The sequence below is a fragment of the Chroicocephalus ridibundus genome, chromosome 1 (assembly GCF_963924245.1).
Source record: "Chroicocephalus ridibundus chromosome 1, bChrRid1.1, whole genome shotgun sequence".
Taxonomy (NCBI): Eukaryota; Metazoa; Chordata; class Aves; order Charadriiformes; family Laridae; genus Chroicocephalus; species Chroicocephalus ridibundus.
This window is the reverse complement of record NC_086284.1, coordinates 163,719,756-163,787,669: the sequence shown is the minus strand read 5'-3', so window position 1 is coordinate 163,787,669 and position 67,914 is coordinate 163,719,756. Positions and strand designations below refer to the sequence as shown.

The 67,914-nt window shown below is 54.3% G+C and overlaps 3 protein-coding genes across 6 annotated transcripts in view; 2 read left to right on the top strand and 1 right to left on the bottom strand.

Moving 5' to 3' along the window:
* Positions 1–4,380, bottom strand: part of CDC42EP1 (CDC42 effector protein 1) — an 8,096-nt gene extending 3,716 nt beyond the window's left edge. The window contains exons 1-2 of the mRNA XM_063322232.1: positions 4,067–4,380; positions 1–657 (exon numbers count right to left, since the gene is read on the bottom strand). The exon at positions 1–657 is cut by the window's left edge and continues 229 nt beyond it. Coding sequence (XP_063178302.1) covers positions 1–213 — 213 coding nt within the window. The 5' untranslated portion in view covers positions 214–657; positions 4,067–4,380. The remainder of the gene's footprint in view (positions 658–4,066) is intronic.
* Positions 4,381–19,328: 14,948 nt separating this feature from the next.
* Positions 19,329–35,895, top strand: CARD10 (caspase recruitment domain family member 10). Its single transcript, XM_063323574.1, has 21 exons — positions 19,329–19,369; positions 21,264–21,482; positions 21,854–21,991; positions 22,321–22,646; positions 24,573–24,755; positions 25,116–25,271; positions 25,400–25,525; positions 25,699–25,893; positions 25,992–26,138; positions 26,910–27,025; positions 27,279–27,319; positions 28,010–28,130; positions 28,641–28,821; positions 29,649–29,772; positions 30,123–30,363; positions 30,670–30,739; positions 31,081–31,180; positions 31,654–31,812; positions 34,056–34,177; positions 34,783–34,898; positions 35,095–35,895. The coding sequence occupies exons 1-21, from the start codon at positions 19,363–19,365 to the stop codon at positions 35,300–35,302; spliced, it is 3,096 nt and encodes a 1,031-aa protein (XP_063179644.1). The 5' UTR covers positions 19,329–19,362; the 3' UTR covers positions 35,303–35,895.
* A 4,815-nt stretch (positions 35,896–40,710) lies between these two features.
* On the top strand, positions 40,711–56,750 carry MFNG (MFNG O-fucosylpeptide 3-beta-N-acetylglucosaminyltransferase). 4 transcript variants are annotated; one of them, XM_063322222.1, is made up of 8 exons: positions 40,711–41,662; positions 47,065–47,113; positions 47,652–47,754; positions 47,846–47,999; positions 48,461–48,546; positions 49,899–50,064; positions 50,621–50,706; positions 51,557–56,750. In XM_063322222.1, the coding sequence occupies exons 1-8, from the start codon at positions 41,321–41,323 to the stop codon at positions 51,621–51,623; spliced, it is 1,053 nt and encodes a 350-aa protein (XP_063178292.1). In that variant the 5' UTR covers positions 40,711–41,320; the 3' UTR covers positions 51,624–56,750. The 4 variants fall into 4 exon arrangements, with proteins under 4 accessions (XP_063178292.1, XP_063178286.1, XP_063178278.1 ...); XM_063322216.1 differs by having other exon boundaries at positions 51,554–56,750; XM_063322208.1 differs by having other exon boundaries at positions 49,839–50,064.
* The last annotated feature ends 11,164 nt before the right edge of the window (positions 56,751–67,914 follow it).

Sequence of the window (67,914 nt, the reverse complement as noted above, 5' to 3'; positions counted from 1 at the left end):
GAAGAAGTTGTTGGCTTTGGCCGTGTCGGCGCCGCCGTGGTTGCTGAGGAAGGAGGTGTCCCCAAAGACGTCGCCCCCGCGCCCCACGTGCATGGTGTGCCGAAAGTCCCCCAGCGGTGGGCTGATCATGTCCGGCGTCAGCTCCGACTTCAGCCGCCGCTTGCCATGGGAGCCTGACACCCAGCTGAGCACCGGCAGCTTCCCCAGGCTCATGTTGCACCCCTCACCTCACCCCCACCTCTGAAAAAGCCCCCCAAAACAGCCCTTGCTGGGCTTCCAACACTGGAGTGGCCTGTCACATCCCTGGCCTCCCCATCGCTCCTGCTACGATGCTCTTGGAGGAACAGCTCACGTCACCTTGGCTTTCAGCGGGTGGGAGCGGTGCCTGTCCCCCTGCTTCCCTGCACTACGTTGTGCTCATGAAATCACCCGCAGTGGGTACGTCCCCGGTGGTGAGGATGGTGGCAGAGCGGAGGTGTTCCTGGGGAGGATTGGGGGTCGCTCCCGGTGCTATGGCGGCCGCTGGAAGCTGCGTCTGGCCGTGGGTTTAGGGGTTAATCCACCGTCTTCTGCTGCTAAGTGAGTGGGAGCCGGTCACAGATGGAGCAGGGGGTAACGGAAGCTTGGGGTGGGCTGGCAGGACCCCTCGTTGGCCACCTAAACAAGACAAGAGGAACAGTGAAGCTCTTGGAGAGGATTTTCCCGACCACACCGGCTGTACCGCTGGGACCGGCTGTGGAGGTTAAAGGCGGTGCATGAGCAACGGTGAGGAGGTTGCTACCGGCTGTCCCCCTTGCCTGGCCCTCCTCTTGGGGAGGAAGAAAAAGGATTTCCCCCTAAAACATGTGCTCTCCCTCACCCCTCTGACCTCCCTCGGCGTGCCTCAGTTTCCCCTGCCTGCAGAGCAACTTTGCCAGACCCACGCTGCAACCCCGGCTGAGGATTTCCCTCCCAGGCAGCACCTCCTCCCGGAGCGGTGCCCTGCCCGGCTGTCCGGGCTCCCGGGGCGAGAAACCTCTCCCTTCTTTTTGCTATTCAGATGAACCCTTGGGGAGAGGGTGAGGCCTGGGGACTGCGTGCTTCTTGGGGAGGGAAGGAAAGCAGGGAGGGAAAATGCAATATTTATATATTGGTTGGTTTGTCCTCCCTTGGCTGGGTCCCCAGGCGCTGAGCAGAGGCGTTGGAGCAGCAGGGAGCTGGGGGTGCGGGGAGGCCAGCTGCTTTGCAGGCAGGGGAAACTGAGGCAGGCCAAGAGAGGTGATGGCTCAAGGTCAGAGGAGAAGGTGGGATGGGTCCCTGCGCTCAGGCAGGTCCTGGAAGCGCTGGGGGGCAAGTGGGGAGGCAGCGGCTGGGCACAAAATGGCACGGTGATGACCTTCCCAGTCAGTGGGGAGGACACTTAAATCAGCAGATGCCCCATCGGGGTGTGTGGCAAGAGGGAGAGGGTGGGTTGGGGAAAGGAGAGGAATTGGGGTGCGGGGCAGCTCAGAGCGTCAGTGGTCTGGGTGCCCCTCTGGGGACATGTGCCCCCCTGGGCTCAGTCCCCACTCAGGGGCTGGGGGAAGAGGTCCCATCAGCAGGGCCAGCTGCGGAGGGCAGCGTGCCAAGAGGCCATGCAGAAGCCTCACTTCCCTTGCTCCTGGTGTGCTGGGACCTCCATCTCTACGTGGGTCTCCTCGCTGCTTCCTGCCTGCCCTGCCTGTCCCCAGGTCACCTCGGAGCAGGCAGGTGGTGCCAGGGAGGCAAATCCTCTGGTGAGGGGGAGCCCTGGGCATGGAGCTGCTCTCCTGGCTGGCTACACGTGTTTTTGCCTTGCCCTGACCATGTTTACTCACCCAGGGCCCCTCTTATCTGCCAGGGGTTAATGCCCAGGGAAGGGAAAACAAACCTCCCCTGAGGCTCCCAGCACCATTGGCTGCCTCCTGGGGTGGCAGTGGCTGGTGGCAGCTGGGACAGTGACAGGTTGGCTTCCTGCTGGCCCCCAGCTCTCTGGCTTGCGCTGCCCGCGTCTGCCTCCTGCTCACGAAGGCTGGTGCGGTGCTGCCTTGCAGCTGGGATGGGCCAGGCATGTGGCAGATTTGGGGTGGGAGGACAACCGGGGTTGGATGACAACCGGGGAGCAATTGCCTCTCTCTGTCAGAAGCCCACCCATAGACACTGGGTCAGGGCACTCCCAGGGCACAAGGAAAGCCACTGGGGTGGTCCCTGTAGCACAATGGGGGGCTCGGGGCCCAAAGCTGGGACTGTGTCCTTCAGCGGTGGCACCTGCATGACGTGGGGCACGTGCGGCACCATCCAGGGCTAATCTGAGAGGTGGACTCCACACCCTCCCCAGGTCCCCCGCAGAGCGTAGCTGCCCTGCAGACCCCTGACATCACCCTGGGAATGGGGTGGGGAGGCAAGGGAAAGGGGGATGCTAGAGGAGAGCATCCCCCTGCTCCCTGCCTGCAGAATTATTGAGCTGGGAGCCAGGAGGAGGAAAGTGTCCTTTCCTTGTCCCTTGGCCACCACAGGGACATGAGCCAGCACCTCCTGGCCTCCGGCTCTCCCTGCCTGCTGGCAGGCAGCAGGCACCGGGAGAGCAGGGAGGGAGGGAGGGAAGGAGGCCCAACCCTACCTGGATGGCAGGTTTCTGGCAGGCCTTTTGGGCTTTTTCTCCCTCCAATTTCCCCGTTTTTCCTCCTTCCCTCTGCCCCGGTGTGTCTCCCTGCTGGCTGTGCCCCTTTGAGCCCTCCCCTCTGCCCAAGCGGACTCCTCCATGCCAGGGAAACTCGTGATTCTGCGGGCAAAGGGTGACCCGTGCGCTCTCCTTTCCTCCACTGGGCATGGGGACCCCCCTGTCTGTCATCATGCCACTTCTGTCCAGCAGCCCACCGCATTCACCAGCCCTGGTACGAAGAGCCCGCGGCTCGTCCCGACCTCCCTTTCCCCGGCTCCCTCGTCGCCTCCTCCGGGAAGCCCCCTGCCCTCCAAGACCAGCTGCCAGCACCTCCTCCTCCTCCTCCTCCCAGCCTGGCCTCCCCTGTTTCCCCCCCGAGTTCAGCTGGTTTCCACTGGTTTTCCACTCGCCAGGAATGGCCAGAGCTGTTCTGCTTGCTGGGAAGAGCGGAAACCAGAAAGGGGGGGAAAATAATCCAGATGTCTAGTTGGCTGGAGCTGCTGAAAGCAGCCTCTTCCCTCCTCCTCTTCTTACACCCCCCCCCCCCCCCCAAAGGGGACATACTCCGAAAGAGGGCGAGGACATGTCTGGGGTGGTCTCAACAGGGGGAAGAGCGGGTGGAAACGGCTGTGGGCGGCCGGGAAGGCTTTCCCAGCCTTCCCAAGTGCCGAAAAACCTCCCTTTTCCCCAAAGGAAGGGAGGCAGAGGCTCCCCCGTTGGGTCACTTTGTTCTGGGATGGGGAAAGCCAGCAAGGACAGGGTTTTGGGGAAGGGAGAAAGGGGCTCGGCTGGCCGGGCTGGGCCTCTTCCAGCTTCCCTGGAGCAGTGCCGGGCAGTAGGCGGACAAGCCTAAGTTCAACTCCTGTGCTGCCGGCTGCTATATATATATATAGTTATATCTCTCTGTCTAACAAGGGTATTTTTCCAAGCAGACACGCTGGGACGTGGAGGGAGGCTGGGGCTCCAAAGGTGGGCGGTTTCCAGCCATCCCCTCCCTGCCCCCTTGCCCAAAAGTGCTCCTTTTCTTCCTCCAAACCCCCAAAATCGAGGCGCCCGAAAGCCTGTGGGGCTTCGAGGGGTATCCAGAGCAGGGTGGGAGACAGGGGTGCTCTGCTACTTTCCCCCATCCTTGTGACCCCCTCCTCGTCCCCTTTCTCTCCTGACACCAGCCCCCCCTCCTTGGCCCCCGGCCTGTCTCCCCTCTCCTCGCTCCCGCTTTCCTTCCTCCCAGTTTCCTGTTGCATTCCTGCCTTCTTCTCCCTTTCTTTTTTGCCATCCTCCCTGTCTCCATCGCCTTGCCACCCCTCCTGCTTCTCCCCTCTCCTACCACCCTCTCCATCCTTTTCCTTCTGCTCCCGAAATCCCCCCAGCTCTCCACACAGAAGAATCAAAACTTTCAGGGTTTACCTCTTCTGAACCGGGGTTATTTTTTTTTCTCCCGTCCTCCAGCCGAAAAGTTGGGAGCCGCTCTCCGTGGGCCCCTGTAACTTGCTCCGAGGGTTATCAGCTCTGTGTCCTGAAGCAGGGAGGGGAGAAAGGGGAGGCGTGCCCCCCACCCCCCCCTTTTCCCACGGCTGTCCCCCCAAGGCTGGCTCTCCCAGGCTGACGCCCCGATGCCACAGGAGAGAGGGAGCGAAGCTGGCGGGGAGGGGACGTGGGAAGGAGGAGGGCGGGCTGCAGCACCGCCGAGCCAATCCTCGCCTCGGCAAGGAGACCAGAGAAAATGAGATTTATTCCAACTATCCAGGACAGAAAACTTCAGGAACTTCTTTGCCGCTTCCCCCCAACCCCCCCCCCCGCCCCGCTTCCCCAGTGCCATTTCCCGTCCTCCAGCATCGGCTGCCTCCTGCTCCCGGGCGCCTGCTCCAATGAGTTTGGGGGAAGGGGGAAGCCCATGTCATCGGCTAACCTGGTTAGGGAAGCCTGGCCGGGGGGCAAAGGAAAGGAGTTTGCTCCCTGTATGTGACCCCCTCGCATATCACACGGAGTCATGCCATCCCGCCTTGGATGGGAAGTCCATGGTGCCCGTGATGTAGTAGTACTAACAAGGAATGGGGTCTGGGGGTGGGCGGTTATGCCAGGACATGTGGGTAGCATTGGGTTGAGCGTTAGCCGTGGGATAACAGCCTCCTTGAAGGCTGCGTAGGCCCCATGGGAGTTACGGGGTCAGGACAAGAATTACGAGGTCAGGGCAAGCGTCATATCAGCGGCACAGCATCAGACCAGGGTGAGGGGGTGGCACTGGGTAAATTCAAGGAGGTGCTCCTTAGTGGCACCAGGGAGGGTTTGTGCCCACATATGGGACACCGCAAGCCTCTGGTATCACGCTTTGTTGCTTTGTCCCTTGATGGTCACAGGGCAGAAGACCCTATCAGTGCCAAGGAGGGGCAACCTGCTGGTGGGTACGGCATCACCAGTGCCATCGGTCACCCTCACGACCTCCAGGTGAGACTTGGTGGCTCTGCTGGGGAGCACTTGGCCAGGCACAAGCAGCTATTCAGGGCCCTGTGGAGGAGAAGGGAGGTGTCTCTGCTGGCAAAGACGAGACAAGACTTGTTGGGGTTAAGCAGGGCCTGGCTGAAGGGATGACAAGATGTCTGCAGAGGAGATGTCAAAATGGAGCCTGGCCTCTTGCTAGGCTCAGGTGGCCCATGCTGGGGTGCCCGGGCAGGAACACCTTTGCTCAGAGGTTTGCCAAGCAGCAGTAGGATTTTGGCACCCTCGGCCTCAGGCTTTTCCTCTGTGACATGGGATACTTGGGTTTTCTGCCTTCTGTGGAGGTCTTTTCCATTAGGGATTAAGAGTACATGGACCATGTGTTTCAGTGGTACTTCTAGGTGAATATATATCATGGAGGGAGATGGGAGCTTAGGTCTGAGGTGGGGTGGGCTGTGCCACTAGCAGGGAAAGGAGGACAAATTGTTACCGGCATCCTCCCTGCTTGCCAGAGGTATGGTTCCCCCACTTCCTGCTCAGAGGAAGCCAAGAGGGTGGTGGGAGAAGCAGGAAAAGGCCCTTTCTTTGGGTCTCCTCCCTCTGGATGGCCTTCCAGAGCATGTCCCCCCACGGCCTGAGGGGCTCCCCCTCACTCCCCTCACTCCCATCCCTGTGCCCTGCAGCAGGGGCTGCGGCAGGGAGCAGAGCCTGGGCGACGGCAACTGCCTCCGCCGGGGAATGCAGAACAAATCTCTTCCAGATGGGACAGGGGCCACGCTCCACTCCTCATGGGGCAGCCGGCTCTCCACCACCTCCTCCTCCTCCTCCTCCTCACCCCTGCTCCAAGCATCTCTGTGCTCCGGGCCAGGATGGGCTCTGCTTCCAGGAAGCTGTTGGAAATCCCCCCTTTTCAGCACCCCTTCCCAAACCTTGTGGTCTTGCGGCCATGCCAGCTGGGCTGTGACTTCTGTCTTTCTGGGGCTGGTGCCCCAGACCTCCAGGGTACGTGCCAGCTCCACGACTCAGTACCCATCCTGGCCTCTGGCTGCCTGGGTAGGGGCAGAGGTGGTGCGGCCCCTCCGGCTGTTCCCTAGGAGGGGTTGCACCCTCCTGAGACCCCCTTCTTTCATATACAGCTGCCTGGAATGCAAATCCATACAATCCTGCCTCCCAGCCTGTTTATCCATCTCGGCTGATAAATGAGAGGTGGCTGTGGGCCTGGACGGTGCTGCAGAGCCACTGTACCACCCGTGGGTGCCTTGGGCGGGAGCTAATACCCGCACCCCTCCCAGCCCCATCACTACAGACGCCTGGCTACCTCATTTACCTTCAGTCACCCCAAGCTTTCATCCCATCCGTAACCCTGTGCCCCAGGCAGCGGTACCAGCCTCACCATTACAGAGAGACCGGCCATTGGGCTTACCATGGGAGCAGACAAGTGGCCCTGCAGCCTTCCTGGCTGAGGATTTGCTTTGATTCCTGCAACATCAAAGACCGGGCTGTGCAAATTGTGCCCCCCACCTTCTTCCCGGCACTCATCCCTCCAGCATGGGGCCAAGGTCTTATGGGTGGCTGAGTACAACAGGGAAGGAGGGTGCTGGGCGTGGGGTTGAGGTCTCTGCCCCAAACCTCCAGGTCCTTGGCCCTTCCTCCCACCTTGCTTTGCAGCCCCTGCTGCTCACAGACCCGATGCCTGAAGGTGGCTGATGCAGGACTCTCCTCTGGAGAAGAAAAACCCACTTCTCCCTTTCCCCAGCACCTGGGGGGAGCTGAGGGAGGGTGATGGGGGCAGCCCAGTTTGGGGATGGGGTGCTCACACCTGGGTTTCTATTCCTTGCCTTTTCTATTTGCTGCATTCCCGTCCACCCTGCTTCCCTGGGAAATTTCCAGGGATGGGGCAGTGCTCCTGGAGCCCCATCCCTGGAAATATCCTGGGGAAGGAGGGCAGGCGGGTGGCTAGGTGGGAAGGGGGTGCCTCGCTCGGCGCACAAGAAGCAGATATCCTGTTGCTGCCCAGGGTCTCCGGCTCATATTTCCTCATTAAATGGGAGCGCCGCTCGTTTGCGGGTGACTTCCAGATGTTTCCATTCTACTCACAGCGGCCGCAAGGGCGCATACCACACGGGTATGGGAATTACTGCCGGCAGCGGAGTCGGGGACAGACCCCTGCCATGAAGGGGAAGGGGGTCCATAGGGCCCCCTGCCCCACCACACATCCCAACATGGCCTCATCCAGCACCCCATCACCCTGGTGACTCCAGGGCTCTCCTCCGGTGGCCCTCAGTGCTGCCTCCAGCCTGCGTCTCGCAGCCCTGGGGTTGAGCTGGAGACAGAGCCGGTTTCAGGATGAGCAAGCTGGGGTGGTGGCATGAGGTGACACCCCAGGGCGAGGGGTAGTTGTGAGGCACCCAGCGCTTGCCCAGCACATCCCTGGTTTGATGCCAGTGCTGGCTTTGTGGGCACTGGATCCCTCATGCCCTGTAATTTCTTCACGGGGAGGATTTCTCCACCGATGGTGCCTCCAGGGATGTGCTGTGCCAGGCTCAGCCCATTTTCGGGGCTGTGCTGCGGGTCCCCCACTCTGTGCCTGTACCCTTTGTGATAACTGGGGAGAGGGATGAGACCAGTGTGGTTCCCGGCATCCTTTTGCTGCACTGGGAAAGGAAAGCAGGTGGGTTGCAGTGAGCACCACCGGAGAGGCAGCAGCACCGGGTTAGACTCACTCCTACTAGAAGAGGGTGGGTTGACCTCTGTAAAAAGCCCATTTCTAATTTTCCCTGATGATTCCTCCAGCTCCCCTCCCTGGATCAGTGGGAGGCCGAAGGAATGGGATTGACCACGTCCCACTTGTGGGGTTTGCAAAAGTGGGGTGGGGGTGCTTTTCCCCGAGGAGCTGTGCTGGGAACTTAAAGCCTCAGGGTTTGCCAAAGCCCAGGAGGAGGTAGGGATGTGTTCCCAGGCTTGCTGGCGGGCTGCCTCCCTCCTTCTGCCCATCTCCTCCTATCCCAAATGTTTTCATCTTTCTTCCTCCCCCCACTCTCCCTGGCTTCCGCTTCCTATGCTTGTCCTGTTCAAGGGACGGGTATGTGGGGTGCTGTAGGCATGTTGGGGGGGTGTTGTGGGAGGGAGGATGGAGGGAAAGACCCCTAGACAGACCCTGATCTGTGCTCTCCCTCTGACTTTCCCCCAGGCGCAGAGGAGATGGAAGGGGGGACTTGGGACATGACTGGGAATGAGGAGAGGATGTTGCATAAACCAGAAGCAATCCAGGAAGAGCTGCCTGTGGCCTGGAAACACCTCTGCGATTCCGGGCACTGGAAAAGGAGATGTAAATATATATATTCATATGTATGTATGTACATTACGTCTCCCCAGAACAACCCCCCCAAACACCACATGATTCTCCGGTTCCTTTTCATAGACCTTAAGGAGGTGCAGGAGGGACCTGGGGGGCTCAGATATCAATTTGCTGCTCTCTGTGTTGGGGGGCATCTGGGGGTCTGTTTGCCCTACCCCAAATACATTCTCTCAGCAGGATAAGGGAGGGGAGCACATCTGCAGGAGTTTACAGCCTGTGCGGGTGGGAGGGAGGTGGGATGGAGGTTGCTGGGGTGAGGAGAGAAAAGGGGAGATGGTGAGAGTAGGAGAGATGCAGCAGGGAGAGAGGGTGCACAGGGGATGGGGGAGAGGAGCAGGAAACTCTGGGGACTTAGGGGCCAAAGAGCCTTTTGGAGACGAATTTCGTGAGGAGGTGGAGGCAGGTGCTTTGGGGAAAGCTGGAGGGTCTCAAGAGAAGGGAGTAGGTCCCCAGGGTTGGCATGGTATGGGAGAGGGGACTCTCAAGGGATGGGGGATGCATCCATGGAGCAGATGGGGATCGGGATGTGGGGATGAGGAAGGGTGAGATGTACGGAGGGAGGATGTGGGGATATAAGGAGCAAGGGATGGGGATGAAGAGGTAAGTGACCCATGGGGGTAGAGGGAGACCATGAGCGAGGAACCTGTCCTGGTCAAAGGGAAGCGGTGAAAGCCAGGGGAGCGGTTGGACACAAGGCCTGGACAACTCTTTTATCATAATGATTTTGCCTGTCCATCCAGCGTATTTTTGGCCCACGGAAGGAAGGGGGTGGGGATGCAGAGGCAGCTAAAAATAGGGGTGTCCCTGCCCATTCCCCCAAGGCGGGCATCCGTCTGTCTGCCTGCCTGCCTGCGGGGTTGCTGCGGGATCTGGAGGAGGGGAGCAAGCCCAGCCTCCTCCCCATGGCGTCTGGCTCTGCTTTTGTTTGTCTCGCAGCCCTACGGGGACAGGAAGAGGCCGCGGGGCTGGGGAACAATGGCTCATTCTCTGGGAGTCCGCGCCTGCCGAGGAGCGATAGGGGACACGGGACGGTGGCCAGAAGGCAGGCACAGCCTCCCAGCGCTGCCGCCACCACGGGAGCTCGCCCCCCCAGGAGACGATGGGGTCCATCGGTGGGATGTGGGGGGACCTCCTCCAGCCCATCCCTCTTCCCCAGATCCGAAACCAGGCTCCCGGGCCCAGGTGGAGAATGGATGAGGGGCCGTCTCACGTGGGTGCACTTTGTGGAGGAGATGAGGGAGGAAACGCTGGCAACCTGAAGAGCGGTGGGAGCATGTCTCCAACCAGCGCTGGGGAAACCTGTTGTTTCGCAGCCTCTCCTTGAGCCTGTGAAACCTGCGGGGAGGGTGGCTGGAGCTGGCATCCCCCGGTGGGAATGTCCCCAGCTGGGGCCAGGGAGGTATTTATTTGGGAGCTGTACCATGCCTCTCTGTCCCGGCCGTCACTGCACTCACCGAGGCAGTGCCAGTACCGCCGGTGGAAGCTGTCTCTCCATGCACTGTGCTCCCCGCTGCCTGGGAGACGGCCAAGGAGTATGGATGGGTGTGCATGGCGGGGATTGGAAAGTGATAAATCCTTTTATCCCACCTCTTTCTTCTCCAGACTCTCCTTTTGTGGCAGGGTCTCTCCCAGGGGCCTTTTCCTCCTGGGATGTTAGATCTGACAGCCGGGTGCTGGAAACGCCAAAGGGAGAGTCTCTCCCCACGCTTCTTCAGACGTGGTAAGGGTGAGAGGAGGTGGCGTTAGCACCTGAGGTAGGGGAGAGGTTAGGAGACATTTTTCAGGGGTTGAGCAAGGAGGGGACAGAAGAACCTCCCTGTCTCCAGCCCCCTTTTTTCAAGGTCTCAGATGCTTGGGGCTGAATGCTTGCCAGGGCTCCTCTTGTTTACTCAGCCGGGGAGCTGACACATCCAAGGTCTCTGCTGACTCCACTTTCCCACATGCTGCTGGCGGGCGCATTCCAGGGCAGAGTGGAGATCAGCGCAGAGGCATGCCAGAGGTTTCCATCCGGGATGCCATCCCCCCCCTCCTCCCTGCTCTCCTCAGGCATCCGGCACCTCTTGCCAGGCTGTGAAGAGCAGGCACCACATCTGGCCAGCGTCCTGGGCTTTTACAAGCCAGGGCTGGCACAGAGCCCAGACATGGACCGGGACCCCGGGGACAGGGATCTGCCTCTCAAGGCAAGTGCCTTCATCAAGGCTCAGTTCTTCTCCCCGCTCCCCTCCGGAGATCTCAGTCCTGCGCCCCGTGTTGACCCATGGGAGATGTGCGGAGCAGCAGGGGATGCCTGTCTTAGCTTAGTCATCCCTAGAGGGACCTGGGGGAAAGGGGTAACACCCTCCTAAGGAGTCGTCCCAGCTTTTTCATCTTAGGATGGGCGCCTATTCCTGCGGCTGGGCTTAGCTTGCCGAGGGTTAACAGCATTGGGTTCCGCAAGGGCGACTGTGTGAGCTGGAGGAGGAGCTGTACCCTTCTCCTGCAGGCACCAGCTCTGGTTCCTCCTGGGAAGCCACCCCGACCTGGTGTGGCCGCCTTTGGTTTTAGGAGGGAAGGCCACAAAGCTTTTAAAAATAGGTGCCAGGAGATAAAGAAGGGTTTGCAGAGCTGGCTGCAGGGCCGGGGCGGGAGAGCGGCCCTCGCCCTGTCATTTCGGCCGGAGGCTCCTTGTCCCATCGATGTTCCCACCTCTCCCGGGGCAGCTGGCATCTTTGCCTCCTTGGGTCTCGGGTTACTGGCAAAGGACCACCACGACCTTTCCTCCCCACCCCGGGCTGGCCCACAGAGGCCCCTCTACGCCCAGCCCCAGCGTCTGGAAGAAGGGGCCTCGTCTCCCTCCTCGGCTGCCACAGGAAATGCGGAGCCTGGAGGTCAGGGGCCAGCCGGCAGCTCCTCCCGTGGGGGACAAGCAGCCCAAGCGGCGGCTCCTATCACGCTAGAGAGGAGGGGAGGGAGGCAGAGCTGTGGAAGAGGGGGGAGAGGGCCAGGCTTTTCCTGTTTATGTGACTACCAGACCCCCCAAGAAAGGGAAAGGACTTGGAAAGCTCATAGCTCTTGGGCGGGCTCCAGCTAGCGTCCGTCTGTGGCTCTCCAGCCCCAGGAACGCATCCCTGGGGTAGGGCGCGACTCCTTCCCGGGGGGGAAAATGGGCATCCAGCCCCCAGGGAGGGGGCTGGGTTTACATTCGCGGTGCTTGCGAAGGTCTGGTCTAGCGGGGAGGCTGGAGTCAGCTTCCTGGAAAGTGAGGCACGGCTCCTGCTGCACCCCAGGCTTTGATTCCTCCCATGGTTGTCTCCGGCTTTGGCTGATTGTGGGACGGTCTGAAGGGGAAAGGGCCAAGCCAAGGAGGTAGCTGGGTATATTGGCTTTGGGACACAGAAATGGGGAGCTCTGGGAACACCAGGCACGGAGGAGAGCTTAAGGGAAGGTTACAAATCACATCACGCTCAGCCACGGCGGCTCCAGCCCAGAGCCTGGGCAGCAGGCAGAAGGGCTGCAAGACCTCCGGTGTTATCTAGGGTCACATCCTGCAGGGCATCTGGTGTGGTCATGGTGGTATGCGGAGAAGGAAATGAGGCCCAAGATGTTGTGCCCTTGCCTTCACCTCTGGCACCTAACTGCTCTGGCTGAGGTCACATCTGTACCAAGCTTGTCGGGTCTCAGCTCTGGTTTGCAGCCCTTGGCCCATGCTGAAGGTGGGTTGAGGGGTACTCTGTGCAGACCCATCTCTGACAGATTCCCTGGAGTATACGCCATTAGGCAGTGTTCATGGCAGCAGAGGGGAGTTACGGCCCCTTTGCTGTCCTCCAGGTAAGCCTGGGCCTTGCTCAGGGCAGCAGTGATCTCCAATCAACTGTAGGACAAGAGTAGCTGGGTCTGGTGTGGACCTGCAGCAGGAACAAGCACAGCCCTTGGCTTCCCACATCCTTCCCTTCACATGGGCTCCAGCCAAAGGCCACGCTGACCCACGGCTTCTGGGCCTTGCCCTGGAACTTCCCCAGCCACCTCATTGCCCAAGGGTTGGATGGTGGGCTGGTGCCACCCTATGGCTCTGCAGCAGTGTTACAAGTGCTGGCAACAACGGCTGTTCATTGCCCTCTCCAGAGAGACTTTGCATGAGCTCAGCTCTTTTTCCTGTCTGTGTCCTCAGCAAGTTTGCTCTCCAGCCATGGAAAAAAGGTTCTGGCCTGGTCCTGGCCTACTGAGATCCCAGCAAAGTCTCAGCATGCCTCCTTCTCTTGCAGCTGCATTGATGGCCCTAGGACAGTCAGGTACTTCTGGGGCTAGAAAACCACCAGGCTGGGGTTTGTGGCCCAAACCATGAACTGCAATGCCAGGTGCACGGGTGAACCAGGATCTGTCCTCCGACAGATGCTCTTGGAGCTCCGATGGGTTGCAGGCTGAAATGCCAACATGCCTTCCCAGGTACATTACCAGCCTGTGCCCTCAAAGCCCCAACTGTTGCAGCAGAAGAGGCATTTTGGGTACTTAATTTATGTTGTCTGTTGCTTTATGGAGCAAATTTGCTGGTGGGCAGCATCTTCTTTCCTCAACACATGAACCCTATCCCTTTCCCTGACACAGCACATGTTCATTGTCATGGGTGTTACAGGATGGTATCGCCCCCTCCTGCTCCTCCTCCATCAGCATCTGGCCAGCCTCAGCCTGACAGTGACTCTTAGGGACTCTGGCTGCCAGAGATCCTAGGCCATGCTTGTGTACCAGCTCAGCAGAGGAGCCATATGGGACTGGTCATCTCCGGGAGGAGGAAGGGAAGATGGAAATGATGTTTTCCACCTAAGCTCCTTCCTTCCCTACTGTCAAAGCTGCATGGGGGACCAGGGCACTTCTAAAGCGGGCAGAGAGCGCTCTCAGTGAAGTAGCTAATCTCCTGGTGACACTTTGTTCTTCTGATTTCAAACTGCTCAGTCAGCTTGCTCATCTGCATGATAGCATCTGAGCTGGTGATGGTGATTCTCACTGTCTTCCTGTCTTCGACTTCAGCTGCCCTGCAAACACAAGGCAGAGTTTACCATCTGGTCTATCTTTGTTCCCATCCTAAGCTAGAGCTCACATGAGATGGTGGAAACATGCTTGGCCAGCTTTGGGCAGAGGACCACTGATGATCCTGTAGTCCAGTGGAGTCTTCTTGGAGAAGAAGACGTCTCTTGTTTAGGGAAACCTGACATCCCACAAGGCTGGAGATGAGGCTGGAGCTCTGCTGGAGCAGGAATAGGAGTATTTTGTTTGCTCTGACTAGGTGGGTGTCCACATAGATGATAAAGGGGTTGGGAGGCTAGGATGGAAATGGCCTCTCTGTGACTGTTTGAGGAGGTCTAGATGAGGACATAGGTGGGATGGAGAAGAGGTGACTGGTATGCGTGGGAGTACAGAGGAATGGCTGGATGCTACAGAGCTATCTAGGCATATTGATTTCTGTTCTGCACAGTGCCGTCTTCCCTGTCTGACTTCTAATCCAGGCTGATGACCCTGCTCGTTTAACCCATTTGCCTTCCTCTGGCTGCAGGTCAGCTACTCCTTTTGTTCAGCCAGCCTGGATCTGTGGCAGACCTCATTCACTGTGATGGACCTTACACCCCAGGGAGAAGAAGTGGGACTCTGGGAAGGACAGATAGCCCATTTCCACCTGTTGCTAACATGGAAACTAATGAAAACACTGGAGTGACACTGAAACCAGCAGTATGAGACATGCCTGGAGTGACTGGAGAACTTGTGGGGTCCTGTAGGACCATGGTCAAGTAACAGGGTCTCAATTCATAGTGTTTGCAGGATGCTAACTGGGGACATTGTCATTCTCAAGCCCTTTTTTCCAGGATAGTGCTGAGGTCACATTGGAATTAATGCTTTGAATGTCACTTTACATGCAAGTCTACTCCAAAGTTATGTTCTGAGAGGTGGAAAATGCTAGCTACTTCATGTTTCTGTCGTCCCAGAGTTTCAAAAGGGCTCTGTGCAGCACCAAGCAACAGCTGGCGGAGGTTGACGTGGTCACATTGACCTCTGGTGGCTGCAGCCTCAGCGTGCAAGGAAAGCACTAAGGGAAAGCAGGTGGGTTTGGTGAGCTGTTGCCTGCTGCAATTAAAATGCAGTTGAGTTTGTCTCTTCTCTGGGCTCCCTCCCCCATCGCCTTTCCTCTTGGACAGTCATTTCTTCTCTGCCCGAAGCAGGTGTGATCTACCCCCTCTTTGTGTGTACATCTTCAGTCCATGTGGTTCTCCTCCCTTAGAGTCAAATTCTCTTTGCATGCACAGTGCTAAAAACCCGAGGTGGATCCTTTGTTGGAGAGCTGAATTCATTCCCAGTTTCTAGACAGAGTGGGTCATACTGGGGAGAGCAGATATTGGTCCCCTGAAGTCACTGTGACCTCTGTATGGTAAGTGTTCGGACCCTTCTTATGCCATGGAGGGCAGATTTTAATAGTCCCTTTGCAAAGCCTGCTGCAGAAGCAGCCCCAAATTGGATTCACAATAAGCAGCGAGACGGACCCTCAGTTGGGGCATTTCGTGGAGAGCGAGGGGAAAAAAAAAAGCTGGGACTGATCCCACAGGGATAATGCTTTAAGAGTAGGCAACTGCGAGCAAGGCTGAGGTGGGAGCCAAGCAGGAGATTTCCAGGCTCAGCCCTGTTGAGGTGGATCCCCTTTGCCACGGGCAGCTTTGGAGTGAGGAAACTCATCCCAGTGACTCGAATCCCGTCAGCCTGCTCTAATTCAGGTCTTCCTTGCCACCCTGCGCACCTCAACACGCTAAAGAGGACGGAGATGTGTTGCCAATACCTTACCAAAAGGCTCCCACACACTTTTGCCTCCCCGTAGCTCCAGGCAATGGGTGTGTTCATGAGGGGGAGGAATGCTGAAGGAAATATTTGCTTGTTTTGCTATCCCCACACACAGATAACATGCATTTCCTTCCTGCCATGAAAGCCGCTTGTCCCTTTTTTTTGGGGGGGGGCCTCGTTCCTCCTCCCCTTCTGCAGTCATTGCCACTACCATGAAGGGAACAAAGGCCGTCAGTGTGCTGGGGCAGTCTTACGTCGGCTGTGAAAAGTGTTGGGGAAGATGAGCAGGTAGTCAAAGTCCTTGCAAAGGCTGTTAATATAAACACCGAGTTTGATGAGTGTCATTAGGAAAATAAAAGTGGTTTGGTTTGGTTTTTTTTCTGTATGTGTTAACTAATCTGGTGCGAACCAGCGTATAAGCGGATTAGATCAGGCTGGAGCCGATAATTCTGTTTCACAACCTCTTTTGCCTTTTCAGCATTTGTTTTTGTTCCACACAGGAACAAAAACCACGGAGAGATTTTTCATGACACCAAATCGTGTTGTGACAGCTCTTGCAGAGTGAAAGTTGTTACTAGGGGGGTATTTCAAACTCTTTTCCACGACCTGTCTAGGGAGACCACCACCCTGGACCTTAGCAAACCTCCCCCCTAAAACTTCACTGGAAGCTGTAGGTCTTTGCAAATCACTGGGCTGCATATTTTGATTGGAGAAAAAAAAAAGAGGACCAAGCAAGAAATATATTATTGAAGACATTCTGACCAGCTCCCATTAAGGACACTGTGTGGGTAGGAGGTTTCAGGGCAGGTTTGTAAAGATACCACGCTTCCCAAAACACAGGGCAGCACTTTACAAAGCATCTAAGGTCACCATCTGTAACCACAGCTTGAGCTTTACACTCACGGCTTTTTAGCCACACGATCAGGAATGTAATGAATTCCTTCCACGCCTCAGACCTTCCTAATGGCATACCCAGCCCTGCTCCCCCCAGCACAGCATGGGCTCGCTCGCCCTGGAGGGATCCTGCCGACCTCTTAGTGGTTGGTGGGATCCACACCGCAAGGTCCTGCAGAAGACCCAGCTGCCTGTCACACTCTGTGGGCCATGTGTGCCCTTCCTCTGGCGATGGAAACAACACGTGGCTCACCACTTGCTGGCCTGTCATAGATTTCCTGTGTGAGCCGGCGTGGCTTGGAAAGTTTTACCAGTGCGACTATTTTGGTTAGGATTTGAAAAAAAAAACAACAAAGCACAACTGAGCCAACAACCCACCACAAAAAAACTCCACCCAAACACCCCAATGTCATTCCTAGTGTGAACTCAAGTGTGCCAGCACAAAAGTAACTGCTACCAGTAAAGCTATTTTGGAAATGTAATACCTGGCTTTGAGCACGTGCGGTTTGGTGGGATAGCACATCTCAGACAAACTGGGATTGTCTTGTACGACTGCAGCTTCCCTCCAAAGGGCGAGCTCTTCATCTCTGTGCCTCCATACCCTGGCCAAAAATGAGGGACAGACCATCTCCTTCCTCTCAGGAGCCGTCTGTCTGATCTGTTGGGATCATCCGCCCAGCTCAGAGCTTTCAGGGGTGGTCTGCCTGCTCCTGGGGTACCTGCTGATCTCAGAAGACACCCTCCCTGAAGGAGAGCGACTGATGGTGCTTGATGTGGGACCTGCTCTGTCTGATGTCTGCGCGCTCTGAGTCATGAAACACCGCAGCCATTGCCCATGGGGTCAGGGCGGGTGGAAGGAGAGGTTTCTTTGACATTAACCTTGAGTTCATCTCTCTCTGAATGAGAGAAACCAACCCTTGTTTTGGGGCTTTTATCGTGACTGTGAAGATCTTATCTGCTATCACCACAAAATATCCTGCTCAGGAAATCTTTTCACTAGACAGAGAGAGAGACCTGGCTTTTTTGCAAGAGAATAACTAGCAGGCAAAAATTGACACGGGTTGAGTCAGAATGGGTTCCCTGCAGGCAGCCTTGCTTGTACTTGCTTTTGATCACTCAACTGGACGCCTCTGGCTGGAGGTAAGGACTTGAGGCCAGAGCTGCGCCCTGCTGCTGGTGGTCCTGGGTCAGCACATACCTTTGGGAGGGAGCTGTGCAGAGCTGGGCTCACAAGGGAGGAGAAGGCGGCCGTCGGGACCCCATGCAGGGAGGGTGAGTCAGCAGCAAATTCATACACTCAGGGTGTCAAACCGGTGCCTGTTGGGACGGATGCCATGCGAGAGGAGGTGGTGTCTGCTGAAAGCCCCGTGTGCGCCCGTGTGCCTGGTGTTTGCTCAATACCTGTGTGTGTTTTGCAACAAAAAGGCTATGTATCTGTGAGATGCTCTGTGCATCACACAGAGACAGTCTCAATTCCCTGATGGGAGTTGCATCTGATCTTGAAAAGAACACAGCAGCACGGGGAACGGGTCTTGCTAAAGCCTCCCTTCCCTCAAACCACCTTGCTGAAGCCGGTGCAGGAGCCCTGTGGGATCCAGAGGGGATGCATCTGCCATTGGCCCTGGAGAAGAAACAAATTAAGATGTTCATTTTGGGTGCAGCGGGAATCCTTGAGGGCATGGAGCCCAGTTCATACCTCAAGATTGTTTCATACTCCCCCCGCTTTGGTTTCTTCACTTACCCGAAGGAGGAGAGAAAGGTTTCCATGCAGAGGTGGGGTCTAGAAGCTGCAGTGGCGGGATGCTGAGGGCATCTCCCTTTTGGGAACATGTTGGCAGGGGCAGGAACAATGTAGGTCTCCTTCCTGTTATGTCCAGAGCCCTGGAGGGATGCACAGCACTACTTTGGGCTACCCTGTGGTTTGATCCCAAGGGTGGGGGGAATTAGGTGAACTCCCATTTACTTATGAACTTGATATTGCATTGGGAATATCTTGCACAGAGTCTGTGCTGTCTATCCTGACCACTGAGGTCTGAGGTTTGACACGGTTAAGAGTCAAGAAATGAGAGTGAAATGGGGTTGCTAGAGAAAATGAAAAGCACCTTAGCCTTGGAGGGGGAGGCGTATGATGTTAGGACCCAATCATGGTCTCTAGTTCCATCTCTCACAGACCCCTCCTCGTCCCAGCGATATGCACAGATTTGGTAGGGGTTACCCTGTGTGAGCTCTTTGGGATGCTGCGTGGACAGATAGACCTGCTCCTGGAATTGCTGTGGCCACTTGGACTGGGGGAGGAAGGCGTCTCGGCATCTGCCCCTGGCCCAGGGGACTCAGTGCCTGGTCAGGCGGGCTAGTGCAAGCCCCTGCATGCCCTTGGGTACAGCTCAGCCAGGCTGCCCCGGGGGTTCTTCCACACCCAGCTCCACCCACAGACACTACACAGGACTGGGGGCCAAAATTAAGCCTGGGGGAGCTATTCTCGGCCTGGACAGGGCTTATTTTCACCACCCGCGTTTTCTGCCCTTGCTTAATATCCCCCCCACCCCGCCGCCCCAGTCCAGAACCAGTCCTACACCTGGGGTGGTCAGGCTACAATTTCTGGAACCCTTGAGCCAAAAAAAGCTCTTCTTTAAGCACTTCCCAGCTGGGGAGGCTGCACCCTGCCCAGAGAGATACCCGCCTGGCCCGGGCAGGGCCCGGCTGGGAGGCCAAGCGGAGCACACCCCTTCCCCCGCCGGTCTGTCGGGAGGTGAAGCCGTGTGTGTTTCGGAAGAGAAGTCGCTGGCGAGCCACATCCTTCCGGAGAGCAGCTCCATCCCGGGGCTAAGCGGGGCGAGGGGAGGGGGGGGGCGGGAAAGACGGGACACACGCAAAGAAAAACCCTTCCTCAACTCGCTCAGGTGAGGAGTAGCCAGAGGGTCTCCGAAACCGGGAGAGACTGGGGAAAGAGGCCGCCTTCGTCCCGCCGGTGAGTGCCACCGCGACCCCCGGGGGCGGGCGGTCAGGGCTGGGCTCTCCATTGCCCGGGGCGAGGTGGGGGGGGGGGGCGGTTTGCCAGTTCCCTCCCAGTCGGCTGGAGGAGGGAGGGAGGAAGGGAGGGAGGGAAGGTGCAGCGGGGTGGGGAGAGCGCTTCAGACACACCTGCCGGGGCGGCGAGACGGCGGCGGAGCGGGACGCGGAGCGGAGCGGAGCGGTGGGCAGCCCGGCGGCGGCGGCGGGGATGGCGGGTAAGGGGCGAGCCCCCGGCCGGCAGCGGGGTTCGGGCGCTTCTCCCCCGGGCCTTGCGGAGCCCTCGGGGGCGGCGCAGCCCCTCTGTGTCCCCTCTCCCGCTCAGGCAGCTGCCGCCGCGCCCGTCGGCATCGCTCCGGGGCGGCCGGGGGCGGGGGTTTCGCCCGGTCTCTAGGGGTGGTGGCGGGATGTTTGCTCCCCTTCTCCTCCTCTTTCCTAGCCGCCTCTTCGGGGCTGGCCTCCCGCTCGCCATTCCTCGAAGAGAGTCTTCGGGCTGGCCGAAAGGGGAAGCGCTGCCTCCCCCCTTGGCCCCCCGGCCTGGAGGGGCCGCGGCGGGCGGGAGGAGGGGGTACCCCGGGCGGGAGGAGGGGTACCGTCTCCCAGACCCCTTCGCTTTCTCTCTGTCTCTCTCTCTCTCTCTGCCGAGAAGCTGGTCTCTGCTTGCACAGCCGGCTTGGGTTTCTTGGAGAAACCCTTTGGTTTAAAGGCATAAATCTGCCACCGAGGAGTGGAGCTCAAAACAGAGCAACTTCTGGGACCTGCTGTTGCATCCTTCTTCTGCATACTTGTGTCCCTGTGGCGAGCGAGCCTGTCCCAAATGAGAAAGATCAGTTTCTGCAAGAAACGCAGTTTGTTTTCTTTATTCAACTTAGGAGGATCCAGATCTGTATCGGTATTTAGGCTCCTAAGCCCTTTGGTGCTGGAAATCAGACACCTGAGTATCTTTTGTGGATTCAACAATTCTCTTTTCCTATTATCCTTCATCCAGCAGACCCTAAGCCTCCCATATTTCTGTTTGGAGGATTAACTTCTTGTGCAGCTGTCTCAGCCATCCTCCTTGCTGTGTTAGTTGGCTGTCTGAAATCGCGTGATATCATTCTCACCAAAAGAAAGAAAAAAATCCAAAACCCAAAGAAAAGAAAAAAGAGCGGGAGATTTCCTTCCCTCTGCCTTCAGGCAGTGTGAACCTCTGCACTGTCCCTGTGGATGTCTGTGTGGCCAGGGTAGGACAGCTGGACTTGATGCCACCACCAGAGCGGCAGGTGATGGTGCACACTGGGGAAGAGAGGTGGCTTCTAGGTCTCAGAAGGCATTTGCTGTGCCTTGCCTTGCCAGCTAAAAGAACTTGTGGTGGCCTGTGAAGCAGATTTTATTTCTCAAGTGAAAATAGATAATGCTAGTTTAGTTGATACACAGCTCCTTGCACGTACCTGCTCCATCACAGCTTGTAGGACTTAATGGAGCAGGTTCACCACTGCTCTCAGGGTTTTCAGTCCATTGGCTTCAGGGCTCACTCTTGCTTTATTTGATTGACAGAGAGATTGCCTTGTTGCTACGTATTTCCAGGGCTCCACAGAGATGTATGGAAGATATGCTTTTGTGACTCCTCTTTGGCTCCAGTACCTGTAGCCAAGGTGCTCCATGGGAAGGTCCCAGGGGAACTATGCTTGGGGCATGCACAGGGCAAATGGATCCCCAGGGAAACCCTCCTCTCCAGCCCCAGTATGAGACCATGTCCTAGGCTGTGAAAATTCTTAGTCCTGAGAATTTCTCGTTGTCAGGGATGGGGAAAAAGGGAAGATGTGTGAGGGTCGGGGGAATTTAAGAGTGCTTCAGGGATGAAGATGACTTCTTGTCTAGACTTCCTACTGTGTATGCTCCTAAGTTCTTTGTGCACCACTGCCTTCTGTCTCCTGCATATCTAAGGCCCTGGGTGGACACTCAAGATCCTGCTGGACTGATTTGTATGTAAAATGGCTTCTGATGTTTCTGAGTCCCATTTGTAAGACTATTGAATCAATTGCAGGCTTATACCTCGACTCATGTTCTCCCGTGCCTGCTCATCTGTGCTTCTCCATCATTCCTCAGATCTCTTTCCTTTTGTCCTCCCAGCCCTGGAGAATGCCTCTCTCCAAGCCTGCAGCCTCTCGGAGCAAGAGGAGGAAGAAGACACCATCTGGGAGAAGATTGAGAGTGCACGGCACCAGCTGACCCGCTCCCTGAACCCTGCGAAGCTCACCCCATACCTGCGCCAGTGCCGCGTGATAGACGAGCAGGATGAGGAGGAGGTGCTGAATTCATGCCGATTCCCTTGCAAAAGCAACCAGACAGGTGGGAGAAAGCATAAAATTGCACTTAGATGGGTCTGGTTTGTGTGGGACAACCTGGTTTTGACACATAGTGAATGTTACCCAGCGTGTGGTGTTGTGGCCTCCTGGTCCTTCCTGCTGCAGTGCTACGCCGACTTTGTTGGGTTTTGAGACGCTCTGCAGCCAGACCTCCCTCTCATCCTCTGTGGGCCTCCCCCTGGGAGCACACAGAAGAAGGCAGTGCTCCCACCCCGTTCCCTCCTCTGGCCATTCCTGTTCCTGTGGATGGAAGCAGAACCGGTGGAGACGCTATTTCGTATCACAAAGCTGGTCTATGCTGTTTTCTCTCTGTTTTGCAGGGAATTCGTCCTAGCTCTTTATCCCTTCTTTCAGGTTACCTGATGGACATCCTCCGGCGCCGTGGGAAGCGAGGCTATGAAGCCTTCCTGGAGGCTTTAGAGTTTTACTACCCAGAGCACTACACCCGGCTGACGGGGAGGGAGCCAGCCCAGCGCTGCTCTATGATCCTGGGTAGGGAGAGGTGCTCTGTTCCCCCTTCAACTGCGGCTTGCATGGGAAGGGCCAGAAATCTGTCCATGTGCCTGTATAAAGCCCTGGTTCACGCTGCCTGTGCGCAACACAACCCTGTGCTCTGGAACCCCAACAGCTCTGTGCTCTGGAAGGGAGGGGACCATATGTACATGTGTGATGGACCATGGTGCCATAAGGCTGGGACAAGAAGTGCTGCAAACCCACAGGAGAGCTTGGCCCCCCTTGACGGAAAACAGCATTGGGTTGCTTTTTTTAGGGTTACCTCTGTCTCAGCAGCCAGGACATGATTCTCCTTTGTCTCCCCCCAGATGAGGAAGGCCCTGAGGGACTAACTCAGTTTCTGATGATGGAGGTGAAGAAGGTGAGGGCTCAGCGGAAGGAGCACCTGCTGAAGGAGCACCAGCTCCAGGTGAAAAACCAGGCGTTGGAGCAAGAGCAGGCCCGGATGGAACAGCAGCTGCAGGAGCTCCTGAAGGTGCAGGAGCGTTGCAAGCGGCTGAGGGAGGAGTGGGATACCAACAGCGTGGAGCTGCTGAGGCTGAAGGATGAGAACTACATGATGGCCATGCGCTACGCGCAGCTGTGTGAGGAGAAGAACATGGCCGTGCTGCGGAGCCGGGACCTGCAGCTGGTGGTATGGCCCCAGGGAGTGCAGGGGTGGGCGGTGGGAGGTGGTAGGGGTCTGATGGCCGAGAGGGGATGCATGTGGATGTTCATGCGTGGTGGCTGATGGGCGTGAAGGAGCTGATGGCAGGTGGGACAGGTGTCAGGATGTGTGCCCCTGTTCTTGATGGGGAGCGTGCTCTGAGGAGGGCAGAGCATCCAAGCCATGGGCATGGCATGGGAGGCTGGCCACTACCCTGGGACAGCTGGAGTTACATCAGCAGCTCCTGCTGCAGCTGGAGATACATTACCTAGAGGAGCCAGAACCAGCTCCTCAGATGAGCTGCCAGGGCGATGACTTCCCCAGCATCCTTCGGCTCTCAGCCTGGCTGTTGGTACCATGAGATGCCCTGTCTTCTCCTGCATGTGCTCGCTGTCCTGCGCTGCCTGCTCTGCTGATGGGTGCCGGCACTGTGTCCGGGCAGCACAGGCACGCAGCAGGCAGCTGATTCTATTGAGCTGCGTGTTTGTCTTTTTCACTCCTTCCCTGGGAAAGGGCTTGCGTTTTCCTCTCTTTAGCGAGGATGGTGGCTGTGCAGCCACCTGCATGCGGGGCCCTGGGTGCCTGCGTGTGCTGCCTGGAGCTGCCCAGCCCGCCCTGATGTTCATAGGAGTGTTTTTGCCCAGGCTCTGCCTCCCCCCTCCTTGCCTCTCTCCACCGCCTCCTCGTCTCATGACGTTTGGGAGACTCATGCCGCATACCTGAAGGAATTCATGACACTGCACTCCAGCTGCCAAGCTCTCACCTCCAGCAAACACGCGCCCATTTCCTGCCTGGGCAAGGACAGCCCTACCTTGAACCTATTAATAACCCAGTTTCCTTGGTGCTCTGCTGCCTTCTGGCATTCCCCCCACCAGTCTGGGCCTGGACCTTTCACGCAGCCCAGCGGTTATCTTTCATTCCTCATCCTGCTCTGACAGTCCCGGGATCCTCCCCTACCTTTTATCCGGTATTCCTGCCCATGCCAGCTCCCCTGGGCCTCCTCTGAGCAGGAGGCGAAGTGCTTGCGGGTGACTCTGGGGTGGAGAAATCCCTCTGGAAGCAGGGTGGGCCACCAGGTCCCAGCCTGTCTTCTCCTCCTGGCTCCAGGGTTCAGAAGTGACCAGTCCCTGAAAGTCATTCTGGGTCTTTTTGGGCAGATTTGCAGAGGTAATCCAGTTCCCTTGGCAATTTTGGCAGTGCTGTTTAAGTGCTCCGTGGCTTTGATAGGTTTCCCCTGCCCCGTTTGCTTTCAAAGCCTTACCTGGCTGTGAAACTGGTTCTCTGATCAACCTCATCAGTCGTTACAGGTCTGTGAGGACCTCCCTTTCTCCTAAAAGTAACTGAGCTCCCCTGTCTCCAGTGACGTGTTGGTGGAGGAGTGTGAGGGCAGGGCAGGGTGGGATGATGCATCTGTGGTACCCTGCAGCCTCCAGCAGCTTGAGCCGCAAATGCTTCCAAGGCCAGAGGTCACCTCCCCGCACTGGATAGCCTCCAGCGGATTTTTCTGCTGCAAATTTATTTCTCAGCTGTTCTAGGAGCTGGGAAGCCTTTGAGGGACTCACAGCTGCTGGCCCTGGCGGCGCAGCAGAGGTCCCCGGTCCACCCAGGGTCAAGGCCAGCTGCAGTGAGGATGCCCCAAGGTGGCAAGAAAATTGTTGCACCAAGAGAGGATCCTGAGACTGAATGTGCTTACGCAAGAACATCTTCCTCCTCTGCCCTGCAGGCAAAAAGCTTTTGTGTGCAGCTACGCTAACCTTGGACCAACAGTAGGATAGTCCTTCAGCTGGTGCCCAGCCCTTGGTTTCCTCGCCTCTGGGCCCTTCTTCTGCCCAGCGTCCTCTCTGCTTCACTCTCCGGCGAAGGCAGAGGTGCAGGGCCTTGTGTGTCACACTGTGTTCCTTCCCCCGGTTGCAGGTGGACCACCTGAAATGCAAAGTGACCAGCCTAGAGGAGGAGTGCAGCCTGCTGCGGAAACAGGCATCTACACCGCCCCAGCGGGAGGCGGAGGAGCGGGGCCACCCCGACACTGTGTCCGAGCTGTGGGCTGAGAACCAGCGGCTCACGGCGTCGCTGCAGGAGCTGCAGGGCATGTTGCAGGTACCTGGCGGGGCATGGCAGGCTCCAGGTCACCTCCTTTCCTGGGGCACCATCAGTGCTGGTGACATGGGCGCTGGAACGATGGGGGAAATCAGTGTCCCGGTCTGGCCTGTCCCTTCCTCTGAGCATATTGCTTGGCTGTGGTGGCTGACATTGCTTCTGGGTCTGGGTAGTGATGGGTCCTTGTTTCCAGCTCTGTGACTCTCGGATATGGTCACAAGTGTGACTTTGTGCCTTGGAGCACACAGTCGATTAATGCGGAAGTGATGGTGGCAGTTCTGCCAGTCTGCCTGTCACTGCCCTGGTCTGGTGCTCCCTTTGGTACTTGTGGTGCAGTGATGGTACCCTCTTGCCTCCTAGGCGCCCGGCGAGGGCCCAGTGCCAGGCTCTGAGCAGATCCTGCTGGACATCCTGGAACATGACTGGAAGGAAGCCCAAGACGACCGGCAGGATCTCTGCCAGAAACTCAACTCCCTGCAGAACGAACTGCAGTGGGCCGAAGAGCTGAGGGATAAGGTAGAGCATCCATCAATGCCCCTGTCCCCACACACTGACCAGGGCCTGGAAGAGAGGGGAGGGAGTGGGCTGGGAAGCCACAGCGGTCACTTCCAGGAGGGTTAATGCTTGCTGCTTGCTGTTGCCAGTACCTCCAGGAGGTGGAAGATCTGCAGCTGAAATACCGGACGCTGCAGAAAGACTGTGATCTCTACAAGCATCGGATGAACACAGTGCTGCTGCAGCTGGAGGAGATCGAAAAAGAGCGGGACCAGGTAAATTGCTCTCCGCTCTGGCTCTCCACCTCCCAGCAGGACCGGGGCTTTTGTCTCTGCTCTGGATGTCCCCTCCTTCCCCAGTGGATCTTCTCCATCCATGCCAGGGTAGGAGGTGTGGATTAGTAGCGCGGTTCTCTGCCTCTTCTCACTCTCAGCCTGGCTCCTTGCAGGCAATCCAGAGCCGTGATGGGGTGCAGCTACAATACTCCCAAAGCCTGATCGAGAAGGACCAGTACCGCAAACGCGTGCGGGCCCTGGAGGAGGAACGGGACGAGCTCCTAAGCAAACTGAGCCAGGCAGAAGGGCTGAACAGCACGCTGGAGGCACAGCTGGAGCGGTGCCAAGGCAGACGCAGCTTGAGCAAGGTGAGGACGGCTAGAAAGAAGGGGGAACAGAGAAGGCAGAGGGGTCAGGGCTGATTTCTGGGGGACGCAATGGGATGATGGAGTCCCTTCTCGCCCAGATGTGCAGCTCTTCCTACTCCCTCTGCTCCAACGTCAGCAGCACCTGGAGCCTCGTAGACAACCCTACCAGCTTTACGACTGGACTTGTGGATGCACTGGGGGTTTCTGCTATCCCGTTCCCAGGGGATTCGGCCATTCAGAGCATGGTGAGCGCTTGACCATGAGAGGCTGACCCTCAGTAGAGGTCATCGGTGACCCATGCTGCTCTGGAAGGGCACAGAGGCATTGGAGCAGGTTCATCGTGGGGCTATAACTTGGTGGAAGACTGGGCATGGGGTGGTGTGGAAGGCGGGACAGATCCCAGGCACAAAGCTTTGTTCTCTCAGTTTCTGACAAACCAGACAGTGCTGCACCAAAGTGTGCAGCGCTCAGCTGGGTAGGAAAGAGGGGGAAGCGAAACTGTCTTCATCCCATATGACACCCTAGAAATCAACAGCCTCATGTAAGATGTTATCCTCCCCAAAAAGCTGTTTAATCTTCACATGCTGGGGAAGAAATCCCAGCTTTTTTGAATTCTGTAGCAGCATCGTATTGTTTTTAAGGGAGCCAGGTTCTTTCCTTTGATTCTTTGAACTGTCATTCTAGAGCACCCTAAAATGGGTGGTCCCACAGGTTACTCACACTTCTGGGTGTGTGGTGGCTATAAGTGAGATATGAGGACAAGGTTTCATATTCCCTTCATCTGCTACAACTCCCACAGCTTGTACATTGCAAAAAGATGGGGACGCAGCGTCATGCATCTCCATCCGTGCTCTCTCCTTGGGAAAACAAGGTGCCCCTGGGTGTTTGGAGGGAGGTGGTTGGTCCCTGAAGAGCCATGTGGTACCCGAGGAGCTGTTTGCAACCTGGCCTGAAGCGAGGGCGAGGTGGTGCTGGGTGTTGGTGTTAGCAGGTGTCTCTCTCTCACTCTGCCCAAGGAGGCGACTCCTGACAGCGAGAAGGATATCAACCGCCTTTCTACCTTCCCTTTCCCTCCCTGCATCGGCTCCATCCTCCGTCGGCAGCGGGAAGATAGGTGCATGCCCTACAAAAGGTGATTACTGTGTGCTGCTTGAGGCTGTGTCTCCTCTGTGGGGGTTGTGGGGGCCAGGGAGAGCAGGCTGGCAGGGGAGAAGGGAACCTGGAGTGGGGACTGAGAGTGGGAAGGCTGGCTGGGAGCTGCGTGCTGGCTGGGAGGGTGCTTCTGGAGGGTGGGGGAAGGCTGTGGGGACGGGGTTGAGAACGGGACGCAAACAGGCTTTGGAAAAGCTGCTGCCTCACAGCTCCCTTTTGTGTCTCCTTTGTAGCTTGTCCTGTGGCTCCTTTAGCAGCATTGAAGATGCAACAGGTACCAGGGTGAGGGCTTTCCCCAAAGGGCTTAGCTAAAAAGAAGTGGTGGCTGTGGGGAGAGGGGTTGGACAACTGACCCTGCCTCATGTCTGTGGTTTGTGCAGCTCATTGTGAGGGTCCTGTGCCCATAGCAGGGTGCTATGGACCCACACATCCCCATGTGCTTTGCCAGGCACAGTAGCTGGAAAAGCAGGCTTTTCCTCTGCAGAGCAGGTAGCTATTCACATCAGGTCTGTTAAATTCATGGAGAACTTGATGTGGAGTTGGGGGAGTAGGTAACAGAAGAGAGAAATGCCTTTGCCCTGGGGTGTTATTGGGTATTCCCTTCATCTGCTACTACGTGGGTGATGGGTTGTAAATCTCCTAGAGTGGAGCTCCTGGTGCTGGCAGTTTCTGTGGTGGGTGCTGGTGGCTGATCTCCAGGCACATCCAGGTGCTCCTTGCTGCTGCTGCCTTCTGACTGAAATGCTGATGAAAGGAGCGAAGATTTGCTTGTTCTCTGGAGCCATGGGAAACCCTTCCCAGGAGGGTGACCGTTCAAAGCCTCCCTGCAGCCTCAATTTCCCAGTCAGATGCTAGAAAATGCCCAGGAGAGGGTGACAGACCCTTTCCACCCCGAGAATGTGAGCTCCCTGCAGTGCTCGGAGAGGTGACATGCCCTCTTTCTCCTTCTTGCTCTCTTTCCTAGGCAGTGGTTTTGCTAGTGCCTCGCTTGGGGCCTTCTCCTCTTCTTCCAGCAGCACCTACACCAGGGTGAAGTCGGAGATCTGCTTGTCCACGCTTCCCAGCCGCAAGGAGGTCACTAGAAGGTGACTGCTGCTCTCTGAGCTAGGCGCTCTGAGCCGGCAGCTTGGGGGGACATTTCGTGGTGCTGGGGGACCATGTTTGGGAGACCCTTCTACCTTCCCCCCTTGAGGGCTCTTTCACTAGTGGGAGAGGAGAGAAATGAAGATCTTATAGTCCTTGCTTCCTAGCAGGACTCCATTTTTTTTTTTTTTTTTTTTTTGTGTGTGTGTGTGCTGGCCCATATGTTATGGCAGGGCTGGGGATGTTGTCCTGGGCTGGAAACACATCTGTCTAGGTAGGGACAGGACCGTGGGAGCCCAGCTTGGCTTTGGTGTTGGGGTTGGTGGGGTGGAATGGGTCGTGGGGGTTCATAAGCTCTGTGTGTGTGCCATGGTGATGGCTGTGAATCATGAGCTCTGTACCGCAGTGCTCAGCACCATAAACACCCTGTAGCAGGACGCAAGGCCTGGGGGACCAGTCCTTAGAAAAGGCAGCAAATTTCAGTTGCTGGACTTGGCGTTTCTCCTTGCCAGGTCACTGGTGGTGCAGCTCACTAGTATGGGTCACCCCAGCAACCCTTCGCCCCAGGAGAAGAGGCTTGGAGCAGACATCTCCATCCTTGGAGGGAACATGACAGGGATTTACGTCCAGTGGGTCAAGCCAGGCTCACGGGTCGAGGATGCAGGACTCCGGGAAGGGTGCCGACTCATTGAGGTGAGTCTGGGAATGGGCTTGCTTTGTGGGTTTGCAAGGCACTTGGCATGACGCAAGGAGTGCGGAGTGATTCCCCAGTGCAAGCTGACCACTACCCAGCTTGAAGTCCACCTCCATTTCTCTTGGTTCGCGGGACTGCTCCCTGCCCAGAGCTTTATGCGGCACAAACACCCATCCAAGTGTCATGGCACCTGAGTGTACCTGTGCATGTAAAAATGCTGTGGCTTTCTGAAACATTTCCTTCAGCTGTGGGAGGGGAGAAACAAAAAGGAGTCACGCAGATTAAGGCAACAGTGGCTATATGTCCCTGGAGTTGTCTGTCACCTTGTAATATGTCAGAACAGTTTGCATCCCGCACGTGTCTGTTGCGAAGCGATCAATTTTGGAGCGAGGTTTCTCAGGCCTTCATGACCCTCTTGAGCTACAGAGAATAATTGCTCTGAAGAAAGCTCCTGGAGGGAGGGAAGGGCGTTTGTTTTGGCAAGAAAGACACCACTTGAAATACGGCTACGCTACTTGAATTAATATCCCACCTGTAACTGAAAATAAACCAGCTTTCCCACCCCCACTCCCACATGCGTTTATGCACGCATGTTTGCTTTCACAGCAGCCCGGCTTCCAGACTGGGTGGTGGCTGGCAGCAGGTATTTCAGAGGCAGAGGAGGGAACCAGGGGCAGACTGAGGATGCCTTGTCCTCGGGTAGAGCTCTCCCTGGACCTGCCTTGCTGTGTGACATCTCTTGTATAACCCTGATGGGTGAGGGAGCTGCCGGGGGGGGAACCTGCTCTTCCAGCCCCTGGGTCTAATGGCATTGGGTCCTTGCCAGCTGAGAGTGCCGTCGCTGAAGGAAGAGGTGCTTTCCCTAGAGAACTGCACGCGGGAGGTTGCCTACCTGAGCCTGCTGCATTGGGATGAGCCCTCTAGTCTCGTATTTCAGCTGGACCTGGAAGGTAAGGCCCTGGCAGCTGGGTCTCCTTTGAGCCTGAGCTCTCTGCCTCCCTTTCCAGACCCTCCACCCAGCCCTGGAGGTAAATATCAGTTATTCTCTCTCCTCTCCTGTTTGGTCCTAGGCCACCATTTCTGATACAGGGGTTGGCCGTAGCTCCGGTAGCTTTCCCTGTCTGCTGTGACATGTGCATCCTCTGAGTTACAGGATGGAAGTACAGACCTCCTGTCTGTTTGCCTCCTCTGCATCCCGCACCCCAATCTGTAGCATCATAGCTGTGCTGGAGACCTGTCTATCTTGTTGGTGATGGTTGTCTCCTATGTCTGCACCGGTGACCTATGTTTCCTGCTGCAGGATACCAGCCTCTACGGGAAGCCCTAGAAGAAGGGAAGAAGTTTTCTGGAGACTCATTCTACGTACGCACCAACCTGTCCCTCCTGGAGTCATCAGACCCTTATGCATTGTGTGTCAAGTGTCGGGAGATCCTCCATGTCACAGACACCATGCACAAAGGGCGGCTGGAGTGGTACTGCTCCCGTGTCGATCCCTTGACCATGCGGGACCTGGACAAGGGGACAGTGCCCAACTACAGCAGGTAACCAGGGTGAGGAGGAAGGCAGGGGGGTACCTGAGGTACCAACCCCATTTTTCTGTGGTGAGCATCCCCTAGGAGTCCTGAGGGGTGGGGACTTTCCTCTTGGTAGTGTGGGCTGCCCAAGCCTTGAATGGGGGACCAGTGCAGTAGTGTTTGGGTGCCCTTGAGAGATTGGGAGTTTGAGTGAGGGCTTTGACACGCCCATGCTTCAGCAGGTCTCTCTGGGGTTTGGTGAAGAGGGTCACAGCAGGCTACAGTCCCTGTGGGCTCTAGTGTTGCTTGAGGGCAACCTCTCTGTCTTTTCAGGGCTCACCAGCTTTTGAAGATCCAGGAGAAGGGCCAGATACCTGGGCAGCAGAGGGGCCACAGAAATAATGTAAGCCAAAGAAGCCAGCCAGGAGAGCCGTGTGTGTGTGCCTATGGCCACCCCACCACCTCGGCATGCACTCTGCCCCACTCTGTTGGTAAATCAACACGTATGGAGGTGGCAGCTGGGTTAGCAAGAAGATCAGGGCTTACAGCCCAGGCAGTGTTACTGCTCTGTGGGTGCTTTCCTACCCCCTTCCCACTTCCCAGACTGAACCCGATGGGTGGCAGACACGGCCCCATGCTTTTTGTATGTGTGCTCCATTCCCTTTGCCAGCGGGTGTTCTGCAGCCAGCTCTCTGTGTGAAATGGTCTATGTTCTTGGTCTTATTGCCCTCACTTTCTCTTCAGCTAAAGAAACGGGCCTTGGACCAACTGCGCCTGGTGAAATCCAAACCACAGAGGAGCCCAGAACAGCCTCCTCAGCAGCTGTGGCTGGACCCCTGCTCAGGTGAGCTGTTACCCCTGCACCTGCCCCATCACCCTTGGACACACAGTTGTCTCCTGTGGGCACTGAAGGGACATTGGCATCTGGGATGCCTCAGTCTCTTTGCCCAGGATCCCTCTTATAACCCTGCAAATGCGATTTTGGGAGGCCCATGCTCCTTTTCCTAGGCTTTATGGAGCTTTCCATTGCTTCTGTGATTCTTTGGGTCATGTAACTTTTTGTGGAGAATAAACTAGTGTGTAACTCAAGAGAGTCCCAGGAAATGGGCAAGGGGGGCTACAGCCAGGGTATCTGCCTGTGGGTGAGTGTGGTAACCAGAGTAGGATCTCTCCTGGGACACAGGATGGTTGGTAGGTGCCTCCATGAGTCAGGATGAGGGGACGGTACAGGAAAAACAGGATGGTCTGTGGGCTAGTGGCAGCCTTGTCTCCCATGTTCTCACCTTTCTCTTTCTCTTCTTCATTCCTGTCTTCCAGACCCAGACGTGAGCCTGAAGCCTTACAGCCTGGTGCGCCCTGTGGTGGTCAAGACACCCCGTCCTGTGGTGCTGTCGCCTAACTGCATTGCACCACGGCTCATCAGGAACCTGCTGGACTTGCCCACCTCTCGACTGGACTTCCACGTGTGCCCAGCAGGTAGGCAGCAATAAGTGGTTGACATGTCCAAGACTGTTTTAGGAGTCTATGTCTGAGTGAGGTAGAGTACACAAGTCTTCTACTTCCCAGGGCTGTTTTCCCCTTTAATCTCCTTCCACTACTTAGCCATTGGTGGAAAGCCAAGATGTTGCTTGAGGATGTCACTTTTGTGGGGGCCTTAGTCAGTCCAATGCTGGGAAGAGGTGCTCTTAGTCCTGGAAGCATGAGACATGGTCTCATGGGACTCTTGGAGAGGACATGAGGTGTCCCTTCAGTGGCTAAGTGTGGGGGTCTCTCAGTCTTCCCAGACAATACCCGTTGACAGGTCACCTTTTTGGGCTGAGTGTCTGCAAGACGTTCCCTCCTATTTTTAACTGTGTTCTATCCTTTTGGCTCACAAGGAAGCCAGCCCACCCTTCTGGTCTCCTGGGTCATGGGAATTCTCTCTCTTCTCTCTCTTGAGTTGGTGGCGGTGTTGTTGCCTTGCTGCTCTGGATGGCTCTTCCCAGAGATGAAACCTCTGGCTGAGGTGGCACCTGCAGGTTGACTTCATACCAGTTCTTCCTCTTCAGCGACAAGAGGATCCAGCCTTGGTGCTGCTGTTCTCTCCCTTCTGCCAGCAGCGTGAGGCTGACACATCACTGCAGAGGCTGCTGGGGAAAGGGCTTTTTTTCCCCACAGGGACTTTTCATAGAGGAGAACTCCTCCTTGCTCCCTTCCTCCTCCCTTCTCCATCTCTCTCCTTTCCCTGTGTTTAGAATTCTCCCTTTGCCAACTGCAGGACTGAAAAATTAGTTGGTATGTTTTCTGGGGGGGCTGGTGATGGAGGTAGTGAAAGGTCTCTGGTTTGCTGAAGAAAGATGTCTCCACAAAGTTTGGCCGCTGGGCTTCTTATCTGAGTAACTCGGCCGTATATCCTGGCCTGCTGAGCCCCCTGCAGGGTCCCCCTCACATTGCATGGGGGACATGCTTCGAAGCCATTTCTACAGCCAGAGACTTTACACCGAGGGCAAAACTTCGCCCCTGTCAGTTTTGCCTGTTGGGAGGGAAGGAAGGTGATCTGGGCGCCTCGAGCTGTTCCTCTTTGCTTCGCCGTCTGTATTTTCCCTTGGAGAACTCCCAAGCCAGTGCAGTTAGTAGAAGCCAGCTGAGCTTCCACAGGAGCCTGCTGCCCCCAAAGGAAGCAGATGGCTTTGCAGGATCCAGCTCTACCTGGGAAGTACCTGTGCCACCAGGCAGAGGTAGCGGTGGATGCCCAGCCAGCCTGGGGCTTGAGAGAGCTGGAACGTGCTCTGGATCCAATTCTAAGATTTCCTAGATTTTTTTCTAGATTTTCTCTTAAATTCATTACTTTCTTTCTACCTTAGGGATGAGCAGTTCCTAAAAGCCTCGTTAGGTTCCCAGCTCATGTTTCAGTGGTAGCATGGGCAGCTGCTTAGGGCTGCAGGTAGAGCCCAGAGCCTGCTTCATCCATGCTGGGCTGCAAAGCCTGTGGCTCCCAAGCGGGGTCTCCGCGTTTGCATTGTCTTGTCTTCTGGTGGGAGTTACTGGGGGCAGCTGGCAGTCATTGCTTCGACCACACTGGCCCTCGCTGTCCTGTCGGCTCTGCCCCCGGTTCTCTGCCTCAGCATCACCTCTCCGCTGCTCTCCTGCCTGACGTTGGCTCGTCTGCTGGGTGGCGTCCTTCTGCGTCCCAGCAGGGGGGGAGGTGGCTCAGGCTGCCACCGACAAAAGGAGGTTCAGCTTGCTCCCCACCTTCTTCCCACTCTCCCGCATCAAGATGCATGCTCCCCTTGCTTCCCCATCCCTGCCGCTCACTGGACCCATCTATGAGCCCGTGCAGCTCACAAAGCCTGCAAAATAAATCACAAACCTGGCAAAATAAAGTGATTATTTTTCTGCCGTACTCTGTTACGGAGGGGGTGAGACAGTCTGGCAGCGGGGCAGGGGGGATAATGGCTGTGAGCTGGCTTAGGCCGCTGTGGTACTGCAACACAAGAGCTGCTCTTGCCCTGCAAGTTGTCTTCAGCTGTGATATCTTGCTTGTTCTGTACACGGAAAGCTGCAGGAGATCCATGCCAACATGTAATGTGGTATAATTAGACTCGCTCTCCAGAATCCATAAACAGCGAACTCGATAAGCATCAGCGCAGCAGCAAACGTGCAGGATCTGCGGCAGAAAATGCGTGTAGGAGAGAGAAGGGGCTGACGTCTCCCTATTCGTGTCTCCTCTTGGCTCGCAGAGAAGCTGGCAGAAGGGGATCCCAGCGCTACCCACGTTCAGGAGCACCCTGTGTCTAGAAGTGCCCCCCAAGACCGGAGGGAGAGCGGGCGAATCCGCATGATCCGGGAGGCGATGGAGAAGGTGCTGAGCTGTTTGATGCAGGGAGAGAGGGCCAGGATGGGGCACCCCGTTCAGATTGGAGGAGAGGAGGGGACAGCTGAGCGGGGGAAGAGTGAGGGCAGTGTGGCGATAGAGGAGTTGTTTACTTGGGGGTTGGGTAATTTGGAGGGTGTTTTAGGTCCAGGTGCTGTGGGGTTGTGAGCTCAGGTGAAAGAAATGGCAACTGGGGATCCACTGGGGCGGCAGTGGGAAATTCTGTATGCAGACGTGGCCTCCCTGCTCTCACATTCCTCATCTTCACCAAAGCAGCAACAGCTTTGCTCAGGGCACACAGAAATGTGGGACTGTGGGTGACAATGATGACAAAGGGGATGTGACGCTGGGCTGTGGCTGAGCAAGGGGTCTGGTGGGCTTGGGGACTGGGTTGGCAGTGATGGAGTGGGTGACCCCTCTCTTTAATTCTCCCCTTCCCTCTTGGCCCTGTCCATAAATCCCGCATTTAATGGAATTACTATTGGAAAAGCAATGATATTTCACAGTGTGGGGTTTGATTTAATGTAACTGTCAGGGGCTGGGGTTATTTTTTCTCCATTTTAATCAGTAAATCTATTCAATTTCCCTTCCAGAATAAACACTGTCTACTAGAGCTGGGAGTTCAGAGTGTGAGGGATCTAATTAAAAGTGAAATATACCCCATCGTTATCCATGTCGAGGTCACCGAGAAGAACGTTAGAGGACTCAGGTAAGAAAAGACGGAGAGGCATGGAGGAAGGATGTCACAGGAGGAGAGACAAGCTCTGTGTGTGTTGGGGTTGGTGGCTGTGAGGGGAAAAAGGGCAGGAAAATTAGCTTTGTGTTCGTGTGAGGGAGTTCCTGGGTGTTTTTGCCACCCTGTCTCCCTACACCAAAGGTAACGTTTGTCCCTGTGTTTTCTCTAGGAGCTTGCTGGGGAAGGCGGGCCAGCGGGACTCGGAGGTGCTGAAGGTGTGCCGTGGTGTGGAGCAGGCTCTCCATGCTCTGCCGTGCTCCTGGGCCCGTGTGGAGCCCCACGCCTGGAGCCACGCCGAGGAGCTGCCCAAAGTGGTTCGGGGATGCATCTTCCAGGAGCAAACCCGCCCACTGTGGATCGAGGAGGGCGAGGACTGAGCTGGGGGCAGCGGAGCAGGCACTGCCATCTACCGTCCCCAAGAGATGTTCTCGGAGGTCCCTGCCTCCCTAAGCTTCTCCAGGTAGCGTGTCCTTCTTCCCCGAGGGGATGATGGCAGCAAAGGCCCCCAGGGGCAGCCTTTCTGGTCCACTTGAAGCCACCAAGAGCCACGGAGTAACATGTGCTGCCTTTCTGAGCTTTCTGTATGTTATTGGAGAGATGTCTTCCACTGTTATGGTGGAAACCACCCCCATGGGTTGTTCCCTATCACCTTGGGCTGCCCTTGTCTCTGGTATGTAGTCAGATTGCCAGATGGGGAACTGTGTGGCATCAGGCTGTGTAGGAGCATATCTCACACACATTTGAAGCCCTTCTCCCATCACTTCCGTGTCCACTGCCCTGTGGCACTGAGTACTTCAGGTCCTCTCTTCCCCGGTCTACCTCGCCTCCAGCCCCACGGCACAGGGAGCACGGCTCATGTGCCAATGCCCCACCGCGGCTGGAGTGACACTAAGCTTGCAACAAACCCTCGTTTTATAGGAGCTGTACTCTTTATTGCTTGTAAATTATTAATGGAGCCTTTTATTGGCAAACCGCCTATAAAGGAGAATTAAATACCATTCATAATGGGAATGGGTGTCAGGCTGTGGGCTTGTGTGGTACTGGGAAGGTTTCGGTGGTGCACGACGGGGTGTTTTTCTCCTCCTCTAGCTGAGGCCCAACTGCCCAGACCTCCAGGGCGAGGAGGGAGCACTGCTTTTGCTGTCGTAGGGCAGCAAGAGGTGGGGGGAGAGGACAGGTTGAGTGTGCCACAGCCCCAGCCCTTACCATTTCTACTTGCCCCCTGTTTTTCAGTCCCTTGCCTCGCCCTAGTGCTGATGTTGGCCAGGTTGCTCTGGGAAAGCCAGGGAAAAGCTCACTTGATGTGTCTGGCTGAGGCCTATAGAGCTTCACCTCGCTCTGCACCCTGGTTATCGTGAAGTGACAAGCCAGCTACCTTGTCCTCCTGGGGGACAACAGTGAGACTGAGCCCAGCCACACTGCCACGAGAGTGGGCATCCTCTTGCCTCTCTAAATGGGGGCTGTTCTCACCCCGACATGGGGCTGAGTGCGGGTTCAGGCTCTGGCAGAGAGAGGATGGAGGCTTTGGGTAGCAGCAGCTGTGCTCACCCACCCTAGCATGGTCCTGACTCCTAACCAATCGCTATGGGAAAGGGGTGCCAGGACACCTACACCACAGAGAGGTGGTGTTGGGATGGTAGAGCATCTTTGCTGGGGCATGGAAGAGGAGAATGTTGTCTGTGGCTTTGGGAGGCTTTGTGGGGCACAAGGCTCCTGGGGGCAACGGGAGAAGATGGGCAACTAGCCCCAGAGAGTCAAGTCCTCTTTGCCCCTGCGATTAGGGCACTGCCAGTACCATGCACTTTCGAAGCTCTGAGCAAAGATTAACTTGCTGATCTTCACGGGTCCCCTGTGAGGTGTTATTTCAGGCTCTAAACCAGTTGCCTGTGTCTTTTATGAGGACGAGAGTGAAGGGGGGGAGGAAAGAAAATGAAAAGATTTTAACCTGCAGTCACTCAAATGTAGAGCAAAGTCCCAGATCTGCCCTGGAGCGATGCAGCTCTGCTCCTGGGGAAGGGGGAACCGCTGTAACACATGGCTCCAGATGAAAACTCCCAAATGACATCCACTCCAGGGGATGCAGCCCGAGCATCCCAGCACAGCCAGCCCCCTGGGAGGGTGCTTGCCCTGCAGGCAAACAAAGTGGGACTCTTGTTGAGCTGATGAGAAGACAAATCCCAAAGCAAGCTCTCTTCCACCCCGGCATGGATTTGGAGATTACAGCCTGCATCTTTGCAGGGAAAAAAAGTAGCGCTTGTGTACCGAGGGAAAACACTCCGTGTGAGGCACTCTGATTCAGGGCTTGACAACTCCTCCTGTCCCTGCTGGCACTGGAAACCATACCCCGCTTTATGGCCTAAGCTGAGGGTGGTTACGAGCAAGCCCCCCCATTTTGGATAGTCATGCTGTGCTCCTAGCTTGGCGCTTGCTATTCCCTTCCCCCCACCACAGATAAACAGATGTCCCCCAGCACCTCCCTGGGGCATTAGTGTTGTCAGCAGGAGGGAAGGGAGGCAGAGGAAGGTTGCTGGGAGGCAGGTTGGCAGTACCCAGCTCTCCAAGCAGCAGGCGGCACTGCCTCGCCTGCTCCCAGCCTTCTTCCAGGTCCTCTCTTTATCCCTCTTGTCTCCCCTGAGGCTTTCAAAATCCAGCTTCAACTCGTTCTGGACACGGGTGAGAAGCAGGGCAGAGGGCTCCAAGGCAAACATGAATGACCTGACTCCCTCCCCTCCGCTGCCCTGCACACCCTAGTCCACCTTCTTTGTACCGCTGGGGGGGTGGCTGCCTGCTCGGAGGAATGAGTCACGGGTTAGGTAACAGGCAGAATGCAATTAGCAGCCCTGGGCACCAATTACCAGCTGTAACAGCCTTGTGCAAGCCCCTGTAAGGAGTCACCCAGAGCAAGATTTCTCCCTCCAGAGAGGCGATGGGCAAGGCGGCGCATGTGTGTTGCCCTGGGGAGCCGCCAGCCCTTTCCACGCTGCCCCCCTGCCCCAGCAGAGCTGCAGCGGTATGGGGTCTCTGTCCCATGCACTCCCTCGATGATGGATCAGCCAGACCCATCCCGGGGCAGGATTGGGCACCGAATGGCCCCCTCCCCATCCCTGGCACCCCAGAAAAAAGAGGCATCTCACAGCGCGAGAAGCAGGCTGTGCTCACCTCTAGCATGGGGCGCGTTCTGGTTTGTACGTGGTTGGGTCTGACCTGTTCCGCTGCCCAGCGCCATGCGCTGTGTAAGGTAGCTTTGAATCATGTTTGTACATCTTTTGGGGATGTCACTAAGGATCCTTTGCCTGTGTCCCCCCTTTCCCTCACAGATGCTCTCTTAGGCCAGGGCTGGGAGGTGCTGCAGGGAGCCTGGGAGCCATGGAAGCTGCCTTTACAGCTGCCTGGGGCTGCTGGCGTGCCGATGAAGCACTCAGAGAGGTTAATTTCTGGTTCAGGAGCAGTGGCTAGCCATGGGAGCAATCCCAGTATTTAGCACAGAGGCAGCGGATCAGTCATACCAGCTTTGCATCCCTGCAGTAATGTAAGGCCCGAAGGTGAATGACTCCCCCCCCGCGCCAAATCAGTGTAAGAAAGCATCACTATTCAAAGGGATCTAAAAATAAAACCTGCAGGGACCCTCCAAAGGGATATGGGAGGTGCTCTGGAGATGTTCTTGCTTCAGGGGAAGGCCAGGAGTCTTGGAGACTCGAAGAAATACATGGGAGGAGGGAGGACAAGTGGATTCAGTGGTTTCTTCCTTACAAAAGAAAAAAGTTGTACCCAGGGACAGGGCTGGGGTGAAAATGTGCGTTTGAGTCCTGGGGAAAGTGAGCACACGGGTTTAGCTTTGCAGGGAGGTCTTGCCCGTGTGCCTGGAAAGTGCCTGTGTCTGGAGACACGGTGGGAGTGTGGAACAGAGGGACACTGATCCCTGCCCTGACACTCTTTTCTAAGGTCCCGTGATCTGACATGTGCACAGAGGGGCCCTTTGCCACACGGAGCTGTGTCCCCACCAAGTTTCCCCTGGGTCCTCATCTTATTACTTTTTATTTTTATTTTTTTTTTGTATGCTGAGATTGGATGCCCACAGCTTGCAGCTCCCTGAGGAGGCGCTCTGATTTCGGCAGCTTATGTAGAGCACTCCCATCCCGCCGTCCCCACGCGCGCGCTGCCACAGGGAAGCTGGGGTGGGGGTGCGGGTATCATCCCCCTCCTGGGCTGGTTGCCTCTCTGTACCCCTTGGCTGCTCTGTAAAGTGGCCTAGAGGTAGCGTGAAGGAGACCTTCATGGTCATCCACCCCATATCCATCTGAACCAGCAACATCATGCAGCAATCTGTGCGGCTGACCCCAAAATTTCCTGTCTGCAGTGGTCTTTGTCTTAGGAGGGGCTTTCACGCCTTTTGAGGGTCTCTGATATCCCTATCCCTGGGGAAAGCCTTCTCCATGCAAGACTGGCTTAGCATGCTCTGTGTCATGGCCCCCGCCTGCCCTCCTGGCGTTTTTGGGAGCCAGAGGGCTGGGGTGAAGGTGGCACAGGGGAGATGTACAGCCCTGCCCAGCGGTGGGGGGGTGTGGAAGGAAGGAGCTCTAGGTGCCAGTTTTTTCCTCTGCCTGTGGGAGTCTCTGGGAGGGGACCCCTCCTCTCTTCCTTGCCTGGGGAAGGGGAAAAGGAAACATGATCTTGTGCTGGTCTCTTCTCACAGGTAATTAGCGATAGAACAAGAGGGCATGGGTTCAAGCTGCAGCAGGGTCGGTTTAGGCTGGACATTAGGAAAAAATTCTTCACAGAAAGAGTGGTTAGACACTGGAATAGGCTGCCCAGGGAGGTGGTGGAGTCACCATCCCTGGATGTGTTTAAGACTCGTTTGTGTTGTTAAGTGGTTTTAAGCGATATGGTGTAAGGGAGAACTTTGTAGAGTGGAGCTGATTGTTGGACTTGATGATCCCAAGGGTCTTTTCCAACCTAAATGATTCTATGATTCTGTGAACAAGAGCCACAAGGAACAAGTCGTGGAGGTTAGCCCTGCTGCAGGGGGCAAGTACCTGGGTGGGATATAAACCCAAGGCTGAGCCATGGAGACTGAAAGGGTGGCAGCAGGCCCTCCCTCGCACTCCCTGGGTCAGTTGTACCTGTTCCTGTGAGTGTCACTGGCTCCACAGCCACCTGGGGAGCAGACTGTCCATGGACATCCGCAGTGGGGGTGTGAGACGGGGAGGGATCATGGCTGGAGGCAGAGGGAAAGGGACCTTCAAGAGTGGGAGGGTCAGGGTTTGGGGACATGGGCGTCAGAAATGGGGGTCAGACCCTAGTTTGAGACTGGGGCATACGGTGGGGTGGGCAGCAGGGGACACATGGTCCTGCTTTGGGGAGGCAGGGTGGGTTTAAAGGGCAGGGGCAGCAGTTCAAAGCAGTGCCCAGAGGAAAAGTCTGGGGCTGGGGGAATTCCTGGGGGAAATATCGTTCTTCCCAAGAACAATATAGGACACTGCACCTTAGCTTCGCCCAAGCCCGCATCGGTGCCACCTTGCCCTCCTCCCGCCGGAGCGCAGGGCTGAGCAGGGCTGCGGAGATCGGGCTGGGCTGTCACAGAGGAGCAGGGCAAAACAGCCAAGCAACAGGTTCGTCCTCCCAGATCTGCTGCTTGTCACCTCGGAGATGTCCCAGCCTGGCCATGCCCTGGCGAGGGAGACCCACGGTCGGGCTCCCCCCCACCCCGCCTCCATCCTCCACCCTCCGTCCTCTTCCTCCCCCGGGGCTGGCGCCCCGCCCCGTGCCCGGAGGCGGGACCGGGACGGGGACGGTGGCCGGGGCTGGCAGGGAGCAAGAGCCGGCTGCACGGAGGGAGCAGGTGGAGAGACAGCCCCGTGGCTCCCATGGCACCCGGCCCCTTCCCTGCAGCCCTGCGCCCGCTGCTTGCCTCCGCCCCGCGGCCCCTGGCTTGGATGCACGGGCTGGTGTCTTCTGGGGGACTGATGCTTTCTGTCCAGACTCCCCACCGATGGCTCTGATCTACTTTGCTGCCCCCTCGACGCCCAGCCTGGGACCCTCGGCCTCTCTGCCGGGAGTGGGGATGCTCACTTTCCTCCTGGCAGGCTGTGCCAGACACCTGCCAGTCACCTCGGAGTGTTTTCCCATCACGTGTCCCTGCCTTGTTGGGTTGTCGAGCCCTCTCGGTCTGTGAAAAGCCCTCCCCGCTTCACCAGTATCCTCTGGGGCTGCTGTCTCTTTGGCTTTCTGCTCTTCACCCACACTATTCCTTGGCCACATCCTATTCAGACCTCGCTCTCGGCTGGTCCTGTCCCTTCGGAGGCTTCGAGAAGAGCGGACAGCTTCACGTGGAGGTACAGGCAGAGATTGTCCTTGTTCAATAGGATACTGGCTGCGGTGGGAACAATTTGGGAGCCATGGGCCGTCGGCTCATTCGTGGTCTCTCTGGAGCTGCAGTCTTCCTTGTCAGCGTGGCTCTCCTCTCTGTGCGACACCGTGGGGCTCAGGAGACGGCTCGGTACCCAGGGCTCAGGGACGGGATGTCGGGGAGGCCGGAGCGACGGAGCAAAGCAAGCCCAGAGGATGGAGGTGGTGGCAGGGGGCAGAAGGACCTGCAGTTCCATCCTCCAGAGCGATACAGGACTGAGGGAAGCCTGACTCTTGGGGACATTTTCATAGCTGTGAAGACAACCAAGAGATTTCACCAGAGCAGGATGGAGCTGCTCCTGGACACGTGGATATCCCGGGCCAGAGAGCAGGTGAGCTTAGGGATTTGGACTAGAGAGGGGGTGTTTGGTAATGGGGCAGGGACGGAGTGTGGGTGGTGGGGGGACAAAAAGGCCAAAGGAAGGGGAGGCTGGACACTGCAGTCCTACCCGGTACTTTGCCTCGTTTTCCCTAGTTCTCACTTCTGTTCCTGTTGGAAGGGAGATGCTACCCAGCAAAGTGTTTCACTGGTAGCTGCTTCATGGGAAAGGCTGGCAGAGAGGATGAAGAGCTTGTGTGGGCTCTTCCCACGAAGGCTGGGAGGACAAGTGCTCTTAGCAGGCATCACCTGCCCCTAACTTAAGTCTGACTTTTTCAGCTTGAGGTGGAAGGGATTTATTTCCTCTTTTTAACCAATAACACAGAGGGGCCACAGGCTGCCTGGGTCTGTATGAAATGGTGGTTTTCTACCTCCTAGTGCCATAAGTTTGCTAGATTTCAAGCTAAGTGTCTTCCCTTGGCCTTTCATCAGGATACCTGCATTGCACCTGGGCACCCTTCGCCCCAGGGACGGTGTGGTGCAGCGGGCAGGAGAGTAAGGCAGGAGGACCTGGAGGACCTCCTGGAGTGCAGGAGGGGTGTTTGCAGCCCTGCTCACTCCCCAGCACATCAGCACAATCCCTGCTTTGCTTCCTTGGGCAGATCCCCTCACGTGTATGATCTTGAAGTGCTGTGGGTGCATATTTGATTTTTTTATATATTTTTTTTTTTTTAACTGGGGGGGGTCTGCTGTTTCCACCCTCTGCTAAAGCAGAGTTTGGAGAGTTTCCTTCCTGTTAGAGGAACTGATGTGGGGCACCACGTTGGTGGTGCTGTGCAGACTGGCTTACTGGTGGGCAGAAGCACTCCCCAGAGCCCGGGTGCTTCTCTCCCTCCCTCGCAGAGCTGCTCCTCAAGAAAGAAGAAATCCTGTGGCTGCCCCAAAGGGGTTCCCCCCCCTCCATCCCTGCCTGCGTGTGATGGGCGCCTAGAAGACAAATTCAGGCCTCAGCGAGGGAGGGGGACGGGGGCGGAGGTATTGGGTAGGAGAGCGCTTGAAGCAATGCGGGGTTTTCTGGGTAAGGGTGGTTTTCCACCTCATGGTGCTGCAACTGTCTGGTCTGCTGCGGTCGTCACAGGAAGCCGTGTCCTATTTTGAGCACGCTTCCTCTCCTGCCTGCGTGTCCCTCAGCATCTGAGATGCCCCGCTTCTTCTTCCCCCAAGACGCACTTCTCCTCTCCACCCGACCTCAGCCCAGCAGCTCTTTGGAGAAACCAAACCCAACCGCGTGGCTGCACTGGCGTTAAGATAGCGTGACTGGGGCTTTTGGAGTGGGGTGTTAAGGAGCAGCTCACCTTTTCCTCCTCGTGCCTTGGAAAAACAGACGCCCGGCCATTCCGCCGATGACAGGAATTAGATACCAGCTCCCCAGGTTCATCTGACCCTCTCTGTTTGGCAGGCAAACGATCTCCAAACCTGGGAAAAGGTGTTGAATTTTCCATGCTGCTGGCAGCCTGTAGGAAAGCTTCCCAGGCTGAGCAGGAGAATAGGAAGGAAGGGTAGAGGGGGAGTGTCAGTCATTTTTAAACAGTGGTTTTTTTCATTGTTATCAATTTTTGTTGCAAGCTCGGCATTTTCCTCACCCCTCCTCAATTTTCCATGTTTTTCTTCTGCTTTTTTTACTAAATGGCCTTGAGGGCAGGGGAGCAGGGGCGGGGAGGGAGGTAAAAAGAAGTACAGGAAAGTCAAAAGCCTTTTTTTTTAAAAAAAATAAACAATACTGCTGCTGGAGGGTTATTTTGGAGGTAGGGGAAAGGGTTAGTTTTGAAAAACTGTCAATATAGAAACCTCACTTAGCAAAAAAAAAAAGAGCTCTCAATTTGGCAAAGGACATTTAATCGTTGTGGGGCCTGGGATAAGGCACCAGACCTCCTATTGTTGCGTCTTTACGGAGAGGCATAGGCTTTAAGAGCCGGTCTTGGAGAGACCCAGGTCTCAGAAGCCCTGATGTGCGGAGACTGCCTCCTCCTAGGGCTGACCCACCGTCTCAGTGTCTCACTCGCCCTTACTCCTGGCTGGAGACTGATTCGGTGGGTCCTTCTCTGCCAGTGGCCAGTGGGGAAATTTCAGCGTCTGGCCGTGCTGCTGCTGCTGCCAAGCCTGGTTTCAGAGCTGATTACCTGCATGGTGTCCTCCCGGAGGAAGGAACCCAGACCTCGCAGGTCAGGCTTAGGTGACTGTAACAGGAGGCAGGAACAGCTGCGGTTTTTACGGCTAGGACAGACTGTACGGGAGCCAAATTAAAAGTCCTCTGTGTTGGGCTCTGCCTGGGCAGACAATAAGAGAGAGACATTTTCCCTGCAACTGCTCTGTTTAAACAGAAGAGAAGATAAGCAGCCGGTGGGAGATGGGGAAGGGAAAGGTGGGCATTCTTTGCTGGACCATGCTCTGCCTCTAGAAAGCATCCACGGCAAACTTTCCACTGGAGCTTGGCGTGGAAGTCATTTCAGCGAAAGGACTTTTCCTCAGAAAAAGGTTTTGTCTGAACAGAAGTGTTGGTTTTGGTGATTGTTTAGGCTGGACAGCATCTTGGAGTGGCTTATATTCTTGGCTCCAGTAGTTTTGATGGAGATAAGTCTAGGTTTCTGATCTGAAATGGCATTTTGTTTGATAACGTAAACTAATTCTAGCACCTTCCCTCCTTTCAGAAACCCAGACATTCAGCCGGTTGAAATTAAACTTTCAATGACCCATCCTGAACTGGCTTTCACGTTTTTGATGTTGTGAAGACACCGTAGAATTTGAATCTGTTCTCCAGGCAGGACAGAACAATAACCCAGCTGAGGTGTTTGCAGTTTGGAGGGGGTTTCTTCCCCAGAGAAAGGGTACCCTGGGATCCTGCGAAATTAATGTGGCCCTTGATCGTCAGATTCCTCATCTTTATTCCCTTTTCCTAGTTTCTCCTTGCTAGGCTACTTTCCCAATTTGGAGTGATGAAATCTCAAAGTCTAGTGTTTACCCATTGCATGGGCCCGTATGTTCATGGAAAGCTGCCAGGCAAAGCCGTTTGACACCAGTGGCTCCATATTACTGCTGGCACTGCAGTCCAGCAGACATCCTTTCCTATCCAGCCATCTTCTCCGCTCTGGATCGGAGGGATGCCTTCCATGCTGCATCCTTCCTCAAGCTCAGATCAGCTGCCCTGCAGCAGCAGTGGCAGCCACCTCGGGCTGCTCCCAGTGCGGATGCGAGCTGGGCTCTGTGATTTACCCCCACCCCTGGCAGGATGAACCGTGCTGGGAGCGACGGGTGGAGGAGGCGAGTGGGAAGCTGTCGCTGAACGTCTGCTCCACAAGCCCAGAGGATGCCTGACAGAGTGGGCAGGCTGTGAGCGCTGAGGCACCACGAGAGGAGATCCCGTGTGGCCCCATAGATGGTCTGGTGGAGAACAGGAGGGTGGATATAGCGGGGAGGCTGCTTCTGTCCGCCCCATTTGCCTGCAAGGGACACAAGTGACACTGGGTGTTCCTCTGTTTGCACATCCCCAGTGGGAAGGGTAGGTCTGGCGTGGCCAGAGAGATCTTCTGAATCTCTTGCAGGCTACATTAGTATGGACAACAGCAGCTGGTGTCTCCTTGAGAAAGACCTAACTGGGCCAAATGCTCTCCAGGCAGGTTTTTAGCAGAGACCCTCCTCTCTCTCTCCTATTCCAGCCATCATGCGCGGCTTTGCTGAGGGACATAAGGCAGCAGTTGCTCGATTGCCGGCAGCAGCTGCTGATCCAGATTTCCCACTCTCAGAGGCACTGAGGGATGGAGAGATGAAGATGCAAGCAGCTGCCTGCGCTGTTGTGATCTCCCTCAGGACAGAGCCAGGGCACACACACCAGCATCTCTAGAGTACTGCAGCCAGGTGTACCACAGGCATCAGAGTTTGGGAGAACCAGAGAAATGGGATTTGCCTAGCCCCCACACTCATAGCCCCTTTTTCCGGTTCTTTTGGAGAGTCTGGTGTTCCTTGTGGTGACAACGCTCCGTCATCCCTGGGTTCCCACCGAAACATGTCAGATGTCTGCAAAAAAGCATTTCCCACCTTACATCAAGAGGAAAGTGGGAACCTTGGAATATTTTCACAAGTAGAAAATCTGGGAAAAGATACAGATTCCCATTTTAAGTCAATCAGATATGATGTTTATTAGCTGATTTTATATCTGTAAGCAAGTCATTTGCAGCAACAACGTTTCTGTTTTTTTTTGAAAGTGTTAGAAAATTTCAATGGTTTCAGAACTTTTTTCTTCAGATGAAATATTTGTCACAGTGGAAATTTCTGGCTCTGACACACTAGCAAGGGAAATCCCGTGCTGCTGACAATCCCTGCCTTGCCTAAAGGTTGTGATATGGTCCCCTGACCCAGAGTGACTCCTTTACCTTAGACTTAGCTAATTGCTTCTTGTCCCGTGATCACCTTGAAAGTGGTTTTAATTAAGAGACTTTACCTGTGGGATGGGGTAGGAATGTGCGCGTGGCATTTTGCTGCAGCTCAGCTGTTGGAAGGTAATTTGCCAAGTCGCTGTAGCACGTACATTTGAGATCATGAAACCATCCTGCCGCCTCTGCTCAAGCCAGGTGGCCTCTGAGGGTCCTCCATTGCCTTCCTTTCGTGTGCAGAACATTTCTCTTGCCACGTTCTCCTGATGGGGCCATGTCTCCCAAGTGCTGTGTGGGTGAGGGGGGAAATAGAGACTCTCGTTTCCCCATCAGAGCCTTTGGGAGCGGTGATGGCTCCTGGAGCTGTTGTCTGCCTGCCTTGTCCCCTTTGTCCCTGCCCAGGTGCTGTGTTTAACCAGCCTGTGAGCAGCTGGTGGAGAGACTGTTTATGGCTCGCGACTCCTTTTTCATTGCATGAAAGCTCATTTTCTGCCTGAGGAAAGCTTTTCTCCACCAGCCCTGATCCCCGCCTGGCCCTGAAGAGGGGGAGATGTGCCATATAATGGCAGTGACGGGGATTAGAGAGGCCTGGGGGTGGAGGAAGAGGAGGAGGAGGAGGAGGGGAGCGGCAGGGGGCTGTGCACACTTAACACGCAAACAGATGTTCTCCTTTTAACCCGAGCATCATTCAACCACGGTGCTTTCATTTTTCGACCACTGACACCTCAGGTCTCCTTGTCCCTCTTCCCAGGGCGGTGGGGTGGGGGGGAGGAAATGAAGCCACACAAGCACTGGCGATTGTGCCATGCAGGAATGGGGAGTGTGGCCATGCTTCTGCTGAACTGCTGCCTGGGAGGGGGACATGGCAGCAGGGGATGGAGTGGGGTGACCAGGGCGAGCGTGTCCAGCTGCGGGGAGAAAAGGGTGGGTGGCCAGGCGCAGCACCAGCTCCAGCCCTGAGAGTAACCTCCTTTCCTCGTCTCCCCAGACCTACGTCTTCACCGACGAAGAAGATGATGCCCTGAAAAGCAGAATGGGTAATGACCTGTCCCGTAACACCATCTCCCCACCCGCCTTCAGCCTCTGAACTGCAACGGCCTTGGGAGGGGGTCCGGTAGGAAGGCTGGCTTTCCTATGCCAGTGCTGCCTCTTGAAACACATCCTTCAGCACATCCCATGGGAGGACCCCAAGCTGCAGCAGTGATGATTTTGTTTGGTTGACTTACCCCAGGGCATGCAGCCAACTGGAGCCGGGGTGCTCTCTGCCTTAAAGTATCCATGGGTGGAAGCAACTCATGAGAGAGCCCTTCACCTCTTGCACCCTGGCTGGCAGTGGGCAGGGTGGAATTGCAGTTGGCAGGTGTCCTAGTCTTGGCCAAGATGCTTGGCTTTCTCCAGGTTTCATCTGCTGGTAGGGGGAAGGATGGACCCTACATCACTGTGGGCTCAGATGCCTGTTCAGGGGGCTGTGAGGAGGCTGGCCGTGAACAAACCCCTTCCCTCCTGCCCAGAGGTCCTGCCTGTGACTGCACGAAGCAGGCCAGCTCCAAGCTACAGCCTTCTTTCTCCCGGCAGGTGACCACGCAGTCTTCACCAACTGCTCTGCCGAGCACAGCCACCCAGCCCTCTCCTGCAAGATGGCTGCTGAGTTTGACGCCTTCCTGGCCAGCAGCAGAAGGTGAGGCAGGGCTGCTGTGGGGGACCTCTGAGAGCAGGAGGCACCCTCCTTTCCGCAAACCTCTTGTGTCTTCATTCCCATCTCCCCCCAGCTGGTTTTGCCATTTGGATGACGACAACTACCTGAACCCTCGTGCCCTCCTGAAGCTCTTGTCCTCCTACTCTGCGACGTGGGATGTTTACCTGGGGAAACCCAGCCTCAACCGACCCATCCGAGCCTCTGAAACGCTGCCAAACAATGAGACGGTACAGACGGTGGTGGTGGTGCGGGGGCCAATGGGTTGGTTTTAGTGCTCTGGCTCGTTGGCTGTAGATGTACCCCAAGGAGAGACAAGTCCAAAGAGCAACATGCGGCAGCTGAAAACTCACTGGTCTTGTCTGAACGTTGTTGTAGGTGTTGACTGAATCCAGTCTACCTAGTGAGGGTCCCACGTTGCTGCTCTGCCTTTGGGTACCACTCTGCCAGGAGATAAACCTGCCTCGGGCAGCTCACCTCCTGCTGCCAGCAGGAACTTGGCCGCTCCAAATATGAGGAGGTCAAAATCCATGCTGTACTTCTGGCAAGTCCTTCTTCTGGGCAACAGTCAGGGGTCTGGGGTGACAATAGGGCTGTGTTTATCCTGGAGTCAAAGCTGGGTTTCCAGCATTCTCATCTCAGGAAGCATGGTATCGTCTAAGCCTTTGCCATTGATTTTCTGTTTCTCCAGAAATCCGTGCGCTTCTGGTTTGCCACAGGAGGGGCTGGGTTCTGCATCAGCCGCCAGCTGGCAAGCAAGATGGTGCCGTGGGCCAGGTGAGCTGTGCAGCTGGTGAGTATGGGAGCCTTTGGGGACAAGGAACACGGCTGCACATTAGTTCCTGGCAGTGTCGGATCTGGATTCGTGTATGTGGTGTTTGCAAGGGTACAGAGTGCCACATGCTACACATGTACAAGCACGTGGGACTGGAGGAAGGACGATCTGCCACCTGATTAAAAAGGCAAGAGCAGGCATGTCAGAAAACATGATCGTAGGATGACATATTCCCCTGTCCCTAACTGCTTTCAGCTCTTGGTTATTCCCCCACAGTCCTTCCCATCCCTTTCAGCTTCCTCTGACACTTCCTAAGTGCTTTCCCTGTCTGCCTATCTATCTCCTCTCCCCTTAACCTGCCTCTTTCCAACCTCCTGTACCTCCCTCCTGAGCTAATTTCCCATTCCCCCACCCCAAACCCTCTTCAGTTTCTTACAGTGGCCACTGTCATTTCCTCAGCTTGGTGCGTGAAGAACAGAGGTAGGTCCTAGGGCCTTGTGTTAGCCCAGCCTCCAACAAGATGATGTTTTCCATGATGCCTTAGGTTATATCACAGGCTCCATGCACGTACACTGATAGGCAATGGCTGTGCCGGCCGTAACCAGATCTGTGCATACCCGGAAAGACAGATCTGATCCACACTAGGTGTCTGGTTTAGCTGAAGCCCATGATATGTATTTTATGGTAGACCCAGACAGGAGGATGATCTGTGATCTAGGGTAAAATGAAAGTGGCGTGGATAGATAACGCCTAACCTGGTATAAAGTCTGTCGCTACTGTGTTAAAATGCTTGAAACATGTTTGAACTAGCTGAGAGGTGTTATAGTAGACAGTGCTTCATGCTGTGTGGCTGCTTCCAGTTACAGGAGACTTAAAATTGCGTTTAGCCTGTCATCAAAGGATAGCCGAGCATGTGCTGTTACATTACAGTGGAGCCATGGATGGCTTATTCAAGCTGCAGGAGACCGTCCTGTTTTGTCTTCCTCCTGATCCTGGCCGTGTGGTCCCAGTGTTTCTCTTGTGCTGGCTTGTCTGACCCGTCAGGGTCTCAGTGCAGCTCACCAAACAGGTGGAAAAGTGACTCGGCAAAGTCTGCCAGCTCTCTGCATCCACTCCCCGAGGAGCTGGATACGTATTAGGGGCAGCACCGGACAACTGGTGGGACAGCATGTCTGGGAGTGCTCAAGGAGCAAATGCATGCCCAAATCTCTGCAGGTGGAATTCAGGGATTTCTTGCATAGTTCCAAGATTTACTCTGGTTTTCAGTTAAGTCCTTCATGTGTCTCCCACCTAGGTGGATGCCTATGTCCTCCCCTACCCTTATCGTAACCCACGCAGCCCTACTCTCTTCCAGTGGCAGGAACTTCCTGAGCACTTCAGAGCTCATCCGCCTGCCAGATGACTGCACCGTGGGTTACATCATTGAGTGCAAAGTCGGTGGGCAGCTGCTGCCCAACGCGCTCTTCCACTCCCACCTGGAGAACCTGCAGCTCATCCCCTCCTCTCGGCTCACGCAGCAGGTGAGGAGGGGAAATGGAGGAAGAGGGAGGTGTGTGAGGAAGGAGGGGTGGAGGAGGGGAGCTGACAGGCACATTGCCCCGTTGGTGGCACTGACGTGGATTGAAGGAATTGTCTGCTCTTTTGGGGAGGCTTCTCTGACAAATGCTTCTTTGAAATAAGGAGCAGATGTTGCCGACAGCACGGATGCCAGTCGTAGTGCCTCTAGGGTCAGTGGTGGGGAGAGAGCACACGTATGGAGAGTGATGGGAGGATTGAGGGCATCCCTAGGGCAACATGGCAGAAGGACAAGCAGAAATGGTGACTGCATGGGGAAGGGGCTTTGACATGGCGCCACGCCTGCCTTGCGCGGAGACATAACAGTGAGTGTAGGGTGCTTGGAGAGGCAAGAGACTAGCGTGGTGGACCACCATGGGAAGGAAGAGAGGAGAGGTAGAAGGCAGAGGCCAAGCCAGCAAAGAAGGAACCAGAATGTCAGCTTCTGCCACCCAAAGCAAGTTCCTTGCTCCTGAACTCACCTCACCTTCCCTGCTCCTTTGTCACCACCCCTCTTTGCAGGTCACCCTGAGTTATGGTGTCTTTGAGAACAAGCTCAATGTTATTGAACTCAGCGGCCCCTTCTCACCCCAAGAGGATCCCTCAAGGTACGGGGCACGAGTGCTCTGGGTGTTGCTGTGGTGTGAGCCCTCAGACAATAGGCTGGTAGGGGAGGCAATCAAACGGGGCACACGAGGTGTAGAGTGAGGGACAGTCACAGTCACATGGCTTATTGGGTGAGGAGCACACCAGAATTAGGTTGCTTGTGAACACTTACAAACTTTGCAAAGCTTTTTGTATGAGTGAGAAGAAAAGGAGTATCAAAACATTTTATTTGGACAATTCTTGAGCCAAAAGTATTGCCATTTATTTCACATTTTGAGACTGAACAAGCTAACCTTTTACTTCTGGGCCAGGAACAGAAGTGTTCTTTTAAACTCAGGAAACAAAATTCTGCTTGCTTTTTCGTTTTTTGTTTTGCTGAGAAAACTGAAGGGAAAAGAGAAAAAGGTTCACTTCAGGCTGACTGCAAACAAAAGTGTTCTTTGATTTACCTTCTCTGCTTTGAGTGAACAAATCTAAAGTTGTTCTTTGCAGAGCATGGGTAGGAAGCTCCTGGCTGGAGAGAGCATGGGTGGGAAGCAGCTAGCTGATGAAAAGAGCATCAACAGAATGATGTAGCAGGGGCTGGTGCAGTGCCCATGTCCCTGCCTGTGATCAGGGTGAGCCATGGGCTTGGGCCACATGGGCAGAGCTGGATTCAGGTGTTGGAGGGAGGCTTGGCTGCTTAGCTTTGCTGAGGAAAAGCATCTTGAGGTGAACAACCAGTCCTGGACCTCTGTAGCGCAGGGTGGGTGCCTGATGTGGGATGGGAAGTGAGGGAGAGGTCTTCTGTTCTCCAGCTGTGTGCTGGTGTAAAAACTGTCACCTGACCTTCCTTTGTTCTCTCCCCAGCAGGTTTCGATCGCTCCACTGCCATCTCTATCCTGACACCTCCTGGTGCTTGCACGCTGTTGGCTGGTGATGCCTGAGCCTCAGCTAGAGTGGCTCCTGGTGACATCCATTCACCTTGTGCATGTAGGGGTGGGACACTGAAGCAACTTGGTGCTTCCAACTTTCCCTTTTCTATGGCAGTCTTGGGGCTGTGTGATGGCTTTTTTGGTCCTTGCTGAGTATCAGTGACACAAGACAAGAGACAAGATGGATAACATGGTCTGGATACATGGATGGGCTTCTCATCTGTGCTGGGGATGTGCAAGGGATGGGAGCAGTATGCCTTACTGAGCAGATCAAGGACTGGATGGTGACTGCTGGGCATCTAGAGGTGGGGACCTGCTGTTGCTCCTTGCTGTGGGTTCCTCTTGCTGGACTAGAAAGGCCCTGGGTATGGCTAACCAGTGCCCCACTGAGGATGGCTGATGGTGTCTTGTGGCTCCAGCCTCTCTTAGCAGGCCCTCTTCCTCCCTATCTGCCTGTGCTTTCCCCACCGCCCACTCTTCCCAGCCACAGCCCCTTGGCTGAGTCTCTGCTTAGTCAAGGTCTATAGAAATGGAAAATGTGACCATTTCTGTGCCGAATGAGTGCTGGGAAAGCATAGTCCTTGCCTGGCAGAGGGGAGGTGGGCCGAAAGTACAAAGAATCAGGAATCCCCCTGCCTGCTGGGACAAAGAAGAGGGTATGAAGCAGGGAGCCAGGAGGAGACAGATTGAGATGAGGCTGGTTCCTGCCCTGATCACCGAAGGCTTGAACTTGTATGGCCCTGCGTTATTCCTCTCTTTTTACCTACTTGATATGGGGTCAGGATAATCTCTTGCTCTAATTACCAACCTGTCGTCTGAGATTAGACTCCAACTCTTACCTGTGAGAGAGGAGACATAAAGGATTAGGACTGGCTGAAAGAGAGGAGAAAAGAAGAGATGGAGAAGGAGTGCTCAGGAGCGGATTAGAGGTTACAGCTTTATAATCTTCTCTGTCCCCCAACCAAAAAAAAATTAAGTCATGAAGGAATGGAAACAGCAAGGCAAAGAGCTTTTTATCTCTGTGTTTCTTTCCTCCAGACGCTAAGAGCAGCTTTCCGCCTTCCTGCTGAGCCCAACAGGGGGAAGGAGCAGGCCCAAATAGGTTACAAGCTTTCTGGCATGTTTGTGGAGGGTCCTTTTCTCAGTACAAAGCCTGGCATGAAAGCTGGGCAATTCTGCTTGCCGGGGAATGAACTTCAGCACTATTTTGTCCCTGTGCACACGGTTAAATGGCTGGGGGAGAGCATTGCAGGGAAGGCTGGAAGGCAAAAAGGCTGTTTTAAATGGCAGGTGGTGCCACAAACAGGTATTTCTCTTTAAAGAGCTTTTCAAAACGCACTGCTGGGATCTGTGAAAGATTCCTGTAATCTCCAGATGAAAGGACAAATGCCCTTTCTCCAAAGAGCTGCTTAGCTTTGATGCTGCTGATGTGACTAAGCCTGCTGTTGGTGGGCTGGAAGAGCCAAGGGTGACTATCACTGTGCCTCTACCGTTTTGAAAACTGGCCACCCCGTCACCTCCTCCCCCCTGAGCCCCAAGCACCAGCATCTCCTACACAGCACACACGAGGTTTAAAGGAAAGGCGTCAGAAAGACCTTCCACCTCTGCAAAGTAGGATGTGGAAATAAATGAGCACTTTAATTTCTGGAGAAGCAGAAAGCGGGAGCCTGTAGAACTGTTTTCCAGCCTGGTCATTCTTACCGGCATTTAACCAGCTTGTGAAGCAGCAGAGAGCCCTGCTTTCTTCTCTTGCACAACATGCCTTTGAACTGGAAATTCATCCAGAGCAGGGACAAGGGCCAGCTGATGCCAATGACCGTTCCTTGAGTCGTGCAAAGCGCTTGGCTCACACAGCTACAAGAACACAGGAACAATGCACAAAGTGGCTCAAAAAGAGACACCCAACTACTGGAAGACAGGTGCAGCATAAAGAAGTCCTGCCCCACAGGGCAAATGATTTGGTTTGAACTTAACCAGAAGACAGAAAATGCTTCTGTGAGAAGAAATGGGAGTCTTCAAGACAAATCTACGCTACCCAGATATCATCTTTTTTTTTCCTCCCATTCAAACCCTCAGCTGTGTTGTTAATTGAGTCTTTGAGCTAAAAAGCCAGTCCTATCTGTAGATGTCCTGGTGACAATCAAAGCAAAATGTGATTCATGTGCCCGGAGAAGAAACTGATAGAACGGTCTCCCTTTGCTGGGGAAAAGCAAGGCAGAGAAACTGGAAGCCCGCTTTGGATCCTAGCCTCAGCTAGTTTGATTTGGCCTGGTCCCTTTTGCATGGCTGAAGATCAGATGTTAAATGGGTTGAGTCCTTGAGTGGCTGCACGGGGACCGGTTTAAGACTGAGCTTCATTGCTGGAGCAGTTAATAGCCACTTCTGTGGAAAATGTCTTGTCTCATAAGGAAACCGAGAACAGACGAGAAGATGTCTGGGGCAGGGCATCTCTTGGGCTGTAGAGAAACGAATGACAGAAAAGTCCTGTTATGCCTGTGACGACAATGCGCTGGAAAGAAAATAGCTTCTCGGAGTCGACAAAAGAAACCAGGTTTTCTCTAAGAACAGAGAGACAGCTTAAGGGGACATTCACCACATGAAATCTGATCAACGTTAAAACCTGAGTTAAAATTAGTTTCAGGAATGGTTCCTGCCCGTGGGGCTTGCTGTCAGATGTTGTGGTTTTACAGTCTCATTTTCCTAGTTTATTAAAATGTTTAGCTGCTTCGGAAAATGAGAAACAATCTCACGTGAAACTTTTCAGGGGACTGTCTTTTTTTATTCTCCTTCATGATCTTCTGATGTAACTGTTAAAGTTTTTGGGAAGGTTCCACTGGGTCTATTAAATTCTCTTGCTTTTTTTCTTTTTTTTTTATATACCCCCCTCCTTCTCTCTCTCACACTCCCTTTTCTCATTGCAGGAAAAAAACCAACCCTACCCCAAGAATGAAAAGGGATGGAGATGTGGTGGTTTTATTTTATTGGGAAAAATGGGGTCAAAGTCAAAGGTGTTGGCATGACCCTGCTGTTGTACAACATTAAGTGTAGTTCAAGGTTTCAAGTACAGAGACCTCCGCCTGCCCAACACCATAGCAACCAACACTATTAATGATGTTTAAGCTGTATACTGAAGATTCAGAAAAAGGAGAAGGAGGGGAAAAAAAGCAGTTACAGTATTTGAAATGTAAAATATTAAGTGAGGCTTTCATGTTAACAATATCCTTTCTTCGCTTTCCCCTTAGCTGTGAAGAATTTTTATAAGGAAACCCCTATTTGACAGTGCAAAAAAAATGCTAATAACTATCCTTTCTTTAGGGGGAAAAAGAGAAGTTAGTTGAAATAGGTGGGAAACTGCAGTTGTTGCTAAAGCCTTGAAGGGGAGAGAGAAGAATAGCAATGCTATACAATGCTTCTGTCGCTGGTGCCAACTCCTCTTAACAACTCTGCTGCCGAAGAAAAACAGATTTCTAAGCCACTGTGGGATTTACCCAACTTGTACCCAGATTGCAGCCTTCAGCTCTCTCCCCAGGCCTCTTGCTAAAGATGCAGCCTTCAAAAGATGAGTGGTTTATTAAACAGAAACCAAAAGGTGAGAAATAGGAACAAGAAGAAAGGAGACTGGATGGAAAGAAACCATGAAGTGGGACCTTGGAGGAAAGCTATCCATTGAAAGGCCTCTTTGGGAGCTTCCCAGCAATAGTGGGAAAAGGGGTTGTTGCCTGGACACCCAGCTCTGGACATTTTTGTGGTCAGGACAATTGTAGCCCACCAGTGCCAGAGGGGATGCCAGCCTGTGAGTCAGAGTTCACCTTGGAAGAGGTGAGATCAGCTGTGTTGGCCCTAAACCTCTTCTTTCTTTTTCTTTCTTTCCTTTTTTTTTTTTTTAATAACACTCCAGAGAAGTTGATGTATTTTAATCTGATAGGTATACTCAATTCCTTACAGAACATTTGGCCTCTTAATTTCGAGGCTTCATCTGCCCTTGTTTACAATACAGGCTCTTCAGACAGTCCAGGGGTGTGATCAGCAGCTCTTTTCCTTCATGTATTTGATTTCTTTTGCCTTCAATCCCTGAAAAAGCCTTCAAGACAGCTGGCTTGCCCTTTTGCACCACTGGCCACCAGGGCTCTACACACCTGAGCACACTTCTGGGGTTGATTCAAAGGTGAAGGAGGGTGACCGAACCCTCCATTCGGTAACTGCATGGGCACAGAGAGGCATGGACCATCCTTATGTTCTTCCTCGAGGCACCTGCTAGCTGCTGGTGCCAGAGATGGGATCTCATACTAACTGGGACTTTCTTCTGTCCCAAATACCGCTGGGCTTATGGCTCCACTGAAGAGGACACATTACCAGAGGCATAAGCAAGGCCAGGAAGAAGAGCAGCATCACAAACGTGCAAATAACTGTGCCTGTTCTTACCAGCTGATGCAGGATTTTTTCCTCTAGACTTTCTGCCCACTTTCCTGGGAGGTTAAAGGAGTGAAGGGATGAGGTGTTGTTACTCAGCTGGCATTGCCTCTTTTAAGGCTTTGACAGTCTGAGATTTTTGTTGCTCCCTGTTTGATCCAGCTTGGACTCCAAGAAAGCTGGGAACTCATCTCTCTCCCTCTTTGAACTGTATGTGATTAATTACAGACCTCAAGAATGGGCTCCTGGCCTATCTCTCATGTTTAAATTGCCTTCCAGGATTTTGCAAGGCTAAGGAGCCTCTTCAGATATTACATCTGACTGTGCCTCGGTCAAGTCTCCCTTGGTTTTGCTGGGAGCTGCATCTGATTCATGGTGAACTTTGAGAACAAATTAAATAGAGTGCTTTGTACATGGATTTGCTGGCCCTGACCCTTCTGCTTGAGAAGAAGACGGTGTTGATTTTAGCAACATAAGAAGTGTAACTAAGCAGGGCAATTGGATGGGGAGAGATGCAGCTATTCTAAACTCCTGCTTTCCCCAGCCCACCCTTAGAAGTGGGGCACGGAGAGAATCTGCAGCTGGTGCCTTTGGCCACAGTGTATCAGGTGGAGGATATGCCATGAAATATCCAGCATTTGCACTGGCAGAGAATCCAGCAGCCCCTGTTGTGAGCCAAGGCCAGCTTGCACTTGGTGCTAGACAGAGAGACAAATGGTGCCTACCGCAACGCACCTAGAAGCAGAGACAGGATGGGAAGGAGGGGAGGGCTTACAGGATGACAGTATTGTCACATCTAACGAGGGGGAACAAGATGGTCCTTGGGACAGTGAGGGAAAGAGTTCAGGAGCAAGGATCCCTCTCCACCCAGAAATACCATGAAGCAACAGATCTGAAGGATGGCTGATATAAGCACATGGGAAGGAAGAGGTGAGGGATGAAGAAAGTGGTTTGCATAAGAGAAGGAACCAGAACAAGATCTACATCCTCTTCGTGGCTGTGTTGGCAACTGATGAATGCTGGCCTGAGGACTGGTACTTTGGGCCTTAGGGATTCAACAAAATGAGGGGAAAGCTGGGAAAAAAAAAAGGCAAGGACTGTCTTCCCCTACCCACACACTCAACGCTTGCCTATAGCTTCTTGCTCATGGCCACCCCGGTGGCATAGGAGTAGATGTGGGGCTTGGAAAGAGCATTGACCTCTACTCTGTGCTGTATGTCTTCTGCCTGGGGAGACCAGACATAACTTGGCTTTCATGAATGCTCAGAGAAGTGGCAGACTGGGGCAATGAGCAGGATGGATGTGCTGAAAAGATACTGCCCCACCTTCCCCACATTACCATCAGCTTTGGCTGGAGCGAGACTGACTGCAGAAGCTGGGCAAGCTCTGTTTGTGATGGTGATTCTTCTGGTGTGCAGGGGAGAACGCTCCTTTCTAGGCTCTCAGAAGGACCTCCTTCCCAAAGGCATGGTGTGGTGTGCAGACAGACAAGGTCTTGGTGCAGCTGGTAGGGAAGGCAGGGCCCCTCCATACCCCCCTCCCTTTCCCCAGCATTCAGCTAGTGTTGGACGGTGTCTGTTTTTAGAAAAAGTCACAGAATCAACAGCTGAGCTGATTTTCTAAAGGGACATATAAAACAAACAGCCTGCCATCTGCTCTATTGTCCTGGAATAGTGGATTGGAGGGTGGGGGAGAGGGAAGGAGGAGAATGAGGGGAATGCGAAACTGAGATGGGAATGGGGGGCGGGAGGGAGGGAGGTGGGAAGGAGGGGGAGCGGAAGAGAGGAAAAGAAAGAAAGGCGAGACAGGGAGGTCATGGAGGATAGAGGAGCGTGAAGGTGAAGGCTGACGGGAGAGAGACAGAGAAGGAGGTAAAGAAAAAGGGGAGCCATCTAAAAGCAGGGATGTGGTGAGGGGAGAACACCAGGAGACAGGCATGGGGGCAACCAGGGCTTGTTGGGGATCATCCTGGCTGGATCCCTATCAGCACTGTGAGCCACAGGGGCAGGCATTTCTGGCACCCCTGTGCTTGCTAAGCCAGAGCCTGAATGCAAAGGAAACAAACTGGACTTAGTGGCCTGGATAATCGCTCCCCTTCCACCCACACAGCCCTGCCTGCTCGCCTGCCGTACCGCCTCCCCCCCCTGCCCATGTTGGCTTTTATTGAGTGCCGCAGGGCAGGGATTGAACTCCAGGTTTGGCAGCAGAATAAATAACAGCAACATTGGCCTCTCCAGCCCGGGAGGGAGGAGGGCTGGTTTTAATCAAAGGTAAATAACAGTCGGTATTCTCTGACCCTTAATCCAATTTCCTAGAACTGGAGAATAACGTTCCAACTTGGACACGTGGCACTGGCCCACAGGAGAGGGATGGCTACTCAGCCAACCAGCTGCTGGGCACAGCACAGCCAAGGAGAGCAGAACTGGGGGAGATGCCACAAGGCAGGTAGTTCATCCTGGCTGGTCTGGGACTGTGCTGCTCTCTTCTGACTCTTCCTCATGCATTTTCCTTGCTTCAGTCATCCCAAAAGATGGGGCTGGTGTGCTGGCAGGCAGCACATCCCCATGAAATGTGGGCCCAGTTGATTAAAGGCTCCCTGATTTGCTCTGTTGGCAGGAGAGTTGGGGCCCAGCTGCTGCTCTGCTTCTGCATCCCTGAAGGGCATTTTGCCTTCCATGGTGACCCGGAGAATGGTGATTATGAAGTCTGAAAGAAGGTAGTTTTAGATTAGGTATAAGGAAGAAATTCTTCACTATGAGGGTGGTGAGGCACTGGAACAGGTTTCCCAGAGAATTTCTGGATGCCCCATCCCTGGAAGTGTTCAAGGCTAGGTTGGATGGGGCTTTAAGGAACCTGGTCTAGTGGAAGGTGTCCCTGCCCATGGCAGGGGGGTTGGAACTAGATGATCATTAAGGTCCCTTCCAACCCAAAGCATTCTATGATTACATGACTCCATGAAGTTGTGCTTGCTGTTATATGGTCATGGCAGGAATCTCTATGGGTTCCTGCTACATGTCAAGTGTGAGCAAGATTTCAGTGTTGGAAAGAAATGTTTGTGTTGTTACTAGTCTGGTAGCACAAGGGTCTGTTTGGAGAGTTTGCCCTCTGACTTGGTCACATATTAGAATCACAGACAGTTAAGGATGTAGTGTTATTTACCTATGGGGACGTTATCTAGTCCTGCTGCAGGGCCAGCCAACTTTACACCCTTTCTGTCAGATGTTTTTCCAACCAACTCTTAAAACATGTTCTGGTCCTGACTATTGGCACCAGGTTGGAAAGCCAGGTTGCTGGTAACAAAGCACTGGTACCAGGTTGATCTCTGAAAGACAGGTTTGTTTTGCAACTCTGTGCTAACACTGATTTGTAGCTGCCCATGGAGCAACTCTGTCAGGCTCGTGGGCACTGCTTTCTCCTCTGCGGGGCAGACAATTCGCAATTCTCTGGAACAAAAATGGTCTGGTGAGGCCAGGACATGTTTGGAAAGAGTCAGAGGCACATACTAGAGCTGAGGATAGAGGCGGCCAGCTCCTTTTCAGCCCTTTCATCTTGCAAAATGACCTGGCAGTCCACAGTAGAGGCTTGAGCCTCTGTGGAGGCAGAGGACTTGACCACCCTGTTGGTGGACCATAGTTTTAAGACCACTTTTCAGACTAAGCCCTTTGTAAGCCTCAAGGCCATGAGGTCCCTTGTGGTGAATGTGGCTCAACACACACAGCACTTGTGTGACTGCTAATTCCTGGTCATGCAATCTGGACAGACCAAGTGCAGGTGGGACAGCCAAGTCTATCCTCCCATCTCAGTCTCTGCTCTTCCAGTGTTAATGCTGAGAGCCTGGGATCCAGCAGCAATGGGGACAGAGAGCATTCAGACACATCCCAGACAACACAGGCTAGGAGTACTGTGAGCCTAGCTCATGGAGGAGGTCTGTCTGGCACAGAGAGGCTAAGAGGATGACTGATCCTTACAATGACCTATCCAGACAGGTCAGATGTGCAACTCTGGAGATTCTTAATCTTCATTCAGCTCCCCAGCCATGAGCGCACACTTCACTACCAGTCATCCATTCCTGCCTTTAGAGAGTCCAGTCCTGCTGCTGAAAACAGTGGCAGGAGAGAGGAAGGGGAAAAATATCTTTTGCATCTAGCTGACTGTGTATTTCTTTTCTCCTTGCTCAGCTCACTCCAGGAAGCACACTGCCTTTGTAACTGTTCGAAGTCCCCAGAATGACCCCTGCCCTCTGTGCCGGGAAGGGGGCAGGGGGAGGAGAGGGGCTGTGGGGCTGGGAGGCGTCAGGCTCTGGTCAGCACCCTGGACAGGGACGGGCCCGCCGCGCCCCTGCCTTGCCTGGCCCGGCCATGCCTCGCCTTTCTTTGCCTCCCCCTGCCTTTCTTTGCCTCCCCCTGCCTTTCTTTGCTTTCCTCTGCTTATCTTTGCCTTCCCCTCCCTTGTCTTGCCTTCTCCTTCCATTGCCTCGTCTTGCCTTCCTCTGCCCTTGCCTTGTACTTCCTTGCCTTGCTTTCCCCTCGTCTTCATCCAGGCTGGCAGGCAGCCTCCTGGTATGGCACGACCCTGCTTTGGCTTGCAACCTGCACCAGACCTTTTTTGTTCTTGCTTAAGAACAAATACACAGTGCTATGGCTCTGTATGCAGCTGCTCTGGAGCTGTGGCTTAGATCTGGGTTATTTTTTGCAGATAAATCCTCTTTTCTATCAGATTTGACATCAGGCAATCCCTCCAGATCTCTCCCTTTCTCCCTGTCTGACTTCCCTTTTTTTTCCCTACCCTGTGTTCTCTTTCATTGCATCTGTGCCCTTCCCTCTATATGCCTCCCTCCCCTTTTCTTTCCCTATAGCCAGCTCTCTGTGAATACCATTTCATCTGCTCTCTTTCTGCTGCTCTGTATCTCCACATTGCTCTTCATGTCTCCACTGCCCTCAAATGTATGTCTTTTACTGTTTTCCTTTCTATGTCTCTTTTTTTTCACTCCCTCTCCTGGTTGTTTCTCTGTGGTCATTTCCACAGTTCTGTGAGCTTTTCAGAGCGCCCTCTCTGCCCTGAAGTTCTGCATGTTGAGATCAGGTCCAAAATACCTAGTAGGTGCTTTTTTTTTTTTTTGGAGGGGGGGGGGCGGGGCACAAAACCTGCTATAGCTGATGGAGCTTGGAATCTTCTCCAGGGGTCTTAAGTGTTTCACACTCTGTCCCTTGCCTTCCAGCTGAACTGAGAAGGAACTTCCAGTGTGGCGAGGCAGAAAGCAGTCACAGAGAAGGAATTAAAGCTACAGACAGTCTGGGAGACAGTTGGACTCACTGCCTGATGGATGGGTCAATTGTGTAGAGCTCTGATAAAAAATATTTCCTGTATCTCAGAACTCTGGTCTTTGTTTCCCTCATAGTCTGTCCCCACACAGAAAAAACAGCCTAGGAAAGGGGCAGAAGGCCATAGAGACCTGGAGGGAAAGAGGAGGCTTGCACAGGTTTGTGATCAGGGCTGGTTCCAGGAATCCAGTGCAGTTTTCTATCTCTCCTCTCTTTGGATCATCCCTGGCTTCCACTTGGGAGCTTTGCAAACCCTGGCGTGTCCCTGAAGCAGGTCCTCAACAACTGCTGCAGGACACCAGTAAAGTGCATTGACTTATTTGGTAGGAGCTGGTACCCAGTGGGCAAGAAAATGGACTGAGGGCTTCGGTGCTACTTGGAAGTGATCCATTGTGGGATAATGGGATCTCAATTTCAGTCACAGAAAATAATTTTCATTTACAGGAGCCCAGGGATCTCCCAGCCTGACATCACTTTGGTTGGGATTTAGCCAGGGGACCATGGAGAGTGGAATCCATGCCAACACCTCAGGCATCCGGATTTGAGTAGCGAGGAGAAAGGAAGGGGGTCTTGGCTGCTTTTCACTTTTTTTTTGGTACCTTTTAAAATGGTGGCAGTGACAGTCCTATCCACAGGTAATTGGATAGCAGAAGCTGGGGATTGAGTAGATGGGTCTGGAAAAATAGCAGTTGTGTTCCACCTTGCTTGCTTGCTCAACAAGCTACAGCATGACATCCAGAAGAACTCACAAACTCTTTGGAGGAGGCAATGTTTTTTCTGTCAAGCTGGAGTTGTCCTCTCTGAAGTGACATTTACATTTTTACCAGACAAAGTTTTTCTGGCCTGTGATTTTCCCAGCACTTTGGGTTAATAGGAGCAGAGACTGGCTCCGCATTGTCTGTGGCTCGACATTTAGATGACTGTCAGAGGGGGAGAGAGGGCAGTGATTTCAGCAGTGTTTAATGAAAAGCTGAGGAAAAGTAAAGTTTTTGCTCCATCTTGGATGCTAACAGTTTACTTTTTACATTACTCTAACCAAGGCCAGGGAAGAATCACATCCACTCATAGCTCCCTCCCTGGCAGAGAGCTGCCATGCACGGCATTTCAAAACCACAAGCAGTCCTAGTGAGGGTGGCTACACTATGTTAGTCCCATGCTGAAGCCTTTTGATGGACTGCATGTCTAAGCAATTTCAGTGTCTTCTTCTAGTGCAGGACACAGCATTGTTCCACTTGCTGAGGCTGCAGGACACCTTTCTTTGCTCCTTTAAAAACAAACTCCTTCCCCTTCATATGTTCTTTTTGCTGTCACTGTTTTGTAATATTTACAAAAGGCAGTTCCTGATGGAAGCACTCACAGGGCTCAGCTGCCTACCCATGACATGTGGGAGGAAGTTTTTCCTCAGAGACCCTCCTCCAGGACTCATCTGGGACTCCTCTCTGCTCCATCAGCCCCCCTGGCACTGGCACGTCCAGCACCTCACAGCATCTCTCCCTCATAGGCCCCCAAATACCTCAAAACAGAACCCCAGGCTCAAACCCAAGCCACCTCCCTGGATAATCCAGTTTCCATTACCTCTTTCCAACTAAAAATTGCCCTGAACAGTAACCAGACCTGGTATTCAGCATTTCGGCAGCACTTGAGCTTGGAATGAGCTCGAAGAGAGCTCTGCTAATTAGCTCACATCTTATCTGTCAGGTCAGTGTTATCCCTGCGTGAATGACTTAGATACCAAAGCACAAAGTGACCAGCTCCACAGAGGGACCTGAACTCCTCGGATTGTAATCTCGCTCTCTCCTTCTCTCCTCTGCTGATAGCAATAGAAGGTCACCTCTGTAATTTTGTAGCCCAGACATAGGCTGTCAGGTTTCCTTCTGGTCTAAATCAGCATAGATCCATGGGGACTTCAGACCTCCATTCTGTGTGTGCAGTCTTGGGAGATTTCGTAGCACAACCTGGGAATCCACCAGCAGGTCTGAACCAGGGTGCCCTGGGTCCAGGCAGAATGATTCCATCCTTCCCTGCTGGTTTTGCCATGGCAGATTGGGATAGTCAAAACACAGGGAGCTCTGGAGGAAAATTCAGGATGAAGAATGAAGGCAAGCACATCCCAGTGTATTGGAGGCTCCCAGCCACCAGAGCAGGTGAATGGCCAGGGTGTTTTGCCCCAGCTCTGTGGAATCATAGAATCATTTAGATTGGAAAGGACCTTTAAGATCATCGGGTCCAACTGTTAACCTAACACTGCCAAGTCCACCACTAAACCATGTCCCGCTCATTCAAAGTGGCCAGACCACCCTCTTCCATCACAGGGTCAGCCATCTGAAGGGCACCAAAGCCTCAAGGGAGCGACTGTGCTCCTCCTTGGCCCCTTTTACCACACCTCTGATTTTCTTGCCTCTTGGAGTAAAGGCGCAGGGGATGGACTTTCCCTCCCATGGAATTGGGAATGTATCCAAAAAGCCCCTGGGAGTCCCTGCCACGTCTCCGCAGCAACACCCGACAAATGTGAGCGCGATACCTGCACCTCACACCCACCCACCCACACAGGCAGGGCCAAATGCTGACTTAAAATTGTTTCTGTCCCAGCTTCCCCGTCACGCTGGCTCCTCTGGGGCTGTGACCCAGCACTGACAGGACTTCATGCCGCTTGTGGCCTGGCTCACATTCCTGCTGAAGCAATGCCCACCATGACAGGGGCGTCAGGGCCTGGCGGGGACAAGCCTAGCCCCAACTTTCCGGGGGTATTGGGGGTGTGCAAGGCTTGGACAGTCCAAATAGTCCAGAAATGGGGCCAGCAGAGGGCACTCCGATACCACCGCTCACCCACCGGACCGAACCCTCAGACAGGGGACTGGGCCACCCCCAAAGCCCCACAGCTCTTCTCGGCTTTGCCCTGGGTGTAGGAGGCAACGGGGATGAAGGGCAGCAGCCTGCAGCCCCGCTTTCTTCACTGCGGGAAGGAGAAAATGGGTGAGGAGGCTGCAAGGGAGGGATGTCCCAGACACAGCTGAGACATGGATGGTGGATGAAGTGCATACAGCTCCGGGTTTTCTCCTCTGAGGTGATGGGTTCAGCGTGGCTCCAGCACAGGGCAGCTGAGGGAAGGCACTGCCTTTCACTCCTTGGAAGGTCTGCTGAGGCTCAGGCTCAATAGCTACATGCCCATCGGTCCCCAATGCCTAATCCTGGCACTGTCCCTCCTTCCCCAGCTACCTATCCTGGTGGTACCCCTGTCACTGTGATAGACCAGCTCTGGTCAGAGCAGATCTTGTAGAGAGCCTGTATGAGTGTCACCAGGACTGACTTGCAGGTGGAAGATGGTCGAGGCTGGTCCCTTAGCAGATGAGAGGATTGCCCTTAATGCAGGGGACAGCGGCCATTTCTGCCCATGGTACAGGGTGGTCATGGCAATGGAGAGGGCCTGGTGAAGTCCTGATGGGTTGAGACATCCTTGTGAGAGGTGCCTGGCAGCAGAACCTTCTGGTTTTGCACAGGCCACAGTGCAGCAAAACCTTTCAGGAGACTTGCTGGCAAACCTTGCAGGAAGACAAGGATCGCTGCAGTGAGTCCTCTCCTGTCTCCTTAACACCTGGAAGCTCTTTGCAAACAGCTCAAGGAGTGCCGCACGCCGGCGCAGGAGGGATCGCTAGTGCTGTGCTCACAGCAAAAGGGAGCAGCGCGGTGCCTCACAGACATCGCTGGGCTGCAGCCACAAAATCAGAGGTGCCTGAACTGGCCTGCCTGTTTCGGCCTGAGCTCTGGACACTTTCCCCATCCTAAAGCAGCATGACAGCAACATGGGCAACCGGGATTCCCTGGAGCTCTCGGGGAAGGGGGTCTCCTGGCTCTTCCGCAGAGACAGCAGGAGCAGAGCACCTTCCTACGTGCTCTGAGAGCCTGAGCGCCTTGCGGTTTTGCTGCAATAAATCTGGAGCAGCTATAAATCTGGAGCAGCTGGCTTAAGTTCCTCCAGGGTTCAGAAGAAAACACATCCAGCCTGATGTGTTTTGTTTGCCCACTCACTGTGTTTCTAATTGGAATGTTTGTAGCTTGGGAAATTGCCTCTTAGACTACAGTACCCACAGTCCTTCACTGGCAGCTCGGCATAGCCTGTTTGGGCAAAGTAAAACCCAGACCTCTGAACTGGGTCTTTCCTTACCTGACCCATGCAGGCACCTGGAGGGCTTCAGCCAAGCCTGGCCTACCAGCAGGTGCATTTGCTTGGTTCATTGAGAAAAAACTGGTGAGATCAGTGAGTGAGAAAGGTAGCTGTGCTTTCTTATCCTCTCCCAGAGGCCATTTCCAGACTCTGGTCCTCACAAGCAGGGTCTCCTGAGTCTATTTCTCTTCCATTCCTGCGAAACCCCATCCAGAACTTTTTTCTAAATGAACCCTGAAGTCCAGTTTGGGAGCGATCACAAGGCAGAAACAACAAGCATAATGAACCATATTTAAAATGATATTTTTTCTGCCTTTGGAGTTTGGTTAATTTATAATCTATAAAAGTCTCTGCATAATTGTGTCTTGATTAAAATGGTATAATTAGGCGCTCTGGATCTCTCTCCCCTTTCCCTAAGATTATTTCTGTCTAATTGCTTTAATCTGTGTTTTCATGCACCCACTAGAAAATCAAAGCATGCTCCCATGAGGACGCGGGTGAGAGTGAATAAAGCTGACGACTCATTAAGTGCAGCAGAGAGAGGAAACTGCATCTAAATCACCACTACATTAATGAGGTAAAATAAAAAATCGAAACGAATAAATAACAAAGAGATAGAGAATTTAAAAAAAACCCACAACAAAAAAAACTGACATAGATTTTAATATTAATTAAGAACATATTGAATAGCAAATTGTCTGTTGTTAAAGCCAACTTCCTCCATTGCTGATGGAGAGCAAAAGGTCTAGGAATTTTAATTCTACAAATCTGGGGGTGTTTTGTGGAGGGGACAACTTGTGCAGAACACATCCTTGCTAGGGGCGGAATAAAGTTCGCTGAGCAGGGATTGAAGGACCTGGGTAGGAAGGGTGTCAGTCCAATGCAGCAGTTTAAGAGCAGTGCCATGGTTAGCCTGGATTTGAGTGGGAACTGGATCAGACTCCAGGGAGACCACCACTTGCAGTGGTCTTGGCCCTCGAGAGTTGACCAAGTGTGTCCTCTGCCCCAAGACCAGAACAACTTTACCTGTTCTTTCCAGGTGACTTTCTGTCTTCTTATGAGTGATGTTCAGGCTACAGACTCTGACAGCTAGCCCCGGTAACCTACAAACAGGTCACTTATTTCCCTCCAAGTGAGATATCATGAAAACAAGATATTTAAAAAATATGTGTATGGTTTATTAACACCTGCTCTAGTCTCCTGAGGAGAAGACCAAGGTAGTGCTGTCCTCTGGTCTCTCATTGCAGGGGAGACTAACTGTGCTGTTTGCTATTTGCCTAGCTCAAGTGCAAATTCCCACACATTGTAGTGTAGGTAGAGAGGCTGATTTTTTAGCCCAGATGTGATTGAAAAACTTGGTCGCCAAGCTGTGCACAGCACTGTTTATTTTCAGCAGTGATAAGCAGCCGAGGCAGGGCACTGTATGGGTGCAGCTAGTCTGCTCTGGGATCTGGAGCTCTGCACTGTGTAGCACAGACGTGGTCCACGGCAGGGCTGGTGACCCAGCTGCCCAGAGCATGGGTGAGCACCATGATTTCATCTCATCAGTGACGGCATGATTTGCCCTTAACCTATCCGTTCCCTCTGGGATGTCATGGAAATGTGCATTCACATGTGGTTCTGTAAAGGTCCTCAGCCAGTCACTGTGGTCAAAAATTGGTTGGTCTCTGTCTCCTCGTGATCTTCATACTCATTGCTATACTCCAGCTCACATGGATAAACAGGTTTCAGAAAGTGAAGGCAAAAGGCATGTGAACGTGGCAAGGGCAGCTGAAGAGCATTGTTTGACCATTGAATAAGAGCTATTGTCTCAGCAGAAAGTTCGTCCCAGCTGCATTTCCTGGACCCCCGCTGCAGGGAAGGCTCCAAAGCTTCTCCCTGACTGAGGGAACGCTTTGCCCCTGCTCCATCAAGTGGGCGCTTCAGTGCAGGGTTAGGGGCACATATTTAAATGCTCTGATGGGTCACTGCCTGACAACAGCTTTTGGTCCCCCAGGGTTTCCCTGTCAGCATCCCATGAGGACCAAGCACGGAGGGAGGACTGATGGTCATGGCAGCATGGCAGCTGACAGGATAATACCAAAAAAGGAAGGAGGATCAGCTGCTTACAGCCTTTGAGTTCAAGAAGAGCCTAATCTAATTAAGTGGAGACCACTATCAAATTACCAGCTCTCTTTTAACGTAGCCATTTTAAGTGGTTTGGTGTATTTATAGTAGGCGAGTTAGGGAGGGCTTTTCTCTCTTGAGGTTGTGCTTCTGTGTAAGGGAGAGATGTACAATGTTAAGAGTCCCGCTTTGAATTAGTTCTCATCCTCAGCCTGGAAAACATTTTGCACAAGATCTAAGACACCAAAATCTGATCCCAGCTAGCCTCTTCTTATGCCTGTGAAGGGAGTGCCTGTC

What these genes read in the sequence shown, in the direction of transcription:
- CARD10 (XM_063323574.1), top strand. An exon ending in GCAGACGCAGCTTGAGCAAG is followed by an intron (nt 25,894 to 25,991) that starts GTGAGGACGGCT and finishes CTTCTCGCCCAG; the next exon opens with ATGTGCAGCTCTTCCTACTC. An exon ending in GTGGCTGGACCCCTGCTCAG is followed by an intron (nt 31,181 to 31,653) that starts GTGAGCTGTTAC and finishes CCTGTCTTCCAG; the next exon opens with ACCCAGACGTGAGCCTGAAG.
- MFNG (XM_063322201.1), top strand. Translation starts at nt 41,321, where the DNA reads ATGGGCCGTCGGCTCATTCGTGGTCTCTCTGGAGCTGCAGTCTTCCTT. An exon ending in TGCCCTGAAAAGCAGAATGG is followed by an intron (nt 47,114 to 47,651) that starts GTAATGACCTGT and finishes TTCTCCCGGCAG; the next exon opens with GTGACCACGCAGTCTTCACC. An exon ending in CCTCTCGGCTCACGCAGCAG is followed by an intron (nt 50,065 to 50,620) that starts GTGAGGAGGGGA and finishes CCCTCTTTGCAG; the next exon opens with GTCACCCTGAGTTATGGTGT.